The sequence below is a fragment of the Rhipicephalus microplus genome, chromosome 1 (assembly GCF_043290135.1).
Source record: "Rhipicephalus microplus isolate Deutch F79 chromosome 1, USDA_Rmic, whole genome shotgun sequence".
NCBI classification, from domain to species: domain Eukaryota; kingdom Metazoa; phylum Arthropoda; class Arachnida; order Ixodida; family Ixodidae; genus Rhipicephalus; species Rhipicephalus microplus.
The window spans coordinates 216,354,344-216,426,432 of record NC_134700.1 but is presented as its reverse complement, the minus strand read 5'-3'; the positions used below and the strand labels follow the sequence as shown (position 1 = coordinate 216,426,432).

The following is a 72,089-nucleotide window of genomic DNA, read 5'->3' as shown; positions in this document are numbered from 1 at the left end:
TACCGTCTAGCGTTCAGGGGAAGCCGGAAGAATTATGGCAGCTTCGAACTAGCAGTGTCATGCCCAAAGGAAGAGTGGAGAGCTAAGTGACTTTCTTTGTTTCTTCTTACTATATTTTTTTGTTTCTCGTATTTCTTTTTTATTCGTTCCTTTCCTATTTTTATACAATTTTTTTCCTTTATCTATCTATCTATCTATCTATTTTTCTTTCTTGCCCAATCTTTAGTTCTCATTCTCTTCTAATATCTCACTCTTTATCCCTTCATCATTCTTTCTATCTCTCTCGCTCTGTTTCTATGTGTTTCTTTCTGTCTCACTCGTTGCTTATTCTAACTCCTTCTTCATCTGTTTCTATGTATTTCTCTCCTTCATTCTCTTTTTATCTTGCCCTCTGTTTCTTTTTTTCCTATCTCTTTTTTCGTGTCGGTTTCCATCTTTTTTTTCCTTTCTATGCATTTGTTTATCTCTTTGCGATTACCATTTATTGCTTTTACTTTTCTACTTTTTTCTCTTTCTTTCGGTTGCTTGTTTCCTCCCTCTCTCTCACGTGTTTCACGTGCTCCGCTTCACAGAGTCGAGCTTTTGTTTAACACCCACACTGTCTGCGCTACGTACGTGTGGAAGTTGCACAACTATTGTGGCACATTCCCACCTGTACGTCAGAGCACAATTTGACGATATATAGAAAAAATAAAAGAAAATGCCCCCGAAAAAGCGTTCGCCTAATTGGCTTACTGGAAATGTATTCTTTATTTATTTATTTTTTATTTTAACGTTGCTCATTGGATTAGTTGAACACGCCGGTCCTCGAAACACAGATATATTGGACAGAGGGAGAGGGCGTCAATTCTGCTTCCCCACTGGGGTAGGAAAAGTTGCCGTCGTAATAATACCTTCCGGCTAATCCCGGCTGTTCCGGAAGAAGCATCCCGCCAATAAGCGAAGTCCTAATGGCCAGAGCAGTGAAGCGTGGGAAAATAATAGTAACTGTCGGTGTGTCGCGTCTCAACACAACGATATCGTTGCGAGAGACACCATAGTGGAGGGCACCGAAAATTTTGACCACCGGGTTTTTTTTTCAGCGTGCACCTAAAGGCAAGAGCATGGACATCTACCATTTTGTCCCCATCGAAATTTGGCAGCGACGGTTTGAAAGGTGAAAGGACCTCACACACGCTAGGAGCCCAGCTTCCATCTCTAGCATCCCAACCCTTTTCTCTGTAAGCCTCAGGTAACACGATTGTCAACCGAAAACGATTTCCGGTGGTCACGCCTTATTATACCTCCCCCCCCCCCCCCCCCACCTTTTGTTTCATCAGCCTGTCTGTTATCGAGACCGAAGGTATACTCTTGGCGAAGAGAGAAAATATGTGTTGGTGTATTTAATAGTACATAAATTGCGATGATTCAAGCGTGTCGTTGTCTGAGAGCAAGCTCAACGAGAGCGAGTTTCAAACTGTTCCCAATTTCGCCGGTTTTGTACACCCATGCGATCAGTTTATAGCGGTATATGGCTGAAAATGGCAGTGCGTTCGCGTGCTGTACCCCTTTCGGGAACGGCAGGCGCCATTTCTTTTTCAAGTAATTTTGCAAGAGGGATAATATACGAGTGCCCACGCTAGGTTGTCACGCGAGAGATAGATTTAGAAACTTCGAAAATCCTGGAATTGCAAGCATGCTCTGCTGCTCATGGCGAAACCGGGCATAGAGTAAAGATACGAAATGTATCAAAAGAACTCAAGATACACGTTCCGCTAGACATGTCTCATCAACTCCCGTCCGCTTCATAATTTTACGCGTTATGCAGAGACACAGGAGAATGTATCTCCGAGTTTTCGGAAACTACTCAAAGTAGACCCGCCGAGCAAAAAAAAAAAATTCGCCGACTCTCTGAAAGAATACAGGCGGCCGCCTAAATACTAAAGAACGGGCCACGGTGTTTTTTTTTTCGTTTTATTTTCCTCGAGACGGGAATCCCACTCTTCAACGCGCAGTGAATAATTCTCAGATTCCTCTCTCTGTGTGTATAGCATTCATGGAAAGACGTTTTCGTTACATGCGGTGAAGTGAAGTAAGTGTGTGCTCTACTTGCGATAAGACCGAGCAGCGTACACTGAAGCGTGAACCGTTGCGAAGCATAGACTGCTCCAGCTGTTGGAGATTCGAGGCTCAGTGACTGCGTTCGTATATTCTCCATAGTCGTTTAGACGTGCGCTGACATTCCCGCGTCGTAGCTATCCAAGTTAGCCCATCAGTGTGTCCTGAACTAAACTTTTTACGTTCGATAACCGTACGCTACAAGGCACCTCAGTGTACGTATTGTCTGCGGTTGATAAATTATCAATTGGTCAATGTGTCCAGGCGCGGTTGCGTGCGTGCGTGTATATTGACTGCGGTTGATAAATTTTCAATTGGTCAATGTGTCCGGACGCGGTTGCGTGCGTGCGTGCATATTGTCTGCGGTTGATAAATTATCAATTGGTCAATGTGTCCGGACGCGGTTCCGTGCGTGCGTGTATCTGTCTCCATCTCTAATAATTAATGTATTTATTTATATCTTTATTCATTGTTTTATAGTCGTTACATACACGTGTGCAAAAAGAGCATAACGCAAGGCCCAGTGACTCATCCGGACCGCGACTCGATCCGGTTGAGCTATCTACAGTTAATTACCTTTCACTTCGGCCATGCCACAGGGTCTTGACTACATTCAGAGCTTAGTCTATCGCTGCAGGGCCAGCCAGCATCGCGGCACACCCATTTAACCTTTTTGCCGACTGTCTCCGAAATTGCCTTAAAGCAACGACTGCTTTACGGGAGCAAATAAAATGCGTTTCAACTTCATAGAAAAAAAAAGGTCGTATCACTTAATACAGCGTTTCACTCTCGAACCTGTGAAGACAGGAAGAAGACAGATTGCAAAGGGAAAGGGTCGAACAGTTGGCGGCCGGAAACGCCCCTTAAGTATGCACGCCCCGGTTGTGACGACTATGGCTCCTCTGCGCATAACTGCCGCGCAAGGTCGTCGCCTAAATGTACGAAAGTGCCGCGGGCACCTCAGTGGGTGCGATATACGAGCCGTGCACCGGGAAAATGTGTGTCGCCGCGCGGCGCGGCGCGAGGAAGGGGCAGCGGCGGCCTGGGCAAGCGCGTGGTCTTCGTGGCGGTGGTTATAAAAGCCGAGGAGTGGCCGCCGCGTGTTCCGATTCCGCTGGCCGGGCTCGTTAGGAACCAGCGCGGCTCCACCCGGCGTCGTCGCACTCTCTCGCCGCCGCTAGGGAACTTCTCGGCAACAGCGCGATCTCGGCTGCTCGTGCAAAGGCGCCGATCGCGCGTGAGCGTGCTCTGCCGCTCGCATGCAACAGCAGCGCCGGCGTGGCCAACGTCCTTGGCGCGACCTTCTGCGCTGAGAAAGAACTGACGTGCGCTTCGATCGAAAAAAAGAGGGACCCTGAGATGATAAGGAATGACGGGTCGCCGTCAGGGACGTTGTTGGTTCTGTAGCCTTTGTTTGTTTGTTTTTTCGACGGAGCTCGCCAAAAACAGTTTTGAATAATCAGCAGGGCCGCTTGAGAAAGGGCCGAAACCGAAAGTATGCCCACGCGTACAAACCAACGTGTGTGCCCACGCACACTGCGGTGGGTTTTTTCGAATGGACAACTCAGCGCCGTTCTGGCCGGGAATGCCGGGACAAAAGGCCGGCTGGCGATGGGACGGTGTGGGAAAAAAAACGTGGCGACGGTGACTACGCAACGCGAGAGGCGGCTGGAGATGACCATGTGCAGCGGTGCGCTCGGCGTAGTGGTCGGCATTCTGTGAACAAAGAAGCAGGTCGTCTCTGCAGCAGAGCAACGCCGGGGCGGTTCCTTCACCCGCGGGCGGCCGGCTGGCCCCGATCGGCGCTTATACTTAAATACCGGTGGGCAGCCCAAGGGAAGTCTCAGTACGCGAGAGCGCCTTGTACCGGAAGCCCCATACGTCCGCCGCTGCTGCTGCTGCCGTCGCTGCTCTCACCACCGCCACCCCGGGCGCCATGATAGCTGTGAGTCCCGCACCTCGCCAATGTGTGTCCTAGTCGCTGCTCTGTGGAATTGCGTCACTCCGTTCCACTGGCGGAACAGTTCTTAGTGCCTTGGGCTTTGTTTTCGGCGCTTGTTTTGGCTGCTTTGTTTCGCACTCCTGCGTCATCGGCAACATACGGAATCGTTCCACGTGACTCAATACAAACATATGTCAGGTGGAAGCTTTGATTTATTATTGCTTTCTTTCCCGTTCTCGCGCGCCACGGTGCACTTCGGTTGATTAGCTGATACGCGAATATCTAGAAATCGCCGACGGTTTGTTAATACGGGGCAGCAAATGAGGTGAAGGCTGATTGTGACAGGCATGTGGAAGGAGGCCCACTTGTTCTAATTTACTTACCGTTTGTACTTTTCCGACACATAGGAAACCGGATTCCGATGTTTTCCTGTGCATTTCTAGCACTCAGCACACCTGCTTTTCCCCACTTAGCTACACACGCCAACTTTTTGTACGCGTTTCACGGCACGCAAAATCGTATCTGTTGTAAGCGTGACGTTATAGAAAAGGCACTTGCGCATGGTGAAAAAGCCTGTGCATGGTGAAGATTAAATTATTTCGATAACGCAGATATAATGAAAATAAGGTGTATTCGGCCAATGTATCGGCAGAATGTTTAATTTTTAAAAGCAATGTGAAGTGACAACGCGGAGTGAAGGCCAATTCTCTTTGAGTTAAGATGATGTCCGAATTGAGTTGTAGAGCTACTGCGGCAACATCGACGATTATAAGCGTTCCTGCACTTTCATTAACACCCTCCGTTTGACCTTCACTTATTCTTTGCTTTTAAACTGATGCTTTGCCTTCGGTTATCGGTGATAATATTTGGTGGGGCTTTGCGTCCCAACGACCACGATATTATTATGAGGGACGCTATAGTGGAGGGCTCCGGAAGTTTTGACCACCTAGAGTATACACTTAACGGGGACCTAAATCGACACTCACGGGACTCTGGCATTTCACCTCCGTCGGTATGCGGTTGGCATTCGATCCCGCGACCTTCGGGCCAGCATTTGAGAACGCCCTTCGTTTATCGGAAGGCGTTCCTTGGCGTACGCTGCCGCGTCCCTGATGTCGCGAGACAAGACACGTACAATACTTCTCGGCCGCGGGCGGGCGGTGATCGGCATATCAGCCATCCTACCCCTAATTATTTGGTGGGGTAATATAGTTGCGCGGAAGGTCGGTTTTTGTCGCAAAACATAACTCTAGCTTTTATTTGTTTTATTCAAACACCTGTTAATTGCAGTAATTAAACATTAGCGCTATACTAAGTTGCGTGATACTTCGGCTGTAGTAACAGAAACATAGTTATTGATTTTATTGTTTGTTCAAAGAGCTGTTAAATATGGTAATGATCTTTCTAATGATTGATTGATTTGTGGGGTTTAACGTCCCAAAACCACCATATGATTATGAGAGACGCCGTAGTGGAGGGCTCCGGAAATTTTGACCACCTGGGGTTCTTTAACGTGCGCCCAAATCTTTCTAATGAACCACTGTATCAACTTTTGTTACTTTTTCTCCATTGTAGTATTTTCAAACGAAAGGTCAATATTTATCACCTCTTTCAAGTACAAGGTTTGCTTACGTCTTGAGAAGTTCCCTTCAACAGCTCTATAATTGAATACTGTAAGAATGTCTAAGTATTCAGTTTAAAGCCTTTGTGAGAAGCTCCTAATTAAGAAAAACCAGTGAAATTACGCAAACCCTGTAAAATTGAGATTTTGAAGAGAAATATTGGCCTACTCAATATGGCTACGCATGTTACTACCTCTCAATGGCATTTGGGATACACGTTCACGGAACATAGAAAATAAATATATAGAAAGGCACAAGCAAGAAGGTTATCCAGACAAGCATAAAGTTGGCTACCCCACGCTGGGTGATTGGGTAAGAAGAGTAGAAGGATTAGAGATAGAAGGAGGAAAGAGTGGAAAGAGAAGAGAGGAGCAGTGAATTACATGTGCGAGACACTTTAGGTAAGCCGAGTCAACCAGTGTTCATTGGACACTGTCAATATCACGCGGTTTGGTATCATCTGGGACGTTAAATTATCAATCAGTTGCAAATTGATCGAATTTTGATATTTGTTATTGCTTGAAGCGTGCTTCCACAGACTGTTGTAACTCATGATTATGTAACTATACACTTATCATTTGTCAGTGGGTGAAAGACTTTTCAACATGGTTTTCTTTGCCGAAACAATTCTCAATAAAGACATCAGCCTGGACATGACAAACGTTATGGTCATCAAAGCCGCATGCACTGTTGCCGTAAGCGTCGTCACCTGTAGGGAAAAGCAGCAGCTTCATATGCTGAGTTGCAGTTTTTTCTTGTTCTTGCTTTTTTTCTACGCTTCTAGGAAGTGCTTCCATTTCAGGAGTGAACTGTATGCTTGCGCGCCTTCCCGTGCTGCTTAGCTAAACAAGTTGCGCTTTAAAGACAGCATGCGGTTTTCCACAGCGACTTTATGGTATATTCAAAATAAACAAAATGTCGAATTAACCGAGAAAGAATCTACGAACCTTGACCCATCTCGTATAAATTGTATGTTGCTTTAAAATGTCGTACTCCTTAAATACGTTACGTACATAGCAGTTCTATTTCACAAAATTTTGGGATGTGCTTTCGTGATGAAATTACGAGAAAAAAAGTTGTTAGCTGAATTCTCGGCCCTATCTTTCAATGATCAAGTTTTTAACACTTCGTAAAATGCATAAATGCTACAAATAAAATGTGTCTTCTTGCCCCGCCGCGGTGGTCTAGTGACTAAGGTACTTGGCTGCTGACGCGCAGGTCGCGGGATCGAATGCCGGATGCGCCTGCTGCATTTCTAATGGAGGCGAAAATGTTGTGGGCCCGTGTGCTCAGATTTGGGTGCACGTTAAAGAACCCCAGGTGGCCGAAATTTCCGGAGGAGCCCTCCTCTACGGCGTCTCTCATATTCATATGGTACTTTTGGGATGTTAAACCCCACACATCAATCAATCAATCAATCAATCAAAATGTATCTTTTTATTGAGCAAAAAAAAAGCCTTCCAATCCCTTTCACATCCATGCACCATGAGAGCTAGACCGGCCTACATGAAACAACAAACGCCGTATTGCCGTCCGGCGTTTAGAGACAGCGATAAGGATTTGCAGGCAACTTAGTCACAAAACTGAGATTAAATTATAATGATCTTGTTATCATAACAGCCGTCACGTCGACCGTTAGCTGACATTTTCCAATAGTAGCGTACAGGAGTCAACATTTAGCCGACGATAGACCGCATTATCCTGCACTGGTTGTACATATACGAGTAAATATTGCCGTTGTGTTCGGTCAGCAAAAGCGTGGAGATTACCGCAAACCGGGTGATGGGACAGCACACGAAGCGGTAGTAATATTTCACGATGATAGCTTGATGGGCCTGTTGGTAAAGCAGCTGAAAAGGGGCTACAGCACACACATTACGGGTACGGGGTGCAGTAAAACGGGACACAGCGCTGAACTACGACTGCTACTACTAGAACTAATTAGAGGGTGCTGCATACAATGAGCACGGCCGCTCAATCTCCCCCTAAAGGGGGAGATCGAGCGGCCGTGCAACGGGTCTGCAGGATACTGACGCACAGTTTTTTTTTTTTTGTTATGTGTGGCCCCCTCAAATTTGTATGCGTAATACAATGAGGCTCAAAAGCTAAATCGGCATCAAGTAATTTCATTTTTTTATTTTAATAATGACTGATCAGGGGCATGCTGGGGAGATTAAATAGTAGAGAAGGAAAGACAGGGTTGTTGACCAGTTCCGAACAATTGGTTTGCCACCCTACACATGGGAGCGCAACACAAAAATTGAAGGATGGAGAGAAAAGAGAGAATGACAGCACATGACACCACACACGCGCGCAGCCAGTCACACTCTACCACCGTGGCGTGGTGCACGACATCGCTGGCACAGTCACTTCTAATCTTGCATTTGTATAAGCTTAACCAGCCAATGTTTGTGTTTGTATTTTGTTGGTGTTTAGCCCCGCATACCTGTTATGAGCTGGTTCCACCCTGTGTGTCTGCTGCTCCCTATAGTGAAGTATCAGTTGCAGTTCAGCGCTGTGTCCTGTTTCACTTCACTATGTTCCCGTCTGCGTGTGCTGTAGCCCTTTTTGGATGGTCGTATAACTCTTGCGCTGCAATTGTTCATAAGAGAAAACCTCAGCCGATCGTATTACGGGACATAATATTACCGAAGGCTGCTGGGCTATGGCAATAAAGCTTCGTTATTCGCGTCCCAGGGCCTCTATTGATTAAATTATAGAATTGAGTTGTAATTGTTTTAAGAAAAACAAAAATGTTTGCCGATTCCGATGCTGGCTGCATCATTATCAAAGTCGGCTGACCAATGGTCAAGACTTTTTACGAATGCAAAAGCCCTGTGTTCTCGGCTCCCGGTATTCTGTCCCCAATCTCGAAGGAAGACGCGTGATTTAAAAATATTGAAAAAGGAACGGCAGCTGCGCCATTAAGGCTGTCCCTTTCCGAAAATTTTCAGGGTCACGTCAACGAGCTGTTTCAATGCAGTGCGCGAGAGTCCTATAAAGGGCGGGCGTTAATGATCCGAAATGTGCTATGAATATATCTGCCTTGATATTTATTTTATCGACTACGGTCATCAACTTCGACTGCAAAATTTTGTAGAAAAGCTAACAAACGATTGAAACAGCGTTGTTTTGCGGTAAGAAAGAACGAACTGCATTAGGTTTCAAATTGAATCCACTACTGTTTATTTCAGTTGCAAGAAATAGCACGAAAACAAATACAGCTCAAACTATGACGTAAATGCTGTGGCACGCTGCCTCGTACACATATCATACTAGAGAATAGAATACCAATAATGGGGAAACTTTTCATCTTTCCGCAAAATTTCATCAACGCTTTTATACTCACATAGTTTTATTCTACCCAGCCTGCGGAAATACCTCCACTTCATTCTACTTTTTTTGTAACTGATATAGACAGCTCACTGAATCAATATATTGGTTGCAAAAGACCAAAGGCGAAGCACAATCTCATTCCCAATAGAAAATTCAAAAATTAATATTGATGGAATTCCGATTCCAGAAAGAGTGCATGGGAACGCCTGACTTGAGGGCTTGAGACTAATCTTACCATCTGGAAGATTCGAACCTGTGCTGTACATGAGTGTTCTAGCTTTATATTACTCAATGAAATACGGTCACCATGGTCAAGAATGGAAATCACAAGACCATGTGGCCAAGCCACATCTACTGCGCCCGGATTCAATCTTGATCAAGGTGTAGGCGATCTTTAGATTCTGTTAGCATTGCTGCGCATTGAGTTCACAACTGCATCACGACATTTCCCCACTTGACATGTAGCTCCTCTTTCGATGTTACAGTTTCTGAGCGTCCTCCTCGTTGCGTCTCTCGGACCCCACGTTCGAGCCGGAGATGCTTCTCAGAGCAGTTCCAGTGGCTCTTCCGGATCCGGCACGCCCGTCTACAAATTGGCCCAAGGAATCGGGTCCGGACAAAATCAAGGACAACCAGTCAAGGTACCTGCTTCAGTCTTCGCCTCCAGCCATGGAGCAGCTACAGCACAAAGGGGTGGCCAGGGGCCAGCTGGCTACCCTGGCACCGGGGCCCATGGCGCACCCGGTGTGCACTTCGGCGCCGGTGGCCATCCCGCCGGTGGTGGTGCTGGTTATGGCCTCGTTCAAGGCTATGGCCCTGCCGCTGCCGGAGGTCTAGGAGCAGGAGCAGGTGGCTACCCTAGAGCTTTCCTTCCTCAAGCGCACGCTGGCGGCGCAGGTGGTGGCCAGCAACAGCTGGTAGCCATCGGAGGACCTTCCTACGGCGCTGGAGCGCCCGGCTATGGCGCTGGAGCGCCCGGCTATGGCGCTGGAGCGCCCGGCTATGGCGCCGGAGCACAACTCTACGGTGGAGGAGCACCGGGATACGGCACCGGAGCACAACTCTACAGTGGCGGAGCACAGGGCTATGGTGCCGGAGCCCCTGTGGCAGTCTACCCGGCGGGACACACAGGTCAAGGAGCGGCGCTCGGTTCAGCAGGCCTGGCGGGTTACGCTGGAGGACACGGAGGCGCAGCGGGTGTACAAGTGGCTGGACCTCAGGCGTACGGACTGATTATTCAGGGGGGCTACGGTGGTGGTGGACACGTGGCATCTCCCGGTGCAGCCTTTGGTAGCGTGGCAGCTGCTCCAGGAGGTCACGCTGCCGCTGGTCCAGCTGGACCCGCCGTCTATGCGCTTCCCCAGTCCGCCGCTGGGGGTCACGCACATGGAGGTGCGCTTCCAGCTGGAGCATACCATGCCGGTGGTGAAGGCGCGTACCTGGGCGCGGCCGGAGGTCATGCTGGTGGGCTACCCGCCGGTCTCGGAGCTCGCGATGGGCCCGTTGTCCAGTTTGCCGGTGGACCGATCGGCCAATACCCTCTCGGCCAAGGTGCTGGCCAAGCCGGTGTTCCCCTGCATGCCCTCGGCTACGGTGGCGGCCATGGTGGTGGCTACGGTGGTCAAGTGGCCGGTTTTGCGGGGCCATCGCTGGTCGCTGGTCCAGGAGGAGCACCTGGTCAAGGGTATGGTGGTCCTGTAGCCGTAGCTCCCGGATATCAAGGACACCCCGGTCAAGCTGCCGGCGGTCTTCCACACCATCTAGCCGGAAGCGCTGGTGGAGCAGGTGCCCAACACAGCGGACAGGCCACTGGACAGGCCGGTTTCGGAGTCACGTACGGAGGCAAAGGGAAACAGAAGTCATCGAGATGAACAGACATTGATCGTTTAGCCTCGTTTTGAAGGAAGCATTGTGCGGGAAGCGCAAGACGGAGGGAGCCAGAAATAGTATGTAGTATAAACATATGTATAGTATGCCAGTTCCAACTTTTTCAAATGTCACTTGCGCGGTTGAGTACCAGTGAGAGTTTCCATTTTCCTTCTCAAGCTTTAGTTCTGTAGTTCTATTCTCACTGTTCAATTTTTTGTTTGATAGGCAGCTTACTGCAATATAATGAAACTCCAGTATAGCCTGTACAGTGAAAGAAAAATTGTATATTCTTGTCAACAGAATTTGTCAATAGAGTGTCCTGTGCATGGTCGCCTCCATCTCGTTCGGTGCCACCATCAGTCTGGTGGCCTCCATTAAACACATTACTGAGACCCAACTGACAGTTGTTGTTTCTTTCTCGCTCTTTTCTGTCTCGCTTGACATTAGCGAGAACATGGCAAGCACGAAGTGTGCGAGCGTGTGTTACTCAAACAATCGGCTCACACGAGAACGCGCGGGCCCCGCCATCATCAATAAACGGAAATTGCGCGCTGGCGCAGGCACGCGCGAGGCATGAGCCTCAGCGGCCTGTCGTTCCGTCCATGCATACGGCCCCGTCATCCGGAGCGAGTAAACGAGCGGTTTCGGAAAGGAAGAGAGAACGTGCGAGAAAGAGAGCCTTCGGATCACTCAATAACGTCATGTGTGCACAAAACACGCGATCCTAATGCGCCGGCGAGTTTACCACCAAGGCGCGCTTGCGTATCGACGAAGCCAACAAAACGGGCGAACAAACTGGGACGGCAATCGTGCATGCCAGCTTCCATTGTCCCCGGTTTTGAACTTGAAGCCAAACAACGGACGGCTTCGGCTCGATGCACGCGCCCTTCCGGCCAAGTGGGACGCACGATCGGTTGCGGGGCGTCGTGAAAGGAACGCATTGAACTTTTCTCCCCCCGACAAATCGTTGTCGAACTCTCACGTACTCCTTTTCATCCGGTGGCCCCAAAGGTTGCGGTGATGGTGCACGGGCACCAACAGCCCGAGGCATCTGCGGGGCTTTCCCTTCAGCCTTGCAGCGTCCGGCACGATGGCTCGCACGTATCCGCAGACATTGCGGCCTGGGATGAAAGGAAAAAAAAAAAGGCTAGGAAAGAAGGAGAAAACGGTGCTCCGCGTGTAACGACTTCGCGATAATGTTTGTCGACAGCGCCGAAGCTATAGCGAGAACGCGCGTCAGCGCCTTCGGGCGGTGGAAGGCGGTCAACACGACGAGGCGCATTCGCAGAAGTTGCGTGGACGCATTTCTTTCCATGCGACTGCGAGTGACCGGCAAGCGGAAGCGACGATGCAGCGGCGTTTTCATTAACATGTTTTCCTAATGATCCAAGTTCTTCGTGAGTGACCGGTGCCTCTGCCACTCCTATACGAATAAAAAAAAGAGAAACCACACTATATCACAGGTTCATGGCAGACCATGTATGTCTTCCTCTGTTATAACTCGAACTTGCCGCAAGGTATCAAATGTTTTATACAAGTTTACTTCACAGCGCCAACAACACACACAGTCTGCTTTTAACGCAAACGAGTCTGAGTGGATTGACTGCGATATAACTCCACGACTTCGTGTAAAATTCGCTTTATGCAAATAAGCGGGGATTCGTGTCAATGAGCCGCGATCTTGCGCCAGTGACCTTCATAACGGCGCCCACGCAACGTATCTTCTTCCCGTACACTTCGACCAATGCGGAATTCAAGAGGAGTGAAGCCTCATTGTGCTCTGTAAACACCGTGCTGCTTTCAATAAAACTGAATAGTAAGGTATTATTCTCATCAATTGGCATCCCCAGCAAAAACAATACAGGCGCAACTAGCAATTCCAGTAAAACGTCTTCTTAGTTTCTGGTCCTCTCGGACGAGTGTTTCCTAAGTATGCCCTACTCCCCTAGGCAGCTGCTAGTGAATTATTTCACTAGCATTACTAGTGACAACTTGCATTGTATTACAACAGTTATTTTGGTTGTTTAACCTAAGTCGGGTTCATTCAGCATTACAGATCTTTTCGCCTATTTTCTTTAGAGGAACAGAGGTTTATTGTGAGAGGAAAGCTCAGAGGTCAGCCTGAATAATTTTTCTGACCTGGTACTCAGCGTTATAAAAGGAAAGGAGAGTGAAAGTGTTGATGAATTGAAACTTTAAATGCCGAAAAACAGTATAGTATTTTTTTTTAGTTCTGTATCACGCAAAAAAAATTATCCAAAGCTTTGAAAATATTTGCACTGATCACGACGTTTAGGTTCCAAAATAACTTTTTTTTTTTTCGATAACTGTTGTTCCACAGGACTCAATAAAAAAAGTGGCCATCAATTTTATTTGTATTTATTTCGCGAGCAAATGCACAAGAGGTGTGCAATGGTCTCCGGAGTCGCACATGTCTCACAATTCGGACTGTCTGCACGGTCGATGAGGTGCAAATGGCGACGTGCGAATGCAACACCTAGTAGGCGCTGGCTTGAACTGCACATTCTCAAGGTTCCTGGTAGTTTAACTTGCATGTCTGGGTCTGATTCGTTAAAACAGCGGTGACGATTACTTGGTTAAGGCAAATGTGCTATATATAACGCCGTTTCGCGGATAAGAGAATACGCAACGGCGTTAGCGTTTGGCTGTGAAAATAGAATGGACAATACTGTGGCGTTGAAACGAGTCATCTTTGCTTCCGCATCGGCCTACTCGTTTTCATGTAGGACGCAGTGCCCTGGAATCCACTCATACTTTATACGATGGCCTATTTTCAGCGCTACATTATGTGATTCGGTCACTTACAGAGCAAGAAGATAATATGGCCCTCATTTCAGCACCTAATCTATTCCTTGAATGTTTCTCTCAATTTGTGTATATAAAACTTCGCAAGCATGATTCTTAGACACCAACTTTTCAAAGGCTCATGATCTGTACAATAATATATGGGGTGCAACGTCGCAAAACATTGATATGACTATAAAGGACGCCGTAGTGGAGGGCTCCGAAAATTTCGACCAGCTGGGGTTCTTTAACGTGCACTGCAATAACCAGTCTCGACGAATAGTAAGAATACAAACATATAAGTCGAGATGAGGAGAAACAATTGTGTTGATGAACATGCGATGCAGCGTTAAATGAGTAGCACAGTTGTTTCCAGTAAATAAAAAAGAAGTAAAATACGCGCACAAAAAGGAGTTAGGAATATGTCCCTGGTGTTTTGGATAATTGCTAATAGTTTGCAACGTTTGATCACTAAGCCTAATCTAAAATTTTCAAAATTACTCGAAATGTTACGTGAAAACCATGTACGAATAAAACTGGCCCGTAAACTACTTACTGCGTTTCAATTGTGACGCTTTAAATTTCTGATCACCATTATCTGGGAGTTTAATTAATGCGCTCCGAGGAGTGAGCGACCAATGGTTGTCATCCAGCGAATGCACCACACCAGCATAAATGCATGTTCTGCGATCTAGCGGTCCTCCATGGCAGAACTCCGTGTGATCTATAGTGAACTACATGGTTCTAGTTCACTATATTGTAGTCTTTCTGCAACCACTCGTCCATAACGGCAAGTCCCGTGCTCTTGATCATCTTCAAATCACGTACTTCATAGGGGGAACTGGTTGAAGCAAGTGTACTGTGCATTCCAGTGCACGTTAAAGAACCCCAAATGGTCAAAATTCCTGAAGCCACTGCGGCGCTTCTCATAATCATATCGTGGTGTTTGGAGGTAAAACCCCGGCTATTATTATTATTATTATTATTATTATTATTATTATTATTATTATTATTATTATTATTATTATTATTATTATTATTATTATTATTATTATTATTATTATTATTATTATTTACACCGGAAGCTTAATCTTGGTCTTAATTTTACAGCGACCTAACTCGCTCAACCAAGGCTACTGCCAACCATAATTCACCACTGTGCACGGTCTATCCCGTGCACACATAATCGCAGAATAACGTGCCACGTGGCAGCTTATGTGTAAGTTTTACAGTTAACCATTATTCCACAAGGTATTGTTGTAAGGAAAATTGCGTGTTTGAGCAGTACCACTGTGATAAGTAAGAGCTTGAAAGGGGCGTGCGGGCAAGCGCTGGGATGCCTGTTTCCACGGACCTTTCAGATGACTTCCTCGAGGCTTTAAGACTATGGAAAATTGTTAGTTAATACTACACTGATAGTAACGTGTATATAATAGAGTTCACTTTCGCCAGCCCGCCCCACGGCATTGTTAATGTAGAGTGAGCAAAGTACTTCGTATTTCACAATAAATGCATCGTAATTTTTTAATCACATTATATTAGAGCTTGTCACACTTTCCAGACGCAGTCCAAATTTGATCCTGGTGATCGCGAGAAGTTTCTACTAAATTCGATCTCTTAAGTTGCTTTTTGTAAGAGGCAAAACAGAAAACACTCGCTTCGCTTCTGCGTTAGATTTTAAGAAAACAAAAAGTTTCATTTCCTAGTCTGCTATGTCTTGCATAGAATTAATTTGGGTCAACGTTAAAGAACCCCAGGTGGTATAAATTTCCGGAGCCCTCCACTACGGCGTCTCTCATAATCATATGGTAGTTTTGGGACGTTAAACACCACAAATTAATCAAATCAAATTGCCTAGAATTAGCACCTGACGCATCCCAGTGGTTCTATATTTCACTCGAGAGTTCCATTGCTGCCATGTCGGCACTCACATCCTGAACTGCACGAAAGAGAGAGAGAAAGGAGAACAAAAAATAAGGCAGGGAGGTTGACCAGATGCTAGTATCCGGTATGCTACCCTACACTGTGGTTGGGGAATAGGGGGTCGAAAGAGAGAGAGAGTTAAAAAATAAATAAGAGCAAAACACGGAGACAACTGGACGAAGGTACTCGTACCGTACTTTCTTCTCAATATGGGCTCGGGGCAACCAAATACGGATCTTGGCGAGGTTTTGAAACCTTTCGTCGTATTCGGACAGATAGATATGTGGGGTTTAACGTCCCGAAACTACGATATGTTTATAAGAGACACCGTAGTGGAGGGCCCCGGAAGTTTCGACCCCCTGGAGTTTTTTACCATGCACCCTAAATTGAGCACACGGGGCTACAACATTTCCGCTTCCATCGGAAATGCAGCCGCCGCAGCCGGGATATCATCCCGCGACCTGCGGATCAGCAGCCAAGTACCTAAGCAACTAGACAACCACGGTGGTGCTCGTATTTGGCCCCATATCAGATGACGTGATGTTCAGTCTGCCACTGCAAAAACAAGACTGGCTGGGCTCTTTGAGTGCAACACTTTTTCTTATTGTGTCTGTGTTAACAGATCACGCAAACAACAGCTTATAGACGAGTTAACGTAATAAGCGGGTGTGGTGCATCGTGCGCGCACACGCTCATAAAAAAAACGGGTCTGTCGTTTCCAAATGAATAAAATAGAACAGTTCACATAACAAATGTCATAACTGAAAAGTGCAGCAGTGCCGGATGTGAAGATATTTAAAAAGAATGAATTATTACTGGAAAAACAGCGAAATGCACAAGGCTTATATGAGCCGCGCGCACCCACTTTTCGCCAACGTTCACCTATAGGGTGGTGCTACCTACACAGCTTCAAGCGATAGCGTGTGAGGCGGATAGTGGCTTGAAAGCCTGGACGAGTTCTCCGCCAGCTACGTACGTTAGAGTGCTGCCTAACCTATACGAGTTACATTAATAATGTGAAAACCATAACGGCCGGGACGCGTTTTGAGCCCACTCAATTGATTCCGGTATACTGAGTTAAAAATACGATTGCACCAAGGGTTACCGAGTGATGGCTTTAGCGCATACTAGCTGTTGGTGACAGGTGCCAGAACAATAGCCAAAAAGTAGCCAAGTACCCAACGTCATTTTCTTTGTTGCCACGGCCTTTCAAAAATAGCCAATTCTGTCAACCCTGACACACACACACACACACACACACACACACACACACACACACACACACACTGGTGTGTATATATATTGCTCTCTATTTTTGAGATCCCTTTCCCACGTCTGTTCCTTTGTTTATTTCTATGCCTTTCTGTCTTTCCATCATCTTCTTATGTCTTCATTTCCTCTAATACTGTGCTTTTCTTTCTTTCTTTTGGTCACTTTCTATCTTTCTTTGTTTTATCTATCACTCTATTTCCCTGTCTAGTCTTTCACTTGTTTCCCTTGCTACACTTCACCGAGCAGAGTTTTATCGTACTCGGTAGTGAGGTCTGCCCAGTTCGTGGGACGAACACCCAGATGCGATTATTCTGCGTACACTAAAGTACTGATAGAAGACTTAAACAGCTCTAGTGTTCAAATTTTGTCCTAGATATTGAAACAATAGTCTTACCGTGGTGCCTGAATGGCACCTAATGGACGAAGTCGACAACGAAGTTGTTGTGGCGCTAGGTTTAAATTTGTGCATCTGCACCGCAGGCTTGCGCACTCTGTGCAGATTTAGTTCGACAAGAACTGCCCAGGCTGTCAAATAGCCCAAATAGATACTTCCTGTAACAGTATAGCTACTTGTTGCGCCACTTGCATTGTGTGTTTACTTGGTGCTACAATTTCACGGTTCTGTTTTCTTTCTTCACAAACTAATGGTGCGATCCCCAGCTGCAGCCCCGAATATAGTGCGGTTGCTTGTTTGGCACCCAAAATATAACTATGTTGTGCCTTTATTTCTGCGCCGGCTTTGTTTCGTTACGCTTCAATACCGTTAAACACACACGTGTGCTTCTTTCACGGGGAGCTGTAATTTAGCAAAGAAGTGCGGCAGCACAGTGTACAGTGTAACCAACCTGACTGTGACTGATGAGCCTCTGCATTCTGGTTTCTTTTGAAGTATTCTCTTTCGACTACTACGTAGTAAATACATATTTCATTTCCTTCTTCGTCACGAATACACCCGAGAAACGGTTCTCTCGGGAGGGCGAATTAGAAGCAGACTCTCAGCCATATATTCAGCGAAGAGCGCTGCTGAGACCTAATGAACACGACACGAACAGGTCTCCTTTCTTTTATCTAAGAAAGACGAATGACTCCTGGCGTAAAAAGACGGAAAAAGAAATGCTTTAGGAGGTGGCAACGTTAAGAGCAAGGGTTAAACGGTCTGGCCAACGTCAAGTTTCGCAACTCCTCCCTCTATTTCAAAAGGAGACCTCGACCCAGCAAAGGGGGCGAAAAGGAAAAGAAGCGTTCATGAGTTACGGCTCCCGATAAATACAGCGATGCTCCCCTATAGTTGCACTATATTCTTTTCTTTCCAGTGGAAGTACTCGTCTCCAACGAATGATTTTGGAGCAATGCCTCCAACTTAGTGCTCATAGTTTGGTCTCGATTACAACGCTGAGCCGTGCGTGGTGCAATACAACAGAGCCAGAACAGAAGACTAATGTCCTCAATGCTTGGAGATCTATTAAACACGCGAGAATCAATCATCGCCGATTATCTTTCGCTGGCCCTGACAGAATGTGCTCTTTTGAATTCTCTCCAAATAGGCTGCTTATAATTCACCTACTTTTTTTTTTCTTGCATTCAATTTCCATCTCTTCGTATTGCTGATTATTCTCTTCATTTTTTTGTTTCCTTCTTTATTTTCTTATTTCTTTCCTTATTGTTTTTTCTTTCTTCTTTCGGAGACCCATAAGTGTCTTCCCTTCCATCCTCTTAGCTCTTTTTAAATGCAAAGCATTTCTTTGCGCACTGCAAGCATGCATGTGAGTTTCTTGTGCAGCATTTCTTTGCGCACTGCAAGCAGCATGCACTGCAAGCATGCATTTCTTTGCGCACATGCATGCATGCATGTGAGTGAGTGAGTGAGTGAGTGAGTGAGTGAGTGAGTGAGTGAGTGAGTGAGTGAGTGAGTGAGTGAGTGAGTGATTAAGTAATTAAGTAAGTAAGTGAGTAAGTGAGTGAGTGAGTGAGTGAGTGAGTGAATGAGTGAGTGAGTAAGTAATAAGTAAGTAAGTAAGTAAGTAAGTAAGTAAGTAAGTATGTATGTATGTATGTATGTATGTATGTATGTATGTATGTATGTATGTATGTATGTATGTATGTATGTCTAGCCCTAGCCTAGCATCTGGGTGCTCTCATGATCGCCCCCTGCCCTTGGGGTAGACCAAAATTAGTACGTGAGGCTAAGATGGTTTAAAGAATACGACGGGCTGGTCATGACATGAATAATGTCACAATCTCGTCGCGTCCGTCGTCAAGCACTTTCCAAAAACAATAAGACATCCCTGGGGCGGGTATGTGCCACATGGTGATAAACATTCCATGTCTATCCAGGAACGGCGAGAACACACATGGGTAATTTCAGTGCTTGGGCGTTAGAAAAAGTTGAAATAGGCAGAGTTGACCAGACGAATGCAAAGAATGAACGTCAGTGTCCCAGCAAAAATCTAACCCAGCATGCTGCGTGGCAATGAAGTATTTTACCCCAGAGCCGCGCCAGGTCTCGGAAATACTTTGTCAATAGACTATAATGTACGTGAAACGTCAATTCTATTTGCAGTACCCGCTATCAAACTCTATAAGCATTACATATGTAGTCATATGATACAGCCATCATGCCGGATAGACGTCAATTGTCCGGCGCCATCTGCTGAAGTTAATTTGAGTAGCAGTGTTGAGGGCTACCACCCTCGTAAACACCAGAGCTAACACCATGGCGCTTCATATAAGCATACCGCTTCTAGTGTTGCTATCATCCGTGTTGATGTTGGCATTGTTACACAACTGCAAACCACTGCTCATGTAAAACATATGCTGCTGTCTAACGTACGTGTGTGCGTTGATTCAGAAATATAACAAACATGACTTTATGAGTATCGCTCAATTTAAAAAATTAAAACGTATGAATGCTTCTATAACAGCGATTCCCGAGGTACGTGGGTTCTGGCAAGTTTTCTTTTTTTTTATTGTTCGTGGTGGTAATGAATTTTTGATAGACAGGAAGTTGCTAAAAAGCACAGAGATATATGTATAACGATGGTTAAGTAATACCAATATTAACGCAGCCTAACGGGCAAGCGACCCTTTGCAACGAGCTGTGCAGTTACGTTTCATCAGTCTCATGACACACAGAAATTCATTCATTTCTGGTGTCCTCTTCCTCCATTACTGGAGAAGCCTATTACCGACCGAGCGACGTGTGCACAACGTATACGTTGCCGTATACAGTCGTGCTCCGCCTGTGGTATAAAACTTGCATGCGCTTCGATATCCGCGGCTATATATACGGACCAATCTCGCCCATTGCTTCTTCGGGCGTTAAGAAGGTCTATCTCTAAGTGGCGCCTCGAGGTGCTTCGGAGGCGTTGAAATAAAATAATAATAAAAGAAACACTTTAGAAGCGCTGACGTGAACTTGCCGCGCTCCTAGGCGCCTTCGGTGTGTTAATTTTATTAGCGATTCACCTCTTTGTCGAGCTCGTAGCAGTTCGGGAATGTATGAGCCTCGCTTAGTCGACGAGAGTAGCGTGAAAGATGAATGACCGATGTTAAGTGCGTGTTCGGGTATAGAAGGTGCACCCAATAAATAATTGCAGCGTGCTGAGCACTTCCTCTCGAGGCTGACTATAATTTAGGCGGCACTTGAGCAGTCACTCATATTAGCGCATGCACACAGAAATAGGTGTCTAAACGAACATGTGCACTCACGTGGACTGTACATTATTTTAGCTGCCCTTCTGAGCAAAGTGATGTGCGAGCTCCCATGGTCTCTTTCACTGATACAGTTTAATTCCACTTGTCTTTTCATTACTGTTTGTGCGTTTTTTGTGTACGCGTGTACGTGAAGACACAATATAAATATTTAAGGAGAGGAGGGGGGGAGGGAGAGCCCTGAACCATCCCTGCTTACTCCTCTTGCACGCTCTTGGCGGCCGAAACTGACTACTAGAAAACTAGAACACAGAAACGGCTCTCGGATGTACTTCAGTATATATACTTTTAGGTGGTTTTGACTTGTAGAATATTCAACTAGCGTCACACTTCTGATTGATATGTGGGGTTTAACGTCCCAAAACCACAATATGATTATGAGAGACGCAGCGTCACTCTTCTTTGACTGCACAGTTTGTCCTGTGTTACTATCCAACAGATGAACCACGAGGGGAGTTGGCGAAATAATAAGAGGGTAGACGTAATTTCGGGCTAGTGTCCACGCCTACGCGTGGTCGCTGAATCCACATTCTCGCGACAGCCGTGAATCAGCGCTCATTGAGAATTTCAAAAGGCCGCCTTCATATAATCGCAACATATGGCTCATACTGGTTAGGCAAACAGTTTACGGGTCCAATCAACAGTATCTCATTGGATGGAGCAATCAGAACTTGAGAGTTTGATTACTGAAATGGACGAGTTGGCTTTCAATAATAAGAACAGCGTCATAGCTACACGCGTTCAAGGAAACGCCGATAAAGATGCGGTAAAGGTGTCCGACATTTGCCTTGTTTCGAATGTTTGACATGACATGATGCTGAGGAGGGTTGCCAGAGGTACCACGTGGCTGTCTCTCTGTATGGGTGTACTTGCTGCTTTGACGCGAGGTGCAGTCGAGGCCCAGTATATATGTGCCCACAATATCGGCGCACACAGTGCGCTGTTGCAGGATTGACAAGGAAGCTGGAATAGAACCGAGACAAGAGCCGCGTCTATACATTATACGCGCTTTCACGGCTGCGCGTACAGTGGCAGCGTGGTCTTGTACAGACAATGAAGAGTTCTGCGACATTTAATAGATAATAAACATGAAATTAAGGCACGCCATAAGTGCTATAAAGCATATGCGCTTAAATTTCAGGGCTGATTATACATGCGTGCCTTCAGACAAATGAATTCTCTTCCGATCCGCCCTTTTCCCCTCAAAGAAAATTGTTTTTACAACACCGATTAATAAAATCTACTATCACAGCTGGCATTGAGGGAAAGGAAAAAAACAGAGAGAAAGGGAAACTGAGGGAAGCACTATCAAGATGTTTTTTTTTTAAATAGGCGCATTGAAAATTGTCATTGATTATTAGAGAAAAGCGAAGCGAACGATAAAAAGTGCCAGAAAAGCAGCGAGCTCTATAGCTCTTTTTCCTTTTCCGAAAAGTGAATTCGTGCCAAATGACACTTTTTAGGGACTGGCGTATACCACGAGAAAGCCGCCTACTTGATTATCACACGGTGGTAAGCTGTGGTCTAAATAATATTTCTTCGTACACGAGGCATTCAGCCAGGTTGTATGAGTATCGCTTTGACAACAGTTAGCGTGCAGACACTGTTGTAGAGCCAACGGGTCGAAGTATATGAGGGCACCCTCGAATAGTAAGGGCGCGGAACATGTTCACGGACAATATTTCGGAGCTTCGAAAACGCAGATGATTTTAAACAATCGAATTTCAATTAGTGTTTCTGTAATACTCAAGAGAACTCCTAATTTGGCTGACAAAACGTTTAAGATCCTTGCGTCAGCCGGCGTTGTACGCTGAGACTTGCGGCGCGAATGTTTAACCCTTCGAACCCAGTTACGAATAATTTTTTATGAGTCAAGCCAAATACATGACTAACCTGGGGCTGAGCACGGAAGCATCGGCAGAATTCCGTTTTTTCAAAAAAGAGGGAGGAGGGTACCTTCTTGATTTAAAAGGGAGGGAGGGGGCACAAGCCCGGGGTACCACTCTCATGCTACGCCATTGGCTGAGCAGACAAAGCTCATCTTTCGTATGTGGACGGGTGCACCCCTCTTGCTAGCCACGTTTCGTTTCCCAAATGCCCACGTACAAACAATTCCATAATGTGAGACCTTGTAGCGCATTATAGGATATGATTGCTATATAGCCTGAAATTGAATTGCTAGCTTATAGGACATGTCTACTAGCGGGATTCCATGTTTCTCATTCTCTCGTCACCGTCCCACTTGATGCTACAGTAGTCATGCACCACTGTGCTCGATACAAAGTAGCCCTACTTTGCGCCTGTCGAGCTTTTCGGGAACACGGGCCCGAACGCGCGTCGCTTTTGTCACTCCAAGTGCGCATCCCAAAGCGTCCTCCTCCACAAGGTCCCGCCAGTAGTATAACGCCAGACCATGCACCGCAGAAGGTCGGCGTACTTTACCACCACACGCCCTCCGTGTACACTGACTTGGAATGAATCCAGCGATAACTCGCACCTAGAAACCAGCAGGGGAGTTTGACAGTCGCCTATAGACAATGCAAGTACAAAGACATGCACTGCATTTCGAGGCTGAATAAATCACAAAGAAAGGTAGAGCCGCGGAAGGCGCCGCGGCCTTCCCAAGGACCCGTTGCTCGCGACAGCACGCGCCGGGCAAGCGTGTCAAGAACAAGCGTTACCTAATCGGGCGATATACCCGACCGGGAAAGGCTTAAGCGCCTCAGGCTGATCGCCCGTGCATGCACAGGGGCGCGCCAGCGAAAGCGAACGGCGCCGGACTATCTGATGAACGGGAACCCAACGGGAGCGGCACACGCCCAGCTTCTCGCGCGCATTCCGCGGTCAAGCGGCGAGGGCTTCCTGCGGACAGCCTCGTAGGTCGCGCAGGCGGCCTCCCCACCCGCAGTTGGCCAGCGAGAACCGAATTCGCCCTTGCCGGTCTCTCGCCTTCGACGTCATTGTTCGGGCCACTATATAAGCGGCCGCCGGTCACCGGTGAAGTCGCAGTCTACTGACAATCAGCAGCAGCATCACCATGAACGCCGTAAGTAGAGCCGCGAATGGTCGTGCCTTGGCTCGCTTCAAAACGCTCCGCTCCCTCTGTCGAGGGCCCGCGCCGCGAAAAGCGGCTCGCACTCCACCGGACTCCGCAAGGAGGAACTGTGAGAACGACGGAAGGGTCTAACGGTTTTCCTGCCGCGTTCCAGTGCCAAGCCCCGTCGGAGGCTTATACCGCGGAGCTTTCGAAGCTGGATAACTCCGCCTAGCTCTTTGTCTCATGGTAGTACGGTTTAGTTCACGAAGGGACTGCGCTCTTGTATAGGAATTGCAACAGCAGCATCCACTAACGCAATTGACGCTTACATAGCCGTCTCTAAAGAGTAAAAGTCGTTCTGCCAGCTTAGCAAAAGCAAGAAGGGCAATGGGGAGACAGCAGACGGAAATAATGCGCGGCACAGGATACTCATTTGGCACGTTCGTAACGAACAAAACTAAAAATAACGGCCGCGTTTTAGCGTGAGCGACGTGTTATACTTCTCCCGTCTTTCATTATTTTATCGCTCGCTCGCGTTGTATTGGAACATCAGCTTTTTTCCTCGTCTGCTTCCGCTGTCGCATACATCCTCGATGACGCTAAGTGCATGGCAGGCCCGCCGTCACCGTTGTTGTCGTATAATTACCACCTCGCAACGATCCTCTTTGAGAGCGTGCTCCCGCTTCCGTTTTGCGGACTTTCACGCGCTTCTTTGCCTTTTAGTTTCTTTTTTTTCTCCTCCTTTCATACCGGGATCTCGTTCGTGCCGCGTGTGTGCACGTTCGTCGCGTGGAGAAACAAGATTAGTCTCGAAATCAGGACGCATCGGTCGTTTTCACGCAGGGATGCCGACTCCCTCCGCGGCACTTTACGAGAACGTGTTCTAGTTTGTTTGTTTGTTTGCTTGCCTTTGTTACGTCGTGATGACGCAATGCGACCATTTTCTTCTCTCACGTGCGGAGAAAGAATGCGCGCCGCCGCAATCGATGACACGGAAAGCGCAAATAACGGCCCGATGACACGTGTTCTGCCGCTTACGACACGATACAGCGGTCGTAATTCGAACGTAAGGGCGCTCGTAGCCGTTGGAAGAGCGGAGAGTGAAAGCAACTGCGAGATAGTCAGAAATGAAAGAGATCTGGAAGCGCAGCTTCGTCCGATTGCACGTATCCAGTTTACCGAACGCGGCGACAGTCTCGCTGCTGTTCACAGTTCGCTGTAATGCACGGCGTCACCTCGACACTTCGCTTCAAGAACCTCTTTAGTTTCGCAGTTGATACGTCTTGATCGTTGGTAAAGCACTATCTTAAACGAGGGATCGTATGAAGGTGATGAACAAATGATTGAAAAGGATTCTTTTCTCGCTCTTCCAGCTCACCGCCGTCCTCGTCCTCGCTGTCGCCTACACCGCCAACGCCGGTGGCGTCGCCCTCGGCTATGGTGGCTATGGCGGATATGGCGGATACGGCTACGGCGGATACGGCTACGGACACGGAGGCTATGCCCCCGTGGCTGTTCACGCTGCCCCCGTCGCTGTCGCTGGCCACTACGCCAAGGCTGTCGTGCCCGCCCAGGTCACCAGTGCTGTCACCTACAGGAGCGACGTCTATGCCCCTCGTCTCGCTAAGGTGAGAACGCCGAGCAGCACTAGAGAGTTTGCGCAATGAGTCAGAGCTAAACAACCTCGTAAAGCTATGACATAAAATGAATCTGTTCCTTATTAGGAGTAATACATATGAACCACATCATTGAGTTGACCTGCTAAACCTTGTGTCTGAACCATGAACCTGAGCATCGTATGAACATAACCCTGCACATAAACCTTATATCTAAACGCTGTATGTATGTCCAGAAATCTTGAAGGTACATGCAACTGTTCATAAAAGCAGACTGTAGCACACAAGCATAATGTAAAGGCTGGTGCGAGGAAAATAACCCGCCCTCCCAGCTGACGACTCTTGTGCGTTCCGGGACGCCTACAGTATCAAAGACTCTGTCATGTATGTTGGTGCTTATATAGTACGCAGTACATGTTTGGAATAGACGTCAAAACTGTGGGTCCCACTGTTTGACTAGGGAGCTCACTCAGCGCGAACGATCTGTTCATGCTCGTCTTCATTTGTGTCGCAGGTCGTCGCTGCTCCCGTCGCCCACGTCGCTGCTCCCGTCGCCGTCGCCGCCCCCGTCGCTGTCGGCTACGGACACGGCTATGGTGGATATGGTGGCTACGGACTTGGTCTCGGCTATGGTTACGGCCACGGCTACGGACTCGGATACGGCCTCGGATACGGTCTCGGATACGGTTACAAGCACTAAGGTTAAGCGCCCTAGTCCCTATTTTTAGACCTCTACAACAAGTTCAAGCGCATGACTTTAGGCGACCTGTACTGCCCGCGGGTTCAATAAACATATCGGGCGTATCACCATCACGCCCTTGGGCACAAAGCAAAACGTGTGGTTGTCACTTTCTCTTTTTTTTTATTTCTGCGGCGAAAAACGAGTGTCATCAAAAACGTCATAGCAACAGAAATGCCTGACGTACAGATTGTACACGCAAAACTTACACCTCATAACATCCATTTACTGAAGAAAATACTTCGGGCGCCTGGCCCCACAGCTCGTCGGCTCAAGGGGCCGCAAGAGCATTTCAGTTACTGAATGCAACCGAAGCGAGCACCCCCTGTAATTCGGTGCAAAGGGTGCGTTGTGACACGTGTTCACTGATGATTTTTTTTTCATTTCTTTCCCAATCCCTTTTTACCCCTCATCTCCTACCCCGAGGTATATAGAGTAGCAATATGAACGTAGTCTAGTTAGACTCCCTGCCTTTCTTGTACCCCTCCTCTCTCTCTTCTCTTCATCTCTCTCCGCTCCCACTCTCTTATATATGTGGCTCACTCAGGATGTCAAAAACGTCCTGACACGGTGAGGCCTCGTGGACGTGTACAGTGAAGAACATTAGTATGCAAACATTAAGTGCGATATCGTATACTGCGCAACCCGGTCCAAGTCGACCTAACTCACGACAACAGTTTTTTTTTTCCTTGTGACGTCCTTGGAAGATATATGACGTTGGGCACTTAATGTATATTCACAAACAAACAATTAGACGGACGTTCTACTTCGAAGCTGCTCGCAGCGAAGGACGAGAAAAACGAGGCCAACCGATTGACCAGAACCTCGAAGGCCGCATTTTCGAACCACGCCCCGTGCATGGCCACCGTGCCAGAAGGAACGGCGGGACGCACATTTCACTTCATCGTTGCAAGATCATTTCCGTGCCGTACATTCCCATAACACGTTCAGTTATCTGCGAGTGCGGGTAGAGACCTTGTTCACGGATATCGTGCACTCGTGGAAAGCACGTGGGCGTGGCCTCGGGAAGGGCTTGAGCAATGGCTGCAGGCGGCACTGCGAGCAGTCTGACTTATAAGCAGAGCAAAAGTATGGTTACTTAAAGACTTGAGCTGCGATAAACATCGGCTGCGGAAATGTCCTGCCGGATGGAAAGAACAAAGTATACTAGTCCTGATAAGCCTGATAAGTCTACTAGTCCTGATAAGCTATTGCAGACTCACTCGCTGCAGTTCGAGTAAAGACCCAAAACTAACCAAAACCAAGAAGACAAGGAGACAGTTCCTGTGAATTGCGTACCGCATTCGCGTTCACGTGGCCTTGCGAACAGTGTGGACTCCCAACGTGACACATATGAACATTCGACTCGTAGATCAACTATACTCGGCCTACGATCAAACAGCGTGGACCCCAGGGAGTGAGCGCTAAGCCAAGCTCACTTTTGTGGACAGAAGCCATATAGGTGCGTCGGTCGAAAATTGATTTATATCAGTGTAAATAACAAGCTGAGAAGTAGGACAAGTAACTGAGGAGGCGTAGAAGGGAACATAATTCGACTCAGTCTAAAGTTATCCCGCACATTATTTTGTCACATACCATACCCTGTGTGCTACTTTGGCGTAGGCTTGTTCACGAGCTAAGTTTAACGGTGGACTTCAAAGGCTTCTCTTTTGTAGTAAAGACATTGCCGCATCCGTCTGCAACCTTTGACAGACCGTGGCGGCCATTTGCACAAGCTGGCCGCGCGTCGACAGCTTTGGTACTTTACAGTTGGGAGGTTTCTACAATGAAATCCGCCAAATTTCATCATCGGGAAGGACTTCTACAAATAAACCGTCCATGAGCTGGCTCAACGCAGAGCGAACGCGTCTGTGCCTGTAAAGAACCATATATAGACCAGTCCTGCTGTTTCTATGACGCAATATTGCGGATACTGCGTCCCTAACCGCCGCTTGCGCCATCCTTGATGCATTGCGGTATACAGATGGCGCGTCGTGATACGGCCCAAAGGCTTTTCCCATATGAGCCACCCAAAGAGAAAGCTTAGATTTAATTTTCTGCCGTCCTATTAATCTGGCACGCGCAACCACGTCCGCGGTAGAAGAGTAATCCCCGAGGTTGACAAAAGGGGGCTATCATGAGCGCGCATGGCATGGCCCGAAGTCAAGCGAGGCGCAACTCCGGTATCGCCATCATTCTTTCTTCGGTTGCGACCAAGAGGAAGTACAGAGGACGACTGGGGAACCATCGAATCACGAAAGTATAGAACGCACGCGATGCCTTGACGCGTGGCTTCTCCGTCGCTCAAAGCCACATTCGCGGAGGCCATCGGGAAGAACGAAACCGAAACAAAGCGCGCAAGAAGAAACGTGAACAATGAAAGACCGTTTCCTTTGCCGCAGCGGAGTAAGAGAGGCTTATAGATGTTTCGGTCATCAGTTATGGTCATCAATCGTAAGCGAGGAAAAACTGCGAGGCAATAGGGAAGCGCTTCTGGAAAAGAAAGGAGCAGCGAGTGTTCGTGTGGATGGAGGGAAAGGCTAGGGAGAGAGAGAAAAAAGTGGAGGGGGGTTTCGCTTTATCGTTGCGGGTATAGCGATAACAAATTAAGAGCACTTAAGGAAGATCTACGACGCACCGTAAAACAAACAGCGCAATGACAAAGGGGGTCCACGAAAAACGACCACGCATCGAACGGCCGGAAAGATACTCGCAGTCCAATGACGCACGTCTCCCGTATATTGCAAATAGCAGTGAGCGCCACAACCCTCAACATTTTTTCTCCTTTTTTTTTTTCCGCGAGAGGGCGGCCCCGCAGAACGAACGTTATAGGTCACTTTGCGAGCGTGATGGCGCTAGCGCAGGCGCACGCGAGATGCAGGGGCGGTTCCCGGAAGGAACAAGAGTTTTGGCTTCGGCAGAGATCAGTAGTGCCGGAGCCTGAGCATTCTTTTACGACGTTTCGAAAAGCAAAAAACTATCTACACCGACTGCGGACGAAATGAGATAACGAGCTGGCTCATTCGATTCGCGTGGTATATAGAAGGCAATGGGAACCGCTATACAGCGGCGGGATGTACGCTGGAGCTACAGACATTAAGCGGGTGTACGTATCGATCCGCGGACGAAGACAACTCTTTACATCATTCCCAATTTTTTCGTATATTTGTATAAGAAGAGGTTTTGGAAGGTGATTACTTATGCAGTTCTTCTTTAACAGTCGACGCTGACTAAAGAGCTATGTACACATACAGCTTCTCGAGCAGCAACATTGAAGCGCACGCTCTTAATCAGGTCCTGCGTGGAGTACCGGATAGAGCTTGGCAAGGAGACTTTCCTGGTTATATAGCAAGCACTTTAACCAGAAACTGATTAAGAATGCGCAGAAGAGCGAAAAAAGCAATCATGGAGAGTAGCCAACTCAGACGCCACAATCAAATGAAAATAGATCTCGCGAATCCATTCATTTGTTCAGCTATAGAAAAAAAAAAACACTGGTAATTTGATGGATACAATGGCAAAATCAGGAAAACGGAAGTCACTATAGTATATACATTGTCGCTGTAGCTCACTATAGAACGCAGACTAACCATCTGAACCCTAATGATTAAACTTTTATTTTCCTGGATTTCGCAGGTTGAACGGGTTTCTTAGCTAGGATTACATTCCCAAAATAGTACTATATTGCTTAAGACGCATAATCCCGGCGGCTCTCGCCTCACGTTATAGCCACCAAGTATTGGCCGGTCGTGAGATAGTGCGTTAGCGATAGGAAAGGAACCGAGCTAAGCAAAAATGAATAGCCTTCGATTATTTAGTCTTGCAGGCTGTTGTCTTTTATTCCAACCATTCGATTACGACAAGACGGAAAGGTGTAAACGGACAAGAGCGGGAAACATCGATGCACTATGATGCGCATCTTTTCGCGATTAAGGTATGCAGACGGCTCGTAAACGGTATATGCGTACGTCACGAATGAAAGTATTAAATGGCTCATAGAGAGAGAGAGAGAGAAATAAACGTTTATTTAGAAACATTCTTTCGAGCGAGGCCCTGTGTCACCCTAAAGTGGAAGGGTTCCCTAGTCCAGGAACCCTCTGGCTTCGACTGCCCTCTTGGCCCAGGCGACGAGTTGTCGCTGGTCTTCCAGGTCTTCGAGGACGAGCTTGGCCTCGCACGTTTCCATAAGGTGGTCATTGTTTAACAATTTTTATTTGTTTGCATAATGACATTATTCATACGCGGTGCCTTCAACTTGGAGGAGGAGGAAAGAACTTTATTAAAGAAAAAAATGGCAAGATGCTCAAGAATTGTCTTCTTCACCTAGGTGGCACCTTAGCAGTGTGGTCTTACACTGAACTTGGAAAAAAATCATTTTTGTGCATTTCCGAGACGTTCGTATCTCGAAAAAGCTTGTGTATGCACCTATTGTAAAAAACATCTGCCAACAGTCATCTACTGTCAAAACATTTCCCTACCTAATTTTCCAAATATGGAGAGGAAACACATATAGAACAGGTAAGGCATTCAACTCAAAAAGCGTCTCATTAGTCCGACTTTCTACCCTGAACGAAGGACACAAGAAAGAGGAAACAAAGGGGAAATAAAACTGGCTAGATGGGAATAGAGTGAGCATTGCACGTTCACAGTCCATGGGAGTCGACATCATTTTGTTTTGGGGGAAGGGGGGGTGCAACGCCAGATGAATCACTGCTGGGGAAGGGGGGGAGACGTTGGTGTAGCTTGGGTGGGGGCAAGTGCTGGTGTGGTTTGAGGGAAGCAAGTGCCCTTTTCGCACGGCCATGCCGACGCTCGTGGCACTGTCTACACATAGGAGACGGCGCCAACTCGTGCAACACATGCGCAAAACTGATGCAGAACGCGCGCCATCTGTGAAGGAATGTACACCCCAGTTCAGTGAAACCATGAAGCATTGTGTCACGGCATCATAACCAGACAACTCTATAGATTATCGAGGCTTTGAACCTACCAAGAAAAATGCGTCAGCTTGCCGTCTGTAGCGTGCAAAATACAGAAATCTTATGCTTGAAAAGGTAGACATATCGAATTCGGAGCAATTGTCACGCGTTGTCACGCGTCGTGCGTCGGCGGGCGATGTCCACACCCGCACTGTGCATGCTCGCGCCTCGCGTATCATGCCGCATGCTTGCGTCTCGTGTCAACTGTTTGCTCCCTCTCTCTCTCTCTCTCATCTCGCAAGGCCGACGCAGGCAGCATCTGCTAGTAAAAACCATAGAGTTTCTTAATATACACTAGAGGGAACTCTGGCGCTAGTGTCTATGAGAGCTGCAACACACGGCACTTCAGCGAGCATGGGAATGATGGGTAGTACACACATTTGTCTAATTTTCGTGCTTCTGGCCTGTTTCTGGTTCCGTGTTGGTTCGTGTGGCTTGGAGCTGTTTTTTCACGAAAACATAAATTAGAAAATGAGCACCGTTTGCGCTTCACAACCTTATTCTTTTAGGCTTGCCATTTTAGGACACACGGGTGGCGGCGGCGGCGGTGAAAGGACGTTCGCCTAATCAGCTCTTTTTGCTTACCCAGACTACCTGAAAACGGTTGCCGTGGCTACGGAATCACATCTTGACGTCACTGAGCCTGCGGAAGTGTTTACGTGTTTCCGGCGTCGACATCGTACCTGGACACACGGGTGGCGGCGGCGGCGGTGAAAGGACGTTCGCCTAATCAGCTCTTTTTGCTTACCCAGACTACCTGAAAACGGTTGCCGTGGCTACGGAATCACATCTTGACGTCACTGAGCCTGCGGAAGTGTTTACGTGTTTCCGGCGTCGACATCGTACCTGGACACACGGGTGGCGGCGGCGGCGGTGAAAGGACGTTCGCCTAATCAGCTCTTTTTGCTTACCCAGGTTGGTGTCCTGCATTTCGGCGGCCGGTGCTTTAGGGTTCCTGCCTTGTTGGAATCGTTGCGCTGGAGCCATTTATCAAAGCGGCGCTCCTTTACAACGTTCAAATTTCCTCCATTTATTAGACTACCTGAAAACGGTTGCCGTGGCTACGGAATCACATCTTGACGTCACTGAGCCTGCGGAAGTGTTTACGTGTTTCCGGCGTCGACATCGTACCTGGACACACGGGTGGCGGCGGCGGCGGTGAAAGGACGTTCGCCTAATCAGCTCTTTTTGCTTACCCAGGTTGGTAAATTCGCTTATTTCTCAATACCGCCTTACCGCTGCCGCCGTTGCCACCGTGTTTCAGTGCTTTGCTGAGTTCTCTGTGCATAATGTGCCTTTTTCCTAATTGAATGCTCCCGAATTGAGTGCGAACTGAGTGCTACTGTGAATGCCTGGACAACGTACCATGACAAGCACGTGCCAGTCTTGTGATGAGCCCCTCCCCTGTGATGGGCGTGTCCTGAAGTGCAACGAATGTGAGTCCTCTTACCATGTTGGCAGTTGTTCTGGCTGGTCGGAGACGACATTTAAGACTAAAGGAGAGAGCGGTCGCAGGGCATGGCGATGTGCTGCTTGCCGTTCATCTAAAGCGAAAAGTGGGGAGAAAACTAGCATGGACTCTGAGTTAACCATTTGCCTGGCAGATATAACTAGGAGGCTTGATGCTTTAGCAGGGCTGCCGGCTCAGGTTGGTGAGATTAAGGTCTCAATCCAGCTGTTGTCACAAAAGTACGATGACATCTTGAACTGTCAAGCTAAGCAGGAAAAGGACATTAGTAGCTTAAACAGACGCGTTGGGAAATTAGAGGCGGACTGCACCTCAAGTGATATTCAACAACTGAAAGCTACGGTGAATGATCTCGAGTTTCGTAGTCGGAGACTAAACATAGAAGTTCACGGCATCCGGGTTACGCCAGACGAGAATTTGCTGTGTAAGTTGAATGATGTGGCCAAGATTGCTAACCTGCCAGAGCTGACTGGGAATGACATCGCCGCTATCCACAGACTTCCGGCAAAGCCAAACAAAACACCCGGAATTATAGTTCGATTTGCCCAGCAATCAATTCGTGATAAGTGGCTAGGAAGGCGGAAAGCCCTAAGAGATGCTTCGAATGTTTCGATCACTGAAAACATGACCCAGCAAAACAGAGAGCTGCTGCGCAACGCAAAAGACTGGGCACAGAACAATGGCTATCGTTTTTCATGGCACTGCAACGGCAAGATTCTCGTTAGGAAAAGAGAGGGTGATAGCGCGGTTGTCATTCGTCGTTTGGGTGACCTTGATAAGCTGTGATACTGTTACCCCGCATTGCATTGTTACTTCCTGATATTCTTTTGATACTCGTCTTAACATGTTTCCCTTAACCGCACCTATAGACCTTATTAATCTTAAAAACTTGTATGACACTTGTTGTGAAAAAAGCCTCAGTTGCGTTCATTTCAACCTTAGATCGGGAAGGAATAAACAGGATGAGCTCGAATATTTTTTTAGTGAAGCACAAGTAAATTTCGACGTTGTGATGTTTTCGGAAACGTGGTTTGCTTCGGAAGATGATGTATTTACGTTTCCAACTTATAAATCATACTACATGAACCGCACAGGCAAAAGGGGTGGTGGCGTAGCTATGCTAATCTCAAGTAAAATAGACTGTGAATTGATGTCTGAATTCTCCTGCATTTCTCCTCTATATGAAATACTCACTGTTAGATGTGGTACATCAGTGTTTTGTGTATGTTACCGCCCTCCATCAAATAATGTCCGTTTGTTTTTTTCTTTTTTAGACTCACTGTTAGAATTTGTGAGTGAAAAAAAATATGCCTTGATTTTAGGTGGTGACCTCAACATCAACATGTTAGCTGAGAGCAGTGTTAAATTAGAACTTGAATCAATGTTAAGCTCGCATTATTGTCAAAATGTTATAACGGCTCCTACGCGAATCACTTCACAGTCATCAACACTCTTAGATCTTTTTATAACAAACTTTGATACTTCCCTTGTTACGGCTGGCACTTTGATTTACAATATTAGTGACCACATGCCTGTATTTATGTTTGTTAACCAACTCAATAACGTACCCAAACAAGTGCGTGCAGAATTTTCCTATAGACTTATAAATCCTGAAACACTAACCCTCTTTAGAGAGCGCTTAGGCAGAACCGACTGGAGCAATGTGTTCGCAGCGAGTGCCGCCAATTTGGCATACGATTTGTTTATGAACAAGTTCACCGAAATATACCTTCAATGTTTTCCCCTAAAGTCATTTAAAACATTTAAAAAAAGTCGGAAACCTTGGGTAAATAAAGAATGCCTTAAGCTTATAAGAAAGCGGGACCAATTGTTCAAGGCATTTATTGTGAGTAAGTCCCCTGAAGCCCTCAAAGCATTTAAAAAGCACCGAAACTTTGTCACCAAACGCCTTCGTGATGAAAAGAAACTATATTATTCGAACCTGTTTAACTCAACGCAAGGGCGTACAGAAAACGTTTGGAAGGCAATTAACAGTACGCTTAATAATCCACCGGAGGAATTAACCAAAATTGTGAAAGATGGTACAGAAATTCAAGGGCCTGATTTAGCTGATGCATTTAACGACTTCTTTTTGTCAGTTGGCGGCCCTACAACCAGTAGTACTTCTTTAAAATATATGAATATTCGAAATAACCAAACAATATTTCTAGAGCCAATTTCAGAGAGTGAATTAGTAGCGACATTTTTGACACTCAGTAATAGCAAAGCCACTGACGCGGACAATATTCAGATGAAACCTGTTAAGTATGTTATTGACATACTAGCACCCTGTCTTGCCTACATTTTTAACATATGTTTGTCCACAGGACATTTCCCGCGAAACATGCAGATAGCAAAAGTGACAGTTATCTATAAAAAGGGTCCCAGAAATGACATGTCCAACTACCGCCCTATATCGATTCTACCTGTATTCTCTAAGGGTCTGGAAAAAATAATTTTGAAACGTTTGAACTCTTTTACTGACAAGTTCAACTTGATTACTTCAGCGCAGTATGGCTTCCGGAAAAATAAATCTACTGAGCTCGCGCTACTGGCACAAAAAGAATACATTCTAGAGAATTTTGAATCCCGAAATATGGTACTCGGTCTTTTTCTTGATTTCTCAAAAGCCTTTGACCTCATTAATCATAAAATTCTCCTACAAAAGTTGGACCATTACGGTATAAGAGGCGTTGCACACAAATTAATCACTTCATACTTGCAACACCGAACTCAATTCGTCGTAATTCAAGGCAAATATTCCGCAACAAAATCCATTAAAACAGGCGTCCCGCAGGGAAGCATTTTGGGACCGTTTCTCTTTATACTTTACGTTAATGAGATAGTTCGTATTGATGAATCTGCCCATTACATTATGTATGCTGACGACACAAGTTTGTTTTTTTCAAGCAGATGTAGCAGCGATCTAGGTAGCCGAGCGAATAACGCACTGTCTAAAATTAACACATGGGCCCAAGAAAACTCTCTAAAACTAAACATAAAAAAAACAAAAGCTGTTCTATTTCACCCCCGCCACACACAAGTTCAGTTTCCCATCATTTCGTTAAATAATTTAGAAATTGAAGTCGTCAAAAGTTTTAAATCATTAGGCGTGTATTTTTCACAAAACATGACATGGGATGATCACGTGAACCATATTATTACTAAACTATCTCGTATAATCGGCGTCATGCGCCGTCATTGCTACTATTTTCCTGTTTCTGTAAACATGCTCATATATAACTCGTTGTTTTCTTCATTATTGAATTATGCCTTTCTTGTATGGTCCACAACGACAACTGTAAACGTTTGCAAACTTACCATCTTGCAAAAGAAAGCTTTGCGTCTTGCCTCTAAATTACCACATCGCAGCCACACAGCAGAATTGTTTAAAAAACACTACATCATTCAGGTTGCATCAATATACGATTATAAACTAAGCCGTTTATATAAGTTCGGTTTATTGAAAAATAATGATACGATTGCTAGAATAGCCAGGTTAGAGAAAAATTTTCCTGCTTATAATGTACGTCAACCTGAAGTGTGGCATATATCAAAATGTAGAACGAAATACGGAAATCAAATGTTAAAGTTTCAACTGCCTACACTTCTAAACCGCATAATTAGGGAACATAACATTGATATATCTAGCATATCACCAAAAAAATTGCGATTAGTGTTTATATAATAATGTGATCTAGCGACTACCTCGGTGATCTTTCATTGTAATCTTTCATTGTTTCTTTCTTTAGTGCACATTGTGAAACACTTTTATTTTGGTTGTCCTTAGCCGCACGTCTTTCTGTGCTACCCTGTGTACTAGGGGGTCAGGGCTTCTCAAGCTGTTCTCACAGCTTTTACCTGCCCTCCTCGTAACATGTATTTTGTTGTTGCGGAATAAATTTCAATTTCAATTTCAATTTCGAATCAAGTCACTAAGTTCAAAAGGGTTCGTTCTTTCTTTCAAAACACAACTGAAACACAGCAATAAACGAAGCCGCAAGTACGATTCGCCGCCCGCAAGTACGAAGACTAGGCAAATGTGTGTACTACCCATCATTCCCATCGTCGCTGAACGGTCGCAGCGCCAGAGTGCCCTCTAGTTAATTTTGGAAACTGTATGGTAAAAACATCTGACCTCCACGCCCCCTAGTAAAGATCAGTGGCTAAAACCGACTGCTCGAACTGCAAAACCGTTCACTGGCCACCCCGTATAGGCACCCGACAGTGGGCCAGAGGGCGCGACGAAGCTCTTTGGGCTGCCTCAGCATTGTTGGTACCGGCCGCCAGGGATACTAAGAAAATGAAACGCTCGCTGAACACAGTGACACGCTGAAGTGTCAGTGCCCTTCTTGGCACGTTTCCAAACGACGCTTCCTGGGCGCTTACATAATCAGCTATGACCACTTGCTCACAACTCAAAAATAAAATGATATGCACGTGCAAGTTAGGTTTTGCTGCGTGTATACTCGCTAGGCTACGCATTGGAAGACTCGATTTTGCTGCGCTTACCTGCTGGGCTGTGTGTTCTGGCGCTACCATCAGATCTCGTAAACTGCACTGCCGGGTGCCTATATGTAGGCACTGGATCGCACATCAGCGTCTTACCACTCACTGAAGGCAACGCTTCTCTTTCATTCAATAAGTAAGAATAATAAAGACAAATAACAATTAAGCATTCCCATACCAGACCCAACTACGCAACATTTCTATACCGTTATCGGCGACTGCGTGGTAAATAGTCGACCTAACGAATTCCTAATACGCAGATTTCAAATGCGGCAGGTGTTCACGGCAGGACCATTAACGTGTTCGCAACAGTGACAACAAAGACAAGTACCCTTCGAAACTGAGTAATGCACGGATAATTGGAATGGATGCGAAAGCATCTCGGCTCAAAAACGTCGTTTATGTTCCATGTCAGGCAACAAAGCTTTTCATATGCCTCATTATTTTGCAGGAATTCCTTGCATCATTTGTTTTCACATCTATGTGTGTACAGTGGGGAGGGACGCACCGTTATTTCATTATTTACAGAGCATCGGCTTATAGGCCACAGGAATTAACGTTGTCTTTACTGAACTGCGCACACAGAGAGACGAAGTAAGCTTTTCAACTCATCATTTTTCGCTCCGGGTGGCGCAAGGAGCGGCAGGGTACACTAACCTTTTCGGAAATGCTACGCACCTGTGGTCGATCACATTCGCTAATGTGACCAGCAGCTGACGTGGCCGCAATTCTTTCTCGCGAGATCGTTTTGTAATAGTTCCTTTGTCCCCGGTGCACGAACTTACCAAAGGTGTTCGTTCATATATAGAAATTGGCTGGCAACCCTCGTGAGAAAACACGCCTGGAATCAGGCACTGGCTGGAATATGTAGGTACGCGAAATATTATCGTCATACGGAACCAAAATTAGCCCTAAAGAACTCTTGAGATAATGCTACAGAAAACGTATAATACGTGAGCCTTCCGTTATCTCAGGCTGACCGGCGCTTTCCGTAGATGCGCTTAAAGCTGCGACGAAAAACACATATGATTGATTGATATATGGGGTTTAACGTCCCAAAACCACTAAATAATTATGAGAGACGCCGTAGTGGAGGGCTCCGGAAATTTAGACCACCTGGGGTTCTTTAACGTGCACCCAAATCTGAGCACACGGGCCTACAACATTTCCGCCTCCATCGGAAATGCAGCCGCCGCAGCCGGGATTCGAACCCGCGCTCTGCGGGTCAGCAGCCGAGTACCTTAGCCACTAGACCACCGCGGCGGGGCGAAAAAAAAAACACATATGACAGAATGGCACACGCAAAGAGTATTTCAATAAATCACGCTTATTAATTAATCTATTTTATATTACTCAATCAATTATTTATTTCATAAGTAGTAATGAAGTAATGATAAATTAATGTGCGTAAGAATTGTTTGTAAGAGCACTTTGTAGTCACTTGGTAAGCTGAACATTTTGATGAAGGCGGTAAACTGATCACTAAGGACGAACAGATAGCCAATTATGAACATTGTGTGTCTACATTGACAATTGATCTTTAATCCCGTCTAAATGTAATGAAGTCAGGTGGAACGTAATTCATACCTGTACTTTAACCGCTACCTTACGAACTAACGATTCATGCCGCATAACTATCGGCCGAACATCTTCGCGTGACCGCATTCAAAAACCATTTTTAATGCTCGAAAAAATGGGCTCAATTTGCATTCGGCACGTCGTTACGAACGCACGAGCTTCGACGATAGGCTTGCTCCTCTTGATTCGCAGTACGTAATCCTCCGTGCACGTCCTCTGAAATGAACCTCGCACAGGCATTCTCTTTCGCCCTGCGCAAAGCAAGCGGCGCCGAGTATCAACAGAGCGGCAAAATAATGCGCCAGCTCGAACCGTATCATAAGCACGCGGAAGCGGTCAGCGCGCAAGCCCAGCGTCGGCGTATATATCTGTGGCCCATCAATAAAACGCAGCACGACGGCGAAATCAGTGATCCGTCCAGTGCGGATCGAGGCCGCCGTAAAATCAAAGCCTGGCAACGCTCACCACCGCTGTGTTAGTTGTTACGAAGTCAACGAGGAACTTATGCGAGAACCGATCAAGCCTTTCTCCCGTTGCCGATATATCGTTGCTCGCTAACGTCGCGCGAAGTGCAGTGAGCCTTAGCGAAGGCCAGCACCACGGCTGCCCTTCAGCCGCGCAGCGCGCCGTCTTCAATTAAAAACGCGCCCCGCTTTTGTGCGCAGCCACATTCGCGACGTCGGTTCGAGAAAGATTAATGGTCGTGACTGATGTGGCTCGCTGAGTGCCCTTCGTTTGCAGGGTGGAGTACGATGTTTTGGCATGGTTTTTTTCCTGCCCTTTGCACCGCGATGAAACGAAAAAACAAAATAAGGTTATCAAATGAGTAAACGTTCGTTGACGCACTGCCAGGATGTGATAGCACGCTAGTTCCTCTGCGCTTGGATCACTGTTCACTAGAGTAGCTTGGTGATTCGCTTTCTTTGTGTCTAGGGTAGGCGACAAGTACTTGGAGGAGAGCATAGCTGGTTATTTGGCACGTATTCGTGTTTAAAGACTGCGCTTGCAAACACTGATTCAATGAAGAAGTCGAGACACCATAAACGTCGGTGCCTTGACTTTTCTCTTGTCTTTTTGTTTGCACGCCCCGACTTTTAACGAAGTGCTATTTCAGGTTAAACTATAGTTATCGTATGTACACACACATTATCGTTCTCTCGCGTTTTATTTCTCTTTCTATCTAACTATTCCCTTACTGTTTTTTTTTGTGTGTGTGTTCTCATTCATCCTCGCTGACACCTTACCATCTAAACCGACCTTCTCTCACTCACACTCAAACGGGAACCGTCACGGTCACCATAATCAGATTACTTTATTTCGATGTATCAATCCAAAAAGCGCAGGGTCTTAGTATTCACAAAATTTTACCCTAGAAGTTCTCTTTTCCTTTTTTTTTTTTTTGAGTACTCATGCCATGTCAACGCCGTAGCCATAAATCTTTTTCAGGGTTAGGTGAAGGGAGGCGCTGGGAGAGAAGTTCATCCAAACTTTATGTATGTTCGGGGGGTGCGTTTTTATGTGAGCGTGTAAATAATTGCATACAACACATGAAATTTCCGAAGGACACTTTAAAATGCACCCTTCATCCACCCTGGTTGTGTCAATACAAGTAAACACCCTCTTACGTGGAACTAATGAAACTGTGGCGTATTTTAAAAAATTCTTTGGCAACTCAGGCTTTCTATTTATTGCTCCTTTATTCTCAGTTCCATGGTGTATCGTTTGCACGTATTCTACTCCTGACCCATGCTGCCATATTCCCAACTCAACCTCAAACGCATATCTCACAATCAAATTGTGGTGTTGGGACGTAAAAGATCAGCAGTTATTGACTTCAAACTTACAATATTTCTTTCCACATATTGTGCCTTCGTTCTTAGCTTTCTTTAATCACTCTACCTCTAGATATTGAATGAGACCAAGTGAAGGAGCTCTATACCTACAGCATATACCGACTCGAAAAGTTATCAACAGGAAAACGAAGTTCGAAGCCGCTACAAACGCCGAATAATAAATGGCCTCATTCGTGCAGTTATGGCTAGGTATAACGGTGGCGTGCTCACTGCTCAAATGGTGTGAAGCCGTACTTCTCTCGAGAAACTTGGCCCCGTGTTCCGAAACGGTTTTCTCGTGACCTGCCAAAGCACGGAATAGCGCTGTTCTCGCTTTACGTGACGTGCCTGTAATGGTGTTCACCGTTGAATAAATGAGTACTTCGTTAAGTAGCAAGTCTGTAGCTGTACGGCGTGTCTCGTACTGCTTTATTTTCTTTTTTATTTTCTGCAACAGAGACGGATAATACACGCACCAATGAACGATCACAATATCGAAAATACTATCGAAAAACACTTCAGCATGGTCACGCGAAGAACCTATTTCCGTCTGGTCAAGAAGTAACACCACACTCTCTCTGTCGTTAAAAAAAAAAGAGAAAGAAATGGGGCCCAGATATATCGACGACAACTAAACAGGCAAAGAAAAAAGTAAAATCGCCGGTGCCTACTAACATGAGTACATCCCTGAACCGAAAGTACCTAACTCTGCACGCAAACCTTACAACAATAAGGGCGTCATCTTTCGGTCCCACTTTGATGGTAGGTGTAGTGGCATCAGTAGATAAACAAAAACATCAATAAAACGCAACTTAAACTTTACAGCTACTTTCTTTTTGCCATGTAAAACCACAACAATGACCTATAAGGCATAAAATTTCTATAAATACACTGTAGGCAACTCTTGCGTTAATCTCTACGGGAGCTTCAACGCCACGCGCTTCAGCAAGCATAGGAATGATGCGTATAGTACGCGGTATTCCCCAATCTTTGTAATTTCGGCTCCGTATGGCTCGAACCTGCTTTGTAGCGAAACGACATTCAGCAAATATTCCGCAGCTGCACTTCACTACCTTAACCTTTTAGGCTCACCAATTCAAATCGGGCCGTGAACTTCGAAACGGTTGGTTCTTTTATTTGAAACGAAACAAAAACACTGCAATAAACGAAGCCGCAAGTGCGTTCAAAACCCTCAAGCACGAATACTAGGCAAATCTGGCACTGCCCATGATTACCATGGCACCTCGTCGCTGAATGATCACAGCGTCAGAGTCCCCTCCAGTTAATTTTAGGAAAATCTATGTCGTAAGGTCCCTCGTACATTCGCTTTAGACGGCTAGAAGACGAAATCGATCCTTTTTTTTTTTTCATGGTCTCAGTATATCTATCGATCCCGCCTCGCCACCGTTCGATGATCATTCTGCGTCTAATATAGTTTCACACTGCCTCAAAGATTGTAGACACTTCGTCTGGTTTTACATTGCCTCCGTGATAAAAACCACTTAGTTACAATTTATTGTCACGTTCTAGTGTGATTTTACGTCACTGTAACGCCACATTGACGTCAGAAATCGCGGTAATCTGTGGCGTCATCGCAGTGATGTTTTGCATTCCTCGTCCTCGACCCTGCAGGCCGCTGTCGTCGCCGACGGTGAAATTTCGTTGGATGGCGCATCTCAGGCTTTCACTTAATTTATGGCAATAAAAAATGGTCCTTAACAGAAAAGACAAAAGAGAAACTAGATAATACATTCTTCAAAGCTTCCGCAAACTTAACACCAGTTTCACGTTTGCTTATGCCAAACACAGGACGGAGACAGCGGCGGATTACCAGGAGAACAAAAATATGCGCACCTAACAAAGGTCGCAGCACATGTGTGCACGTGGACACTAACGCATACAATGGGCCGTTTACCCATCTGCCGTAATCAGCAGGCAAACAACAGAATGAGGCAAAGGGCAATGCGAAGCCGGGTCCGAACGCGTGCAAGGACTGGGATGGAGCCAATTAGCGAGTGGCTGCGGAGTTCACACCACGTCCCCAACTGGGAAAATTGCGTGCCCATTGCCCAAACTCTCTTTCTCTTCATTTTTCTCCTCTCCAGTGTGTATAGCTGTAATCTACCCTAAGCATAGAGCGGGAATACTGATGGAGAGAGGAAAGCCGCTCTCGGCTGCTTAGCTGACTTTCATGGCCGGCTATAAGCTATACGTTGTTCTGCATTCTATACACTATATAGGTGATTAACGATAAGAACGCACACAAAGTAAGTGTGGACGCACAAGTTTCCTAAACTTTCTAATGAGGTTGCGAAAGAAAGGCCTTTATTTAAAGAAAAAATACGCTCCGCATGAATTAAGAAGGCAGAAGAAGAGGGGAAGGAGGGGGACACGCAGTGTGATAGAAAAGTCGAGAGAGGCGTCAGCCTGAGAGAGAGATAGAAAAGGTGCTCATTATGAGAATGGAGATTATGGTGAAGGAACTTGAAAAACCTGGATAAGAGGTTTTGGAGAGTCTATAAGTACAAAAGCAAGAGTGTACAGCATTGCTAAGACAAGACAAGCATGAAGTGCTCGTCTTTTATGTTTCCATGGTCCTCCATTCAATTTTTTCGCACTGTTAGTGCAATGTAACTATGTATTGAAGAATTACACAAAAATAGAATGAGGCAGAAAAGCTCCCACCACTGGAAGGCATCTCCTGCATTTAGTAGATTGAGAGGCGCATGAGTTTTGGAACTTCCTTCCCCGTCCGGCGCTTCGTCTCTGCGCCTCCCTGTTCACAGCGTTCAAGCTCAGCAGTCATCGGTATTGGCTCTATCGACAAATTATTGCACTTGTCATTACTTTGCCTTGGTTCGACAAACGATACTCCACATATACAGATCCTAAAATTGATCGAAACGCGTCTGTACGTGTATGACGGACAGATTTAAGGATGGCTTTTCCACTGTAAAGCTGCCTACGCAGAGAAGCATGCTTCGGCTTCTGCAATACCCTTGGCTGTAGCATGAGGATACCATCCGAAACACAGGTACGGGCACTTTGATTGGTATGTCCCGACAGTGATATAGCAGTCACTTAGGTCCCTTACGTGCCAACTATATTTACACCGCGTCACACGGAGGTACTATATTTTGAGACTAGATGACGATGACGATAACAGCTTTATTTTCCGCCATGTTAAGGAGCTCCTCTATTCCCCGTCGACGGCACACAGGTCTAGACTAGGTGACGGGTGATGGCACCTGAATTGGTCGATTATGTCACCAGGGTTACGGGTACCTGCAAGCGTTCAGAATACCTGAGGATTTACAAACCTTGACTTTCGTAAGCTTTGTTTGTCATCAGCCAGCTGTGTTCGCCAGCACGTCCGGCATCCGTATCCAGTGTAACGGTCTTCTACAAGCGACTCCAATGTACACGCGAGACATTTTCTTTGTGTGCATAAATATGTGCCCCGATATTCCGCATAGCATTGTGCTAGCAACAGAAGCAATCACCACCGTAACAATGTAGCGGTGTGACAGATTGCGTAAATCTATATTCATGAGGATGGGCTTATAGAATAACGAGCAAGGGAGACAGGAGGTCGCTGGAAATCTGCAAAGACGAATTTTGGACAAATCGAGCGCACACAGAAGGTCATCAAACGTTGGCCGTATATAGGCGGTGGTGACAGAAGCGGTAGTGTAGACTTCATGGTGGAGAACATCCCGAGAGCGTCCTGAAAACCAGGGTCTGTATTCACAAAAACGTCTTACATTATGATTATGCCGTATAGAAAATTAGGACCAATACTGATGCTCGGCATATCATTACTGAAACCGGCTGGTCATTTACAAAGAGCACACGGATAGTGAACCTCTTGTTGATTCGGTCCCGGATGAATGTCACTTAGAATAGAAGCCACGACATGCGTACCATGTAAGACCACGGTCTCTGGATAACAAACTAGCTTTCGCGATCCCATCAGGGGTTTACTGAACAGGAACACGATCACAGCAGGCAAAGTAAACAAAATGGAGGCTCCCTTGCAAGGGGCAAAGCAGGCGACGTGCGTCGGTATTTGCCACAGCAAAATTAAAATCTTTACTACCCACTAATGCACCATCGCTTTTCAGACAAGTTTCAACAGGTCGTGCTTCAAACAGATGACTTGAGCTGTAGAGATGCGCGTTTGTGTCTCTGCTTTTAGATAACAAACCTGAGCGTCTTAGTATGTGTGTTTAGAAAAAAAAATGTTTAACGATTTCGAGTACTTCGTACTCAACTATGCGAGAGCACTGAGCCGTCCCGCTAAAAGCACACTGCAGTTTGGTAAATCCACGCACCACTGATAAGCTGAACATTACGCTTCAGACAGTAACTACGAACCTTTAGTTCATAGTATGCGCGTTTGTGTCTCTGGTTCTAAATATGAAACTTGACCGCCTTAGTATAGTTCATTGGGCATTTTGACATTACTTCAAAGCAAAACAAAATGCTTTAGGCAGTCACTACGAGCTTTTAGTTCACAATATGCAGGTTTGTATCTCTGGTTTTAGATAACAAAACTTGAGCGCCTTAGTATACTTCGTCGGGCGTTCTGACACCACCGCTAGTAAAAAAATATTTCTTTAGGCAGTAACTGCGAACCTTATGAACATTATTATGGACCGGTGGTGAGCAGTGCGACCCAATTTTTGTGGCGTATACCCGTAAATGATGGACCGTGACGACGACAGGACACGGCGACAAGCAAAGAACCTAAGGTGCTTCGCCCCTACCAGTGCGGGACGTTCCGCGTACTCTTTGCTTGAGCCTGCAACCAACCAACCCTATTTTCTATGTTACATGGCGTGGCCGAGGTGTGGGATTCCTCCCCCTATACTTTTCAGTTGTGCATGTGTATATTCTGCACGCACACTTACAATCACGTGGGCGAACACATAAAAAATGGTAGATCCCCCGTACAGTGGTGATATGCGAAGCACGAATGAGAAATGTTGATATGTCACTTTAAAATCAGCACAACGTTACGAGGTGAAGGTAAATGATGCCGTACATGACTTCCGTGTCATGTTTATCATATTTGGATGTGTCATTTGCCTTCGTCATGTATTCACGTCACGTGATACCAAATTCAGTATATGTGGAGCTAGCAAAACGGCAGCGAGCACGCTATGAGCGTGGTATGTTATGACGTTCCTACATGACGCGCGAGTCAGGATTATCATGCTTGCAGAAGTCGTTTATTTCGTCATCCATTGACGTCACGTAACACCAAATTTTGTATATGTGGAGCTAGCAAAACGGCCGCAAGCGCATCATGAAGTGCCCAATATACTCCAATGTAGCGTTGACGCGCCCGCTCACTGGGCACAGCGATGCTACGTTAGCGAAACGCGAGCACTTATAGTCTGACGCCAGGCGCGACCAGCGTCCGTCGGCGCGGCCCGACGGCAACCGGCACGAAATGCGACATGCTACATTTCGCCCCGATGCGTTACCCAGACGCCTCCTAAATAGTTGGCTTAAATGTGCAGGTTACACTGTAAATGTCGTTTAAAGACGTTAGTCTTGCGTCTGGAGAGAGTGAACAAAACGTTTATTTATGTTCTGCGCAAGAAAAAGGGTGAATCGTTGTGGTATTGTTAGGGCGGACAAACAGACAGACAGACAGACAGACAGACAGACAGACAGACAGACAGACAGACAGACAGACAGACAGACAGACAGACATACAGGCAGGCAGACAGACAGACAGACAGACAGACAGACAGACAGACAGACAAATAGACAGACAAATAGACAGACAAATAGACAGACAAATAGACAGACAGACAGACAGACAGACAGACCAAAGTTTTTCCGTTGAAGGTACCCTAGAAAGACCATCGTTTTTAAAAAATTAAGCCTGGAACGTGAGCCACCAACGCGCTGCCGTACCCTCTGATTTTACCCTCCTCCTTCGGTACGATGGCGAGCGTCTCCACGGCCGCTCCCTGCGAACACAGCATTGCTCTCACAGTTGCCTCCGAGCAGCCGTGATGTCACGTGACAGAGCGGTACAGTTATGTCACGTGAGTGTGCGGTACGGAGGCGAGCGGTCTCACGCGGCGGCCGGTCGCAACACAAAGCAGGAGGCATGGCCTCCGAGATTAAGTGCTGGCAGGAGGCCCCCAATTGAAAGGAGAGCAACGTTCCAGGCATAGTTTTTCTAGGAGGCGTTGATCCAGACAACACTGCGTATCCCTCTTTTCGTGACGGATGGACGCCGGACGCGCTGAAACGCGCATGCGTCAAAGCAACGCAGCGCGGCGCGCAGCTGCGGTTATATGGCAGGACTGGTGCCTGGCATGGCAACGCCGGCGTCTTGACTGTGAAAAATAAAGTAGAAGATCTGAACATCTATTTCGAATCGACAGCAGTAAAATTCGATATTATTTGTATAACCGAAACCTGGATGACGGTACATGATCAAACTCCATTTTTTCCTGGCTATCATTCTGAACACCTGGTGAGGAACAAAAAGAAAGGGTGCGGAGTGGCAATAAATGTCAAAGACACCCTTTGTTACTCTGTGGCTGAAGAACTCTCAGAAATTAGTGAGGATGTCGAGTGTTTAACGCTGCGAATGGGAAAAACAACAGTATTTGTAATATACAGGCCCCCGAACGGGCAAAAAATTAACTTTAATAATTTTTAGAGTGGTTACTTCAACAATACCAAACAAGTGAACTCTCCATTATCATGGGTGATATTAACATAAACATGATCTCAGAAGACACATGGTCACACGAGATAAGTAATCTTGTTCATTGTCATGCTTTCAAAAACTTTATTGATTTGCCCACAAGAATAACGGCAACTTCTGGTACTTAAATAGACGTATGCCTATCAAACATATGCAGTAGTGACATCAAAGCAGGTGTTCTAGTTTCTGATGTAAGCGATCATCTTCTGATTTTTCACATTATCAAAATCAGCTACAATATCGGAAATGCACGTCGCCCAGCTCATTTTCATCGCAAGATAAATGATCAAACACTGGAGAATTTTAGGCTGTTGCTGTCAAAAGAACAATGGCAAGATGTTTATCGTGAATCCGAGGCTGGGAAGGCTTACAGTATTTTCTTGCAGCGTATGCGTCAATACTATGACATTGCTTTTCCATTGCAACAAGCTTATCACAGAAACAAAAAAGCAAGAAAGATAAAAACTTGTATGAACGTATAAAACATAAGAATTCAATATTTCACAAGTTTCTTAAAAGTCGCGATCCAGAAGTGCTAAAGGAATATAAGAAATATAGAAATAAATTAAACAGCGATATTAAAAGGGCGAAAGACGCGTACTTCGAGGAACTTTTCTATCGGCTGCGAAATCAACCAAAAAAAAATGTGGGAAGCAGTTAACAACCTAGCAGGAAAAACAAAAAGTGACCAATCCCACACAGCTCTGACGACAGCAGAAAACATAAAACTAGTTGACGATATTAACAGGTCTTTTATAAAAGCGGGGGCTTATCCACCTGGTGCAGAAAGCAGTAGAAATAATGAAGTTATAACCGAGGTCAGTGAAACTATTTTCTTGAGACCAACAGATCCCAACGAAATAGCAGCAGTAATAAAAAAGCTAAAACGAAATGTAGCTGCGGATATAGACGGAATTACTTCGAATGAATTAATACATGTCGCGCATGATATTAGCGAAGTGCTAGCGTATTTACTAAATTTAACATTATCTGGTGGAACTTTCCCGGAAGAATCAAAAATAGCCCGAGTTACGCCAATAAACAAAGGAGGGGATAATGGACAATTTAGTAATTACAGACATATATCTATCTTAACTGTGTTTTCAAAGATTTTCGAAGATATAATTTACGTCCGATCAGTTACATTTCTTAACGCACACAAGGTAATTACAAAGAGTCAGTATGGCTTCCAAAAGAATAAATCCACTGAATAAGCACTCTTGTACATCAAAGATAAAATAATAATTAATATTGAAGACAAAAACTATACGCTTGGTCTATTTTTGTATCTAAAGAAGGCATTTGATTCTATAGATCACAAAATTTTGTTACAGAAGTTAGAGAAGTACGGAATTAGGGGTGTTGCAAGTCTGTTGCTGGTAAGCTATTTAAATAATCGTCAACAGTTCGTACGTATGCAGGATGTTTCGTCTAGTTATCTAACGCTTGAACGAGGCGTCCCTCAGGGCTCTAAGCTAGGTCCGTTATTATTCATAATTTTTGTAAACTATACAGTTAATATACCTGATTCCCCAGAATTAATAATGTACGCCGACGACACCGATCTGTTTTTTTTTTTTTAAATCACGGGACCTCAATGAATTAGAATACAGTGTGAATCACTATACCTTGTATTGCTAGCTTGCTGGATGAATCCAAATAAATCAAATAAACGCTGAAAAAACAACCTACATTATATTCAGGTCGTGCAATACGCCCATCGATAAGGAAATAACCATTACTTATGCAGGAATGAAACTGCAGCAAGTGGCAAACCAGAAGTTTCTTGGAGTGACGTTTAATGAAGAGTTAAGCTGGAACGCGCATATTAGCCAACAATGTGTAGACTTATCAAAAAGCATTGGTATTATGTACAGAATTTCTAAACTGATTCCCCTATGGCTGAAACAACAGTTATACAATTGCCTTTTTTATTCTAAGCTGTGCTATGGAGCTCTGGTGTGGGGAACAACTACCAAAATTAACTACAAGAAACTAGTACTTCTACAAAAAAGGGTTCTCCGCATATACTGCAAACACCAAGGAAATTACGCAACAGCACTTTTATTTCAAAGATATCATATGATTCGTGCTCATCAAGTCTATTAAACGAAAATATTGCAAATCATATACAGCAAAAAATTGTATGAGCCCAACGAAGGAGCTAGACAACACACTTATCCTATACGCCAAATCTTACGCCGTCCACAACGAAAACGAACAAATTATGGGAAACAAACTTTTACCCATCAAACAACTTGCATATTAAACAAATTAGAACATAAGCTTAATTTTGATTGTACAGAAAAAGCATTTAAGGTACAAGTTAAAGAAGTGCTAATGCAGGAAAACATACCTTTTGATGCATCCTAAAAATACTGATGTTAGCAATGGTAGTAGTCGGCCGATGGAAATCTTGTACTGCATGTATTTTATTAACTATAAAATATAATGGTCTGTACCACATGTCTCTAATGTTCTAGTCTGATTTTTTCCTGAGTGATTGCTATTTAAGTGTGTTATGTAGTAAGTATGTTACAAGATTTGTACAGTCAGTCATATTCAATGTAACTGGATATGTTTTGGCAGCTATATTTTCTCTGTTGCTTCTTTTGTTCATGAAGGACTGATGCCGCGAAAGCTGTTTTTTTATTTTTACTTTTTTGATGTACGAACTGTGTACAAGGGTTTTGGGTCCTCTGTCAGGCTATATGCCTTTAGCCCCAACGTCCTTTTGTTTCTTGTGTCTTGTACAAGAAAACAATAAAACAAATTTTGAAATTGAATTGAATTGAAAAATTGGCAGGACTCGTGCCTGGCATGGCAACACCGGCGTCTTGACTGTGGCATGTAGTCAAGTTCTCACATGTCACGCATCTCATGATTATCATGTTTGCACCAGTCACATGCCTTCGTCATCTATTGGCGGCGCGTAATACAGAGTTTGGTACATGTGAAGCTAACGAAACGGCCGCGATCACGTCATGAGCGTAGCATGTGGTCATGTTGTTACATGAGACGCATCTCATGCTTATCATGTTTGCACCAGTCACATACCTTTGTCATCCATTCACGTACCGCAATACCGAATTTGCTATATCTGATGCTAGCGAAACGGCCGCGAGCGCATCATGAGCGTGGACCGTAGTCAGGTTGTTACATGAAACGCATGTCATTATTTTCATGTTAAGGTATATCGCTTGTGTTCGCCACGCAATCATGTCATACCATACCAGTTTTGCAACTTGCCATGCGAACGAAACCACCGCAAGAGTTGCAGGACCATGAAATGTAAATCATGACATTTATGACATACAAATTATGATTTTCATGTTATGACTAGTGAAATGTGTTCTTCATGCAGTCATTTTATGCCATACCAAGTTTGGTATCAATACCATTATCGAAACGGCCAGGAGAGCTAAAAGTAGTAGGCAGCCAGGTAGATAGGTAGATACGCTCAAAGTCCCCGAAGTTCGCTAAGAAATACTTCGCATTTAATAAGTACCCTCCCCGCTCCCAAAGAAAAAATTGGTACCCTCCTCCTCCGTTCATTAGGCACAGTTTTGCATACGCGGAAAAGTAATGAAGCTTTCCTACAAAAACGTGCCCTCCCCAAAATAAGCAAACAACGCACCCTATACTCTTTCATTCACCAAGGTCCCTTCTTTCCCTCTCGCTCGCAGCCCATACCTTATATATTTTTATGAACCATTGTTTGAACCGCAATGGTAATTGGATGTGCTATTCTCCTTGCTGTTTGAGCGTGTCGACACCCTGTCAGTCGCACTTGACCGAAACAGAAACCACTGACCAAATAATCTTAGTTTGTGTCGCCATCTATCGCAATGCAAAGACACAGCAATGAACGTTTCTGCGACCTCTGAGACAAGTGCGCATTCAAAGGACACATTCTTTGTGGTAGTCTCAAAGGCCACGCATTTCGTTTGACGTACGCGTTTTCATACGAGCAAGTAGCTCTCCCCACCTATCGCCCATACCTGGAACTCCGGAGGGAAATCCGCGCCACTTTTGAACGATTGTTAAGAAGAAAGCAACCCGAATAAGTGCGAAATGGTTTTACTACATAACATCATTTTTTTTTTCGACACAAGATTGTTGATTTAGATATGATTTAGTCATTTTTCCTTACAATTTTGCTATTAATTACATAGAGAAGACTGCTGAGAGGGTTAACAAGCACTACAAAACACATTCGACGTAAGCACGCACCCACCTTTCGGAAATTCTACCGGGCCGAGCGTAATGCTCTTGAGGAAGAAATATTGGTTAAAGTTACACAGATATGATTACCGAGCAGTAGAGGTGTGAACTTAATGGGTGGATTTGGGGGGGGGGGGGGGGAGGGGGGGAATATTGTAGCCTGGCCGGGCACCGGCATACCAGGATAGCCACAATCGTTTTTAGCGAACTTCGGTGACTCTGGTGACAATAATTTCTTAGCAAACTTCGGTGACTCTGGTGACAATAATTTCTTAGCGAACTTCGGTGACTTTGAGCGTATCTATCTATCTATCTATCTATCTATCTATCTATCTATCTAGCAGCCTGCCACTTTTAGCTCTCCTGGCCGTTTCAATAATGGTATCGGTACCAACCTTGGTATGGCATAACATGACTGTATGAAGAACATATTTGACTAGTCATAACATGAAAACCATGACATGTATTGATTGATTTGTGGGGTTTAATGTCCCAAAACCACCATACGATTATGAGAGACGCCGTAGTGAAGGGGTCCGGAAATTTCGACCACCTGGGGTTCTTTAACGGGCTCCCAAATCTGAGCACACGGGCCTACAACATTTCCGCCTCCATCGAAAATGCAGCCTCCGCTGCCGGGATTCGATCCCGCGACCTGCGAGTCAGCAGCCGAGTACCTTAGCCACTAGACCACCACGGCGGAGCAAAACCATGACATTCATAATGATATACATGTCAAACCATGACATGTATGTCATTATGAATGTCATGATTTACATTTCATGGTCCCGCCGCTCTTGCGCTGGTTTCATTCACATGGCGTGTTACAAAACTGGTATGGTAAGACATGATTGCATGGCGCACACAAGTGACAGACCCTACCATGAAAATCATGACATGCATGTCATGTAACAACATGGCTACATGCCACGCTCGTGATGCGCTCGTGGCCGTCTCGCTGGCTTCCCATATACCAAATTTGGTATTACAGTGCGTGAATGGATGACGAAGTTATGTGACTGGTGCAAACATGATAATCATGAGATTCGTGTCATGTAACACTATGACTACATGCTACACTTATGATGCACTGGTGGTCGTTTCGCTAGCTTCACTTATACCAAATTTGGTGTTACGGAACGTGAATAGATGACGCAAATACGATACTGGTGCGAATATGATAAACATAAGATGCGTGTCATATAACAACATGACTACATGCTACGCTCATGATGCGCTCGCGGCCGTTTCGCTAGCTTCACATATGCCAAATTTGGCATTACGTGACGCCAATGGATGGTGAAGGAATGTGACTGGTGCAAACATGATAATCATGAGATGCGTGTCATGTGAGAACATGACTACATGCCCCAGTAAAGGCGCCAATACATTTCGACGTGACGCGGTGCGCGTGCTCACCGGCGTTCATTTCGTCGCGTCACGCCGGCGTTGCCACGCCGGGAGCCGGTCCTGCCATATACTCGCAGTCACGCGCCGCGCTGCGTTGCCTTGACGCATGCGCGTTTCAGCGCGTCCAGCGTCCCTCCGTCACGAATAGAGGGAGACGCAGTGGTGTCTGGGTAACGCATCGGCGCAAAATGCAGCATATCGCATTTCGCGCCGGTTGCCGTCGGGCCACGCTGACGGGCGCTGGTCGCGCCCGTCGCACCTGGCGTCAGAATATAGAGTGCTCGCGTTTTGCTAACGTAGCGTGGCTGTGCCCAGCGTGCGCGTGCGTCAGTGCTACATTGTAGTATATTGGGCCCTTCATGATGCGCTCGCGGCCATTTTGCTAGCTCCACTTATACCAAATTTGGTGTTACGTGACGTCGTTGGATGACGAAATGTATGACTGGTGCAAACATGATAATCCAGACACGCGTGTCATGCAAGAACATGACAACATACCACGCTCATAGCGTGCTGGTGGCCGTTCCGCTAGCTCCACATTTACTGAATTTGGTACCATGTGATGTGAATAGATTACGAAAATAAACGACACATCCAAACATGATAATCAAGACACGGACGTCATGTACGGCATCGTTTATCTCCACCTCGTAACGTTGTGTTGATTTTAAATGGAAACATCATCATTTCTCATTCGTGCTTCGCATATCATCGATTCCCACTGTACGTGGGATCTGCTTTTTTTTTTCTAACATTGCAACTTCCAAAGGCGCTGCATGTATTTAACATTTAAAAGAAACAATCAAGATCTCTCCATTCAAACCACTGCAGCCTCATTTATTTAAATAGTAATCGAAGGGTAACAATTTCTCTGCTACTCCCAACTTTGAGAACGCAGCACATAGCAAGTAACAAACATTATCACGTCCAATGAGAACAGTAAAAACGTACGCGCGTTTCGCAACGCGCGTTGCCATGGCAACACCCCTATTGGGCTCATCGGACTTACGTTGACCCGAACGCACGTGTGTTGTGGTTCAGAAAATTCACGTGCCATCTTCGTGACATCCGTACCGACCGGTGTAAGCACTTTTAAGTTGCGCGCCCAATTCCTCCTTAAAGTGCCTAGCGGTCAGCGCTAGATTCCCCACAATGCGGAACGTCCTTGCGCCTGGTGTCGCCATGACACGCATAAACCACGCGAATAAGCCTTGCCCGCGTGCGCACTGCCAATACGAAGCGCTGTTCACACGCGAAAAAAAAATAGTCGAATCACCGTTATTCGTCGTCCATCTACTGTAATGGTATATCGTACCAGTGCATCTTTAATGGGAACACCAACAAGCGAGGGAAACGCAGGGCATCTGCACAACAATCGGTTCAAGTACAGAAGCGCATTATCTGTACGATCCACGAACCGCCGAAATAAACGAAACGGTGCATGTGAAGGGGACTGTTGTACTGTTGATCGTGCTTTGCATATTTCATGTTTTCTCTAAATGCGACGCATTCGGGCAATGGGTCGAACTATACGCGCAGGCAAGCTACGAATTATCAGAAAGCCTATAGATCGTTATATCGACAGCGACCCTTGGAGGGCGAGCATTCGAAGGGCGAAGTGCCCTTTGCTGACCTCTCATTCATCCAAAGGGCCTAGAGACTCCTGTGTGTCGTCCCATTAAATATCCAACACCACCAGTACGTGATGGTTGCTATCCGCATACAAGTAAACTATGAAGAATACAGTGCTCTTCTTATTGTATGACTGCAAAGACATGCACAGCCTTGAAGTTCGACGATCCAATCTCCAAAGGCGAGGTGTTCAAAAAGCGCTTAGCCTATAATAGGCCGCCCATATTCGCTAAGTGTTCTGTTCTGTTCTGTTCTGTTTTAACTGTTTTGCTGTGAAGAGGTTGAGGTGCCTATTGCCTCGGCTACTCTATATCACAAAGTTCTGCAGCGAAAAATCAAATAATAATACAGAAGGGTACCCAAAAATTAACAATACGGAAAAGAAAAAAACATAATAGCACACTGAAACCAGTTCAAATATCATGCCAATACATAGTTTTCTTCGCGCAGTTCACACAGTCATAAAACTACTTACACGCACACCTTACTAATCTAATGTGTGATTTTGATTTGAAGGGTATTTGATTTGAAGGGTATGACAGTGAGTTATAGATATTGCAGCAATCAATAAACACACTCCTAATGTTGCGAAGCCGTTGTACGCGTACTTTATTGACATACGTCGTAATTCCTACGAACGATTTGTATGTTTCGCCTACACTTATTCAATAACAAACTATCCCTTATTTTATCCAATCATGAGCTTCATGCGCGACGTGGAATTGCCTCGGTGCCCACGAAAGTTATTGACAAGAACTACATCAAGGTTTCGAGCACTTAGCGAAAGAGGTGCTTCCTGTTTTTTTTTTTTTTTTTGCAAATCGTTTATTCGACACATTCGTAACCCCTTTCTGAAACTCAAACAAGCCTGAACTTGAACCAGTGCATACAATATTGCAAACACATTTGCAATATTTGCCTCCTCTCACCCTAAACTTGCCACCAAGATCGATAAGTTGATTTTGGTGGAACTTTAGTGAACTAAAGTGATATCAGCTAGTATCGAATGTCAAACTTTGTCACTGTCAAATATTGCGCCACTTGTAAAACGCACTCGCTGTTCTAGGGCGCTTGTATACGTAATTCAATGCCAAGGAAAGCTCATGTATTTTTAGCATTACTAATGTAATTCCGCTTTACCCATACGGTTCTCGTGTTTTCCTCCGAATAAAATATAGAGTGCCCACTTTTATTCCCATCGCTGGCATCAAATAAAAACCTTGTATGTGACAAATAAGGCTAAAAACGTGGATTCAGTAAACATTCGCGAAACTTCAGGAACGCAAAATGCTCTCTGCAAGTTACATTCGAAGTTTCCCGTATTCTAATTTAAGTAGGTTTTGTTGCCTTATGAGCTAGCCTTGGAATTCACGTAAGCGTCGCGAAGATTAACGGCAGCACGAGTCTGCGGAACGCTTTCGCTGGAAACCGCCTTCGCAACGCGTCGGCGTTAAAGGGCTCCTCAACGGCCTCTGAAAATAAGAAGAGCGAACACGCTATTCTCTCCCGGCATATTCAGCCTTTGCGGCGTATTCCGTTACGCCATCTGTTTGTTCACGTGACGTCAAGATAAAATAAGCTCTCGGTTGGCCAATTTACGAGAGATATATGCTTGCGCATTGTCTCTTAACCTTCCTTGGCATGCAGTCGCACACCAGTGCTGCATTGTGTTGCATGACTTCATCGCGCGCAATAAACTGATGTCACTTCGTTTACTGCGTTTGCGACTACGCAAGAGCTGCGCTAATTCTGACATTCCACGTGCTTTGCGAAGAAGTAAGTGGAGAGGAGGAGGGAGTTCTTTTAGGAAGGGTAACGAAGGCGAGAAAAAAACCACTGTTTCGCTTATGAACTCGGCGTGGTCTAGGGAGAACACGTTTCGCAGAAATTGCGATGTGGGCGTCATTGGTTGCGAGTGAAAAATCGGCGTGTGGTCTGTGGCGAAAAAAATCGAACGAGATGCAGATGAAATTAATAGCGAAAATCTTCGCTTCGAGTTAGAGTCAAAGCCAAGCTTTCTGCGTGGAAAGCAGGTGCTCTACCACAAAGTCACTTCAGTGCTTTAACTGGTGTGGGAGAAAAAAAAATACTGTATGAATGTCATACGCGTAGTGGGAGGAGTATCCTTAACGCATTCAATATATTGTGGTAGAATCGTGTATATTTGCGTCAAGCATCAGTAAATTGCGCTACGGGATGCGAGCGACCTCGAGCTCCCAATTAATATTCACTTCACGGCGTTATGAAACGGCTCGCTGTGACGAAACATGAATGGATCGTAAGAAGTGGCCGCAGAAAGTATGAGTTGCGAAATATCCCACTGTTTTACATCTTTGCACTCCGGGACTGTCAGCTCAACAACTATTATCAGAATTCTAAAATGACATTTTGTTAATCATCATAGTACGGCTTGCTTGGAACTTTGCTCTGTCCTTGGCTTTCCCCATGCTTAATTAAGTTCCCGAATGTTTGCAATTTGTTTTTTTTATCGTTATTACTTTTGAGTTATTACACAAGAAAGTTCGCTAGTCATCAAAACTGCTATGTTGTCTAATCTCATTACCTCCTTTTCACATTGCATTTATAACACCTCGTAGCCTCATCATAGTGGGCTAGTGGCTAAGATACTCGGCTGCTGACTCGCAGATCACGGAATCGAATTCCGGCTGCGGAGGCTGCATTTTCCATGGAGGCGAAAATGCTGTAGGCCCGTGTCCTCAAATTTGGGTGCACGTTAAAGAACCTCAGCTGGTCGAAATTTCCGGAGCCTTCCACTCATTCATTGATATGTGGGGTTTAACGTCCCCAAACCACCATTTGATGATTATGAAAGACACCGTAGAGGAAGGCTCCGGAAATGTTGACCACCTGGAATTCTTTAACGTGCACTCAAACCTGAGCACACGGGCCTACAGCATTTTCGCCTCCATCGAAAATGCAGCCGCCCCAGCCGGAATTCAATCCCACTACCTGCGAGTCAACAGCCGAGTACCTTAGCCACTAGACCACCACGGCGGCCAAGCCCTCCACTACGGCATCTGTCATACTTATATGGTAGTTTTGGGACGTTAAACACCACATACAAATCAATGAAGACGTGGTAGCTTCGCGTGACAGAGCTGTGAATGAGAACTGTGTGCAAAAGGTACGTAGACAGCACTTCAATAGTTTTGACACACGAGGAAGTATTCCATTGAGCCGACTAAATATACCGTCTGCTGATATATCTAAGATGGTTCTGATGAACACGCAGACACCTACTCTTCACCGTCCTTGTTTTGGAAGGAAAGATCGCGCTTATCCGTCATCGCGATGTTAACGCGTCGTAGAAAGACACAACTCCGTGCCGTTGCGCGAAGAAATAGACGCGCCGAGTACTTTGCCAAGCGGAAGTGGGTGTACGGCCACTATGTATGGGCACTGTATCCGATCTCCAACTCACTTCGCATTCGCAAGTGATCGGCATGACTTCCTGTCGGACTCTGTTTCTTTCTGCATCGAGCCTTCTCGTGCTTGAAAAAAGACTGAAGGAAGTATCGAATAAAAAGAAAAAAGTACGGCGATGTATATCTGAGAAACAGCTTAGCTCTTACGTGCGCGGAAAGCACAATGAGCTTGGTAGGAGATAGCTAGCGAACTTTTTCCTTACACTATAGTTCTATATAGAGAACTGATTCTGTTTCGTGTTACGGATTCTGCCATTGCCAGTTTTCTCTATAACACTTCCATCTTTCGTTTTTGCCTGATCTTGCCTGCCTTTGGTTTATAAAACAGGGCCAGGTATGTAACCTGAATGTTGGTTAATTTCTATCTTATGATTACTTCGTTTTCTCCTCTCTCTCTTTCTTCATTTTGAGCTAAGGTTCATATATACCTTCACTTTTCATTCCCCTTCATGATCACGTTTTATTTGTTGCAGTGATCGCAGAGAACAGTTGTGCAAAAAGAATTGTCACTGCAGCTGCTTGACTGGGTCATCAAAAACGTTAAGCAGCAACGACGTAGCCAAAATTTTGGGGGGGGGGGGGGGCGAGAGGGGAGAAGGGGGGTCGGTTGTTCAACGCCACTTTATAGAGACTATAGTGCATGTATATTTACACATTCAAAATATGTAAACGCTATATCAGTGCTCAACGCGATAAGCCAGTGTCTAGCAGTTTATGTTACTCGTTCGCTGGTCCAGTATAGGAGACATCGGTCTATTTTCCAGGTGCGCTGGAGCGTACTGCAGGAGCTGTTGGAGCCATTCTTACATGACGTCGAGAGAAGACACTAGAGCGAACCTCGGCACGTTGGTGGATCATGCTGAAACACACAGTGCAATAAACGGCGGGGACACTGGAAGGAAACACACGCATCATGTCCTGTGTGTGTTTCCGTCTTGTGTTCCTGTCGTTTCTTGCGTTGTGTGTTTCGCAGAAGGCATCTCAGCTGAAGGTGATGAAAGTACTACTGAAGTTTTTTAAAGGAAATAGACTAGGACAAGTGGCTGTGACAATGATGTCTCGAACCATGTCAATGTAACGGACTGTAATTATCGACTATGCTCTGTTATATGCTGTCTTTGTTTATCTTTCCTCTGCATATTTTAATCTTCCCTACCCTGTTCCTGCGTAGCGTAGCAAACCGGTTGTCCTAAACTGGTTAACCTGCCTTGTTTTCCTTCTCCTATAGTTCTCCCTCGGGTAATAGAAGATGCGTGCTCGTGCTGCAGCTGTACACCTGAATACCTATACAACAACGCATTTTCGGAAGTAACATCTTTGCCGCAAAGGCAAACACCTTAGATGCCTCATCATGTGCGAAAAGTGACAGTCGGCGTTGGCGTCACACGAGGATGAAAAAAAAATAGCATGTGATTACGTAACTTCATAACGTCATAGTTTGTCCAACATTGTGACGTCCCTATGGCGGAAGATACCATATCCTTAAACTTGGCAGTAAATCGCGTGATTACACGTGATGACGTCATCGCATCGTGTCACTGCTTGGTCAATAGCGGGCTGATCCTGGAGGCACCGTGAAATCACGTCAAAGGCAGAAAGCTTTCAGTAGAAAGTTATAATTTACCATTAGCATGACAGCGGGAGTTAAGAAAATAGCGTTTATTAAGAAAATAGCAAACGTTTATTGCGAACAGCCCTTTATAGTTTAGCAGAATACAGTTTACGTGGTTTACGTGCCCCAGCTGAGACGATGTCGTTACCTAGCGGAGGGTCAATAAGTAAAAATAACAGTGAAAATTAAAATAAAACGAGAATGCGTGCCTGTGTCACCACACCAAGCAATGTTACAATTTTTTGTAATAATAAAGGTAAAGAAACATGAACCACGCACCAAACGCGAAAACATTTATGATGCCGATTGCTTTACCTGCATCCATCATCTAGTTAGGCCTTGAGACTTTCGAAAAGAAAAGCTATCTCAAAAACTGCTTTTTTTATAACTTTGTATATGATATTCACGGTGCACTTAAATACCACCTCTAGGTATAAAGCACATAGTTGTTAGTCAACGCTGCACCTATCTTGTTTCTCGTTTTGTGTCACATTGTTTTGTGTTTTTTTTTCAGCGAAGCTTTCTTGGCTGGATTCTGGCTAATGGCGTCCGTGGTCAGAGCGACCCATACAACAACCATTTTCAGCACCCCTCGCCACTCGTCCTCCTCTCCACGATGCCACCGCTGCCCCTGGCGCCCTCGTACGTTCTTCAGAAGGGCTAAATTTTTGCTAGGCCCGGCACGCCTAAACTAAATGTAGACGTTGCTATATGCCAAACAACCTAAAAATCATGGTGTAAAGCACAACATTTTGTCTCAAGAATTGTTCTCCATTGCTTAGTCAAATTATTGCGCATAAGAATATGCCGAGAAAGTACCCTGGGAACAAGCCTTTTAAATGCGAAGCATTTCTTAGCGAACTTCGGTGACTTTGAGCGTATCTATCTATCTATTTATCTATCTATCTAGCCGCTAACGACGGCTCAGTTCTCTCCCATAGTAGAGTACCAAGTACTCTAAATCGCTAACCACTTATTCTAAACACACACACGACTTTTAGCTCTCCTGGCCGTTTCTATAATGGTATCGATACAAAAATAATGGTATCGATACCAAACTCGGTATGGCATAACGTGACTGTATTACGAGTGTAAGTAAGTTGTTATAACATGAAAATCATAGCACGTATGTCATGAAAGTCGTGATTTATACATTTCATGGCCTCGCAGCTATCGGGGTGGTTTCGTTCGCATGACATGTTGCAAAACTGGTACGGTATGACATGACTGCATGGCGAATGCGAGCGACAGACCGTAACGTATAAATCATGACATGCATGTCAAGTAAGTCACGACTACACGCCACGCTCAAGGTGCGCTTGCAGTAGTTTCGCCAGCTTCACATATACCGATTGCGGTATAGCGGGACGTGGATGTATAACTAAGGCATATGACTGGTGCAAACATAATAATCGTGAGATGCCCGTCGTGTAAGAACATGACTACAGGCCTCACTCAAGGTATCAATACACTTCGACGGGACCAGACGCACGTGTGCGCAGGCGTTCGTTTCGTTGCGTCACGGCGGCGATGCGATGCCAGGCGCCAATCTGTCTGCCGTACACTTGCAGGCGCGCTGCGTTGCTTAGACGCATGTGCGTGTGAGCACGGCGGGCGTCCCTCCGTCACGAAGAGAGGCAGACGCGGTGCTGTCTGGGTAACGTCGTGGGTGCAAAATGCACAACGTCGCATTTCGCGCCGGTTGCCGCCTGGTCGCGCCGACAAACGCTGGTCGCACCTGTCACACCTGGCGTCAGACTATATAGTGCTCGCGTTGCTACCCAAACGTTGCTGTGCCCAGCGTACACTTGCGTCAACGTTACGTCGGAGTGTATTGGGCCATTCATGCATGCGCTTGTGGCCGTTTGTGCTAGCTCCGCATATACCGAATTTAGTTTCAAGTGACGTGAATAGATGACGAAGGTAAACGACACGTCCAAACATGACACAGAAGTCATGTACGGCATCATTTACTTTCACCTCGTAACGTTGTGCTGATTTCAAAGTGACATATCAACCTTTCTCATCCGTGATTCGCATATCATCGATTCTCACTGTACGTGGCATCTCTTTTTTTTTTTTTTGCTGTGACTCACGCATCCCTTTCCTGATGCAAAAATATATCTGCCTCTGCAAGCCAAAAAAAACAAGACAAAACAGCAAGGATGAAAAACCATGGTGAAGTCCGGCCCGTTACGCGCACGAGCCCGAAACAGAAGTTACAAAGGATTGTTTAATGTGGGCATGCACGCATTCTTGTGCATTTCGCCGCTGCCCTCTGTTATACGGCGATTATCGACTAGGCAGGCGATAGTCGCGCGATCAGGTTTAAAAAGAGGTGGCTAAGCGTGTGCCCTAAAACAGTATTTCAGGCGACAATTCACAATAGTTTGCGACACGTATACATCCACATATTGTTCTTATAATATTATCAGGCCTTTTAAGCCCAAAAACCGCAATGTGATTATGAGAGACACCACAGTGAAGCCCTCCAAAAGTTTTGACCAGCTGGTGTTCTTTAACGTGCACTGACATCGCACAGCTTACGGACGTCTACAGCGCTTCACTTGCATCACATTGCGACCACCTCAACTGGGGTCGAACCCACGACCTTTAGGTCAGCAGCCGAGCGCCATAACCTCTATGTGCAGTGTCAATTTTCATGAAAGGAAACACGCGAACGCGTGGCCCGCGCGCTCCGCCAGCTGCTTGTAGCGCGTTCAAGCGGAGGCGATAGCAACCACAACCCCTGCTCCCGTCATCTGGTGGCGAGCAAAACAAACGGTCATAGGTGACATGGAACCGGCGGCAAGATATCAATTACCGGTTGTTTTGCTCGCCACCAGATGACGGGAACAGGGGTTGTGGTTGCTATCGCCCCCGCTTGAACGCGCTACAAGCAGCTGGCGGAGCGCGCGGGCCACGCGTTCGCGTGTTCCCTTTCATAAAAATTGACACTGTACGCCAGCACAACAGACTATGTAATACTCTGTTACATCTTCCATCTAGTGAAATACTGTGTGGAATACAACCACGAACTGCTTGTTCAACCATATCTACAGTCACCTTGACGCCTGCTAACACGTCGAGCTTTGATTGATCGTCTACAGAGCATTAATATTAACTATCCAATATTTAAAAGACACTGACTGCTGGCTGGTCCTATTTAGAACAGCGTCAACGCCTTCTTTCGAGAACTGCAATGTCGAGCCCGACCAATTCGACATATATATGACACCACTACTTTTTTTTTTTCGCGCATCGCTAACAGTGTTAAATAGTGCTGCAAATAGACCAATGCATTTGCCATCGTTGTCCGCGTGTCTGAATTACCAACAAGAGTGGTACACTTCATCGCTAATTAGCAGAATACAATCAGATAGAACTGTCCGCATCACTCATATTTTCGGAAAGCAATAGTTTCACAGCCACGGACACAGTAATTGTTTTGGCAACGTAGTGGACGCACCCACCACGGTAGTCTGAGGGTCATGGCACTCGACTGCTGAGCCGCAGGTCGTGGGGTCAAATCCTAGTCGCGGCTGCCTCATTTTCGATAGAGGCGAGAACGCTTAAGACTCGCATGTTTAGATTTAGGTGAAGGTCGAAGAACCCCGGATGGTCGAAATTTCTGAAGCCCTCCACGTACTACGGCGTCTTTTTTATTCTTAGGTGGTTTTGGGACGTTAACCCCTACAATTATTATAACAGAGTGGACGCGAGAAAGGACTCTATAATAGGAAATAAAGAGAAAATGAGCAACTCACTGGTGAGGACACAAGAACTCGGTTTGAGACGGTTGCCAGTGTGTTACCGTAGCCGGCAGGAATCCGCGGTTCCTCTTACATGGCGTAGTACTTGCAACTGACGACGTGACGTCGGAAATGTCACGTGACGCGCAAAACGATGCCGCAAGGCTTCTTGCTACCGTTTGATTTCCTTGTTATCTCTCGCTTGTCTTAAAAGTGCGATACGCCGAGCTTATATAATTAAGGGGCCCAGAACCGCACTTGTGACGTTAAAGGGACGGACAACAGCTCAGAATACGAAATGAGATAACCCCACTATTTATATAATCAAAAGACTGCCTATTGTATAGCCTAAAATTAACCCTGTTTTTCTCATTGAACGCGGGTTTAACTACGCTTAATTCGACCAATTCTGCAGTCCCCTTTGAGTTCGAATTAACGAGCTTTTATTACTGCGATCTACTGTAACGCCACGTATGGACGATTTTACATTACACATGGTCGCCGCCATTTTAGGTTAGCTGTTACAGAAATGTTACGCATTTGGGACGTGGGCTAACGAGGTCACGCAGCGTCGACTGCATCAACCTAGCCATTTTCATGCGTATGCGTCTATCGTAGCAGTGTTCGTTTATAGTTGTTAAAGACACGAAACGGTTATGCTAACAGCACAATATGGCGGCGCTGATACCCGTACGTAAAATAATCTGCAATGCCATGTGTGCGATAGCGCCACGTGTCGTTGATAACGACCTGCGACTACCCAGCGATCATGTGACCCGACTGCGGTTAATTTTAAAGCTGACATGTTTCTCGGCTGGCTTTTCGCTTTTGCACCAACGTATACTTGTGCCACGATGTTGCAATAAAGTGCTTGCTCTTGTCGTATAAGTTGTCTCCGGGCCTTCGCGCCACATATAGAGTGTATACATGCAAATGTGTTTCATCCGCTTGAAGACAATTAGATGACGATGAAATATGCGTGATTTGCGATAGCTTATCACTGCCATTTACTTTTTAGGGGCGAAGCTCCTTATAGCAGCACCCGTTCGTCCCTCGTAGTCGTAGTAGTAGTGTGTAACCAGTCTTACATTTTGACCTCCAAGGTGGTGCCGGTGGGAGATTTCTTCTGTGCGTTGTTGAACAATAAAAAATTCGCAGCGTGCGCGTTAACTAAACAACTAACTCTCCTGTCTCTCATTCCCCTTTAGCAGCCATTGGCATGTACATTAAGCACTATCTGACAAGAAAGGGTTGCTACGTTATACTCGCTGGGCGTAACCTCCTTGGTTTTAGAAAGGCTTAGCGAGCGTTGGGCCGCAGTGCCATGAATACATTGAACTAGTATATACCATGAATTCGAGGTGGTTAAAGGTGGGAAGTAGGCACGAAGCGCAAGCCGTAAGAAAAAGTGCGTGTGCCTTCTCTCGTTCAGTCCTTGGAATGTCCGCTGGATGGCGGTGCTTCTATATGAGGAATATATGATGAAAAGATGCGAGATGGTGGTACTTGGAGTGTTGAATAGGTGGACGAACGGACACACAGACAGATGCATGGATGGACCAACGGATGGCTGCATGGACACAGGGACGGACGCACAGATGGACGCACGAACAGACGCACGGACGGGCGGATGAACGCACGGACGGTCACACAGACGCACGCATGGATGGACGGAAGCAAGAACGAATGGACGGACGGATGCTTCGCCCCACTCTCCATGATTCACTCCGTGGATATGCTGCCATTTTTTATATGTTATGAGCAATTTTTACGCCGTGCTCAATCCCCGGTCTAACATTCAATGTCGGAGTGTTCCACTTCACCCATGGACAGCAGAAACATCGTGTTGACAGCACGCGACATCGTCAGAGCATAAATAATGAAGGGATACGACACGAACGACTACCACACATCTGCGAGGAACTGATGGAAAGACTGAAGGGGGGCCGTGACTTTGTTGCTTTGAGCGTATGGGGCGAGGCTGCTCCGCGATAACGGCGAGAGCCGGGCAAATGGGCCCGCCCCGTGAATTAATGACGCCGACACAGATATATGCGGGCAAGATGTTTCCTGGTGCATGTATTGGAGTACAACGCACCAGTAAGCGTATTAGTGTTATCGCTGTATATATACACCGTGCGACGCCTCCTCTTCTGTCCTCGTGCGTGCGAAATGTTCGTGCGTATTTAACTCTACCGAATTTATATTCCTTAGTTCAGCTTCTGTTTGTTACGTGTCTATACACTGTCGCCGTATGTAGTATTACGATTTCACATTAAATTACAAAATTACACACGTTCGAAGACCATATACGGCATTTTATTGCTTTTAGTTTTCTAACAATGTGATGTTATCTGCACCACGTTTTCTCGACCGTCACTCGTTGATACTGTAGTTGTGATAGGTTTGCGAAGTAGACAGCACCAGTGTTTTACGGACCGACGTTCCAGGAACTATTTCCTTTTCCGGAGGAACGCCCCCGTTCCGTTCAGAATCGATGAAACTGTAACGGTAACGCGTTACGTCTCCCATGGAACGGCAGCTGGAGCAGCCTTACGTTTCTAAACGTCCCACGGTATTCAACACGCGCGCGCAGCACACCAATGCAGAAGAGGCCGCAGATGGCCGACCATGCACGTCAGGCGCGTGACTACGCTGCATCCTGCTTTTCATCTCAAGGCACCCGCCGGAGGCGCAGGAAACTGTGCGACGCCGACAAGGACCGTGCGCGAAAGGCACAGTTCATTTTGTAAAGCAGAGCTTCTATGCACGAGGTTCGCCATCTGTCGTAGAAATTTTTTTTTCATAATTATGAACCATTACACGCTCTCTTCATCGTCTTCTTTTTTCTGCTTCACTTTCAGAACACGTGTACTGATTTGTCCGGTGAGGGATGCAATAACTTCAATGGGCGAGAGAACAAGTAAGAAAGAGCTAGAAAATGAGACACAAGGAAAGATTAAGAAATTCTTGGCGAGGCGGGATTCGGCACCGCCTATTCACAATTCGAATGCGGGCGTCGTAACCACTTAGCTATCCAGTTTTTTGAAGACGCTAGCCTTTCTTGGGGTCCTTCGACGCAAAAATTTTGGTCTGTCTGTCTGTCAGTCCCTTTGTCTGTTTGGTCATTCTTAACGACACCGGGTACTTGAAACGGCCGACCCCGTCCGCAGCCCCCACCAATGTTGCTCAAGATTGAGCGTTCATACTTGTGCAATTGTCAATTAAAAAGCAATTATTGCGCATGTCTCGGGCACCATAACAACACGTATATATTCTGCATGTGGGTCTTTAACTAGAAAAGGCTTACATAAGTAATTTTAAGGACAGTAGCGTATATCACGCTGCGCTGAACATGCAACGCTTGCACGAGAAGGCATGCATTTCCAACGCTTTGCTAAGACGAGAAGGTAATGGCACCTACCTGTCGCCTTGCGTTCTACACCCTATCACCTTTAAGACGGGCGCGCACACCCGTCTCAAATCCACGAGCTTTATTTTCCGAGAAAACTGCCAGATGGCGCTCATGTCTCACGCGTGACGTGAGACATGAGACGTAAATATAAATCTTGGTTTTGGTTCAATAAGTATTACGGCTTGGTGGCGTTAGCCACCGCCCGATCTAAAGGCTACAGCCATATCAATTGATCCATCCATGACGTGAGTTGATGCGCTCGTTCCCTTCCACTCTAACGCTGCGTCTCCAGAATACCATTCATTGCGTTTCTTGCTCAGAACACCAAATAAATGTTTTCTTCACGCTCTTCGCACGCGAGACTATCGTCTTTCGTCGACATTTGCAGATAAACATCCAGATACGGGGTCAATTTTTTCTATCATAACATTTATTCATCATAGCCACGACACTTGGAAAGGATTCAGTATAGACAGAGAACTGATATGGTTGCTCTGCTCGTACAGCGGCCCAACGACGAGCACATAGCACTAAAGAGCCGGCCTTCATCTCTAGAGTGATGTAAGGGGTCTATCGACCACCGCCGTCAGCAGGTTGAGCTCGTAACTTGTATCATGGACCAACGAGAAGGGAAGTACTGGTGGGACGGCGTAGAGAAGCAAAGCAATAGAGTTTAATACTACATCGTTAGACCAAAGTGAACATGCAAGATTTAAAACGACAAAGGTAAGAAGCCGAGAAGCAGAGGTCCGTCAGAGTCTCAGTCAAGTCTGCCCCACCCATGCAGTCTCTCCCAGCGCGTTTTAAAGGTTTCCAAACGCTTGTGTGACGTCAGATGCCTCCAGACATGGCCAAATAAGGACATCACATTGTGCTCGAACCACCCACCACGTCACCACAGATCACGCCACCGATCACGCCATAGCGGCATCCCAGCACTCAAGAGCCAGGCGCGGATAAGCCGCGAGCACACAACACAAGGCCAAGGCGCACAAGTGCACCTTCGCGGCAACGGCGTCTCGGGTTTCTCGGCCGTCTAGGCATCCACTTCTGCGCTTCCAGCTCCGGAAGGTCTACGTGCTCGAGATCACGCTGTCTGTGTTCCCGCATTTGGGCCCAACGGGGTTCACGTAATCGAAGCTTAACAGTGAATATATTACGCAATGGCGTTTTTTTAATCATACACCTTAATGTATAGGCACCTTAATAACGCAAATATTTTAGGATTAGGGTGGTGTAGGTAGCCGGTGGATTTAGCCTTGCATAATTTGCAGGCACCTGCCCTAGCCGGTTTCCTTTTTGCTAATTGTAGCTAATGTCCTTTGTTTGTTTTTTTAACTAAGCACGAACAGGCTTTTAAAATAAAAAATCGCGCATAGCGCGACGTAAGCCTGCATAAGACGGCGACCTTTGTGCTATTCCACGTGCAGTATTGTGCCGGTACTCTATCTCGCTGCACCGTACCCCAAACATAATTGTCACTTATCACCAGTCACAGTCTGTACCATCTAAAAATTTCAAAAGAAGTCGCGACACCTGTTTCCTGAAGATCGAGTGACCACGCGGAAACACAATATCAGTCACGCTGTCACATGGCGAGCCCAAATGTTGCAGTTCCTCAAATAAGCCTTGCCGTTACTTCTTAAGCTCACGACACTTAATAGTGTTCTGCATCACCATTTTCATTGCATTTCGGGCACAAAGGCATCGCAGAGAGTCTGATCTTGTGGAGCCATGCTGGTGTACGCGCTGATCCCGTTCGGATGCGATGAAGCAAGCAGGCCTCTTCCTTTGACAGCCCATTTGTCACACATGGCTGGTGAGGCTCATCAGCCATACCGCGTGAAAATGCTTATTGACATCCTCTCGTAAAATACGCTGATTGCCTTTGGGAGCCTTCTTCGTAGGTGTAAGCTCCAGAGCGCTCCGGGCAAGTCTGTCAGCCGCCTCATTACCCGCTATACCCACATGTTATGCAATCCATTGAAACTTAATGTTTATACCACTGACATGCAGGTCTTTAAAGATTCGCAGTGATCTTTAAGTGTATCGATCCAAACCAATCTATGTTTTAGCCGCTGCAAAGCGGGCTTACTGTCCGAAAACAGCCCAACTTGTTGCTGCCTACAAAACTTCAGTTTCTTCAGGGCTGCCTGAATTGCCACGTTTTCACATGCTGTCGATGAAACAGCGCACTCAAGTCGCCCTGCCCAGGACACCTTTAGAGACGGGATCACAAACGCTGCAGTGCTTGCTCCGCACACTATGTCGACCGATTCATCGGTGAAAACTTTCAAATGATCGGCGTACTTTTCTTCAATGTATTCAAGTACCAAAGAAAGTACCTCTGCTGTGGATGTGGGACGCTTGCTGTGCATCCGTGGAATCGTCACCTGACAGCCGACATCCTCATGTGACCAAGGTGGGTCTTGTCGAAGTTGTCTGTGTCTGGGGATATCGATGCCAAGATGGCGAAGGGTGTTGAAAGCCACGAAAGCTCGCGATGCCGGGCGTCGCCTAAGGCGACTGAGTAGTGCTCTCCCTAGGCTCAATTCGCAAAGTCGGCAAAGCTGTGTCACAGTCGTTGAGAGGCGAGAAGGCATAACGGCGGAAAACAAGCTTCATGAAGCACCTTTATGCTCGCTGCAAACTTTGGCACTCCCAAAACGACTCTGAGGCCTTTACGATGAAGTGTTTCTAGCCGTTCGTACCGCGACTAACTTGGAGAGATCAGAAGCAATTGGAAAAGCACACGATTGATAATTACTGCCGCGCGTAACTTTATCATTGATGTTGGGTGGCTCCTCTAGCTTGTTCCTGCCATCCTTCGAAAAATGTTTACACAGGGTGACAACGCTGACATCGTCTTGTATACTGCACGTCGCCAATTCATCCTGGTGTCTAGTGTGACTCCAAGGAATCTCACGTACTTAACTTGATTAATTGGTGCATCAAGAAGGAATATTTTAATCCTTGTTTCTCGTCTTCGCATGCATAGAAATAGCATGAATCGAGACTTTTCAGCTGATATTGTGAGTTCAATAGATTCAAGGTAGGTTTGTGCGGAAAGTATAACTCTTTGGCCAGTCATTTTCAGTCGCTTATGCTGATATCCAAACAGCCAGATGCATATGTCGTCGGCATAAATTGATATTTGAACTGCCTTGCTCGCAGTCTTGAGAGCATTAGGTAAACCAGTCATGGCTACACTGAACAAAATTGGAGACAGGACACTGCCCTGTAGCATTCCTCTGGTGATCTTCCTTGAGCTACTGAGCACTGTCCCTAATTTCACCTGCATCGAGCGATCCCTAAGAAACGCCTGAACAAATCGTAAAAGGTGCCCTGTTATTCCTATAGACACAAGACCATAAATATTCGCACCTTAGAACACTTAGTCGTAGGCTTTCGAAACGCCCAGGAATATTGCCAGCGTTGAAAATCCATATGCTCGTTGGTGTTCTATGTGACTCACCGAGTCCAAGATATTATCCTGGGCTCTCAACCGTTGCCGAAACCCAGTCATACATGCTGGAAGAGCCTTGTGATTCTCCATCCACAATGTCAGCCAAACACACACAAGCCTGCATCTCCATCAGATTCGCTACGCACGAAGTCAGTGATACTGGTTTATATGATGCCAGTTCTGTCCTGTCTTTACCTGGCTTCTGCACTGGCATGACCTAGGCCATTTTCTAAGTTTGAGGAATGTTTCCCGACTCCCAAACATGCATCAGAAGCCTGCTCTTCAGTTCTGCAGGCAGATTTGAGATCATTTGGCTTGTAGTTCCGTCAGGCCAAGGAGCACAGCGTCGACGGAGACAACGTATGGCTGACGTAAGTTCCCGCAGCGTAAAAGGTGCGTCGATAGCAGATGTAGAATGAGGCGAAAGTGGGTAAGGTGGTTCACTTTCTCTTCCAATTACATAGACGTCAGCAAACTCTTCGGCTGGAGATGGCATTGATGTATTGTTGAATAACGCGAGGGCAATAAACGGTATCAAAGGCTATGGCGAGCTTCCGACACTATTTACTACTCGCCTGATCCTTGACAGTGGTGTAAATACACTTAAACTCTCACAAAACGTTGCCTATTGCCCATCGTTTCCTTCAAAGTTTTTTTTCTGTGTCGCCGTATTGCTGCATTACGTCTTTTAAATTGAGTTTTGCAAGCAGCTTCACCACCTCTCCGCATATGCCTTTTCTCTGCCTTTCTTCTAGCCGCACACAAATTACGGAGTTTTAAGTCCGGGGCTGGAAAATGTACAGGTAGCTTTAGTAAGGTGGTTGCAGCCGCTTTGCTCGCCAGCATATCCTGATACATATCCCTTAATGTGATCTAGATGCTCTCGGTAGCGATCCCGCAACAGTTACTTTGCAGGATTTAGCTACCGTCAAATGGTAGCCAGCAACATTGATAAATATAAGAAAATGATCACTTCCCATTCTGCCCGGAGCTGTGCAACACGTGCGTTGAACGTCACTTGAATGCAAAGTCAAGTTAATAATACATGTACAAGCTGGGGAATGCTACATTGCCATCATTCGCAATGCATAAGTCTAGCTTATCAATAGCATTTTCCAGACAACCTCCACAGGCATCCGAATTTTTGTCCCCCCATGACGATTGCTGCGCATTGCGATCACCAAAAATGACGCGCGGAGCGGGGCAACGATGACACAGATCTTCTAAAAACTGTTCGATGGAAATTGTTTCGTGAGGTGACGCATACACCGATGCAATGCTGACTTTTCCATTTCCTATCTGTGCCCTGATCGCACAAACTTCTATAACATCTGTGCACAAGTACGCCACATTAAGTGCAACGTGTGGTATGTCTCTTCGTATATGCACAGCCGCGCTTCCATTTGGGAAAGTCGTTATGGTGAGGTTCTTGTGAGTGACGTATCCTGTGACTGATCTTTGTCTCGGTAATCCGACCTCCAACAGAGCCAAGATCGGCTCTCGAATCAGTGCTGCTTGGTTGTTTCGGGCACAACCAGCAGTAAAATGCCTATAAGGCCAAGCTTCCGTGCACGTTAAATCGCAAAAAAGTGCATTTCATAATACAGTGGAATTGAGCCGGTATTGTTTCTCGCATGAATGAACGCAAACATCATTCTGGCTGAGTTTGCTGGAATATATGTCTTAGCTGAGTGACCATCCTCATTGAGTGAGAAGTTGAGGAAATTATTAGGTACGCGTTTCTCTGCAACATTCGCACAGAACATAGCAGAGCTCAGTATAGGGGTTGGGAAAGGGTGGTGAGAGTGAAGACGAGGAAAAAAATGGCAGCATATCACCGGGGTGAATGATAGAGAGTGGGGCGAAGCATCCGTCCGTCCATTCGTTCTTGCTTCCGTCCATCCATGCGTCCATCTGTGCGACCGTCCATGCGTCCATCCGCCCATCCGTGCGTGCGTCTGTTCGTGCGTCCGCACGTCCATCCCTGCGTTCGTCCGCATGTCCATCCGTGCGTCCGTCCCTGCGTTCGTCCATGCGTCCGTCATGCGTTCATCCGTC

General features: G+C 46.0%; 2 protein-coding genes and 1 long non-coding RNA gene across 4 annotated transcripts; all 3 read left to right on the top strand.

Annotated features, from left to right (window-relative positions):
- The first annotated feature begins 3,265 nt into the window (after positions 1-3,265).
- LOC142807667 (uncharacterized) lies at positions 3,266-11,263 on the top strand. Its single transcript, XM_075891366.1, has 2 exons — positions 3,266-4,042; positions 9,483-11,263. The coding sequence occupies exons 1-2, from the start codon at positions 4,034-4,036 to the stop codon at positions 10,866-10,868; spliced, it is 1,395 nt and encodes a 464-aa protein (XP_075747481.1). The 5' UTR covers positions 3,266-4,033; the 3' UTR covers positions 10,869-11,263.
- Positions 11,264-23,483: 12,220 nt separating this feature from the next.
- LOC142807651 (uncharacterized) lies at positions 23,484-26,065 on the top strand. Its single transcript, XM_075891364.1, has 3 exons — positions 23,484-23,623; positions 24,988-25,242; positions 25,745-26,065. Exons 1-3 carry the CDS (start codon positions 23,615-23,617, stop codon positions 25,928-25,930), a joined length of 450 nt encoding a protein of 149 aa, XP_075747479.1. The 5' UTR covers positions 23,484-23,614; the 3' UTR covers positions 25,931-26,065.
- A 5,421-nt stretch (positions 26,066-31,486) lies between these two features.
- Positions 31,487-60,245, top strand: LOC142807635 (uncharacterized). 2 transcript variants are annotated; one of them, XR_012894653.1, is made up of 3 exons: positions 31,487-32,148; positions 58,551-58,777; positions 59,913-60,245. It is a non-coding gene; the product is annotated as an uncharacterized LOC142807635 (long non-coding RNA). The 2 variants fall into 2 exon arrangements; XR_012894652.1 differs by having other exon boundaries at positions 31,487-32,384.
- Positions 60,246-72,089: the final 11,844 nt, after the last annotated feature.

Excerpts from the sequence above, each read along its gene's own strand:
- LOC142807651 (XM_075891364.1), top strand. Across the intron at positions 25,243-25,744 it reads ATGCCCCTCGTCTCGCTAAG|GTCGTCGCTGCTCCCGTCGC; the intron begins GTGAGAACGCCG and ends TTTGTGTCGCAG.